The 72089-nt window shown below is 38.7% G+C and overlaps 2 long non-coding RNA genes across 3 annotated transcripts in view; one reads left to right on the forward strand and one right to left on the reverse strand.

Annotated features, from left to right (window-relative positions):
* Window positions 1–1419, forward strand: part of LOC124107108 (uncharacterized) — a 13090-nt gene extending 11671 nt beyond the window's left edge. For both annotated transcript variants that reach the window (XR_009228700.1, XR_006856290.2), the window contains exon 3: window positions 1–1419. This exon is cut by the window's left edge and continues 1081 nt beyond it. This is a non-coding gene — a long non-coding RNA (uncharacterized LOC124107108).
* A 26110-nt stretch (window positions 1420–27529) lies between these two features.
* On the reverse strand, window positions 27530–51870 carry LOC124107124 (uncharacterized). The gene is made up of 4 exons (XR_006856296.2): window positions 51616–51870; window positions 51453–51501; window positions 34643–34784; window positions 27530–28056 (listed from the first exon to the last, which is right to left on the reverse strand). It is a non-coding gene; the product is annotated as an uncharacterized LOC124107124 (long non-coding RNA).
* Window positions 51871–72089: the final 20219 nt, after the last annotated feature.

Below are 72089 nucleotides of genomic sequence, written 5' to 3' on the forward strand. Positions count from 1 at the left end.
GAATGGAAACTTGAAACTTCAGATATTTCTACTGACATTATCCTACATAGATTAAGGTGTTCTATATCTCAACTTTGAGGGAAATGAAGATGATGTGACTTGGAGAACTGCAGTAGATGACTCAAGCATGTATCTATGAAACATGTCCCTAAGAAGGTCACTGATGTCAAACATTAATGATTAGTTTAAGGACAATTGTTTCATAAGAAAAATAATAATATTTCCAAATCAATATTTTGATTTATGTAAAACATGGTTTTAAGTATATATATGTAACTTTATTAGAAAATTAAATATTATATAGACCTTTTAGTATTCTATGTCTTTGAAAGCTTATATATTTGAGGTGACCAAAAAATCTTTTTAAAAGATCTTCTAATCTAGAAATTTGGAGGTTATATTTGCTATATATTTATATGTAATTATTTTGATATTTCAAATACCAAAAAATTACAGCTGTGAATCTATCACCTGTGTTATAGTTTGAATCTAAAATGTACCCAAAAGGCTCATGTGTTGAAGGCCTGGATCCCAGTGCAGCAACATTCAAAAGTGGGACTCTTGGGGAAAAAAAAGTTGGATCATGACGGCTCTAATCTCATCAATGGGTCAATTCACTAATGAGTTCATAATTGAATGGACTACTGGGAGAAGACAGAAACTGTAGGAGGTGCAGTCTAGATGGAGGAAGAGGTCTCTAAGAGAATGTCCTGAAATGGTATATCTTTTTTTTTATTTTTTTTTATTTTTTATTGGTTGTTCAAAACATTACAAAGCTCATGGCATATCATCTTTCATACATTTGACTCAATTGGGTTATGAACTCCCATTTTTACCCCAAATACAAATTGCAGAATCACATCGGTTACACATTCACATTTTTACATACTGCCATACTAGTGACTGTTGTATTCTGCTACCTTTCCTATCCTCTACTATCCCCCCTCCCCTCCCCTCCCATCTTCCCTCTCTACCTCATCTGCTGTTGTTCAATTCTTTCCCTTGTTCCCCCCCCTTTCCCCTCACAAAGACTTCTTTGTACACAGCTTTCATGCTTTTCTATCCTTCCTTCCCCTGGATATTCACCATTTTCATGTATGTCTAATGAGATCAACACATAGTTATATATTTGAAAAGAAAACATGTGTCTGTTTTGAGTTTCAAAATATTATGTAAATTTTAATATCCTGCATATATCATTCTGCATTACTGATATGTGTTTTCTGCTTCCTGTGCTTTTGTTCTTTCCAGGCTTCTGATGGATTAAAAATATTTCCTTTCCTCTACTGCTATTTTAAAGCTATATATAATATTTCTACATTGTTTTACTAGTCATCTCTTTATTTTCAATATGTATATTTAATTATAAATGATTTCTACCGTCTAAAGCTATTTGATATACCTATCATCCTCCCAATGTTTAGCTACATTTTTATAAAATTCTTTTACTTATTATTTTGTCTAAAATTTTAATTTTGCCTTTTTAACCACATAATTTATATGTCTTGTGTCTTAAATAGTCAATAGTTAATTAAATTTAATATTCTATATTGTATATATATATATATATATATATATATATATATATATATATATATAAACGATGAGCCAAGATATGTTTTTTCTGGTAGCTCACTCCTTCTCCTTGGGTTCACTTTTTCTAATTGAGTTGATTTACTGAATATCTGTGGATTTTTTAAATTTTTCAAATATCTTTATTAGTTCCTACTGTTAAATGATGTTTCAACTGAAAAATTAAAATCTAGTTTGACAATTGTTTCCCCTTAGCAGTTTGAAGATTCTACTACCTCTGGAATTTATTGTAGATGAAAAATATGTTGTAAGTTTAATGCTTTTTATTTTGAGGATAATTTGCTTTTTCATTCCAGTAGATTTAAAATTTTGCTCTCTTTATCCTTGATATTCGGAAGTTTCAATACAATATGACTAATTTGGGACTCATTTTTATTCATTCTGTTTAGAATTTGCAGTGATTTTTATTTAATTGCTTCCTGAATATCTCTAATTGCCATAAATCTGGAAATTCACTTTTGAACTCAAATTAGAGGTATGTTGTAGCCTTCTCTGAGTCTCACCTTAACTATTTTTTCATTGCATATTTTTATCTATTTGTACTGTTTTATAAGATCCAACAAACTATCTTTCAAGTCATTAATTTTCTCTTTGACCAAGTTCAACATAATACTGACCTTATTCATTTGTTTGTTTGTTTTCAAAATTTTTTATTTATAAGATTGCAAAATGGTTCTTTTTTTTCATTTCCACTTGTTTTTATTTCACCTGACCCACTAAGGCCCCAGGTCATACATGGCTTGTTAAAAGTTTCTATCTATCTTATGATGATATTAGGATGTTACTAACCCAGTCTCAGAGCTATGAGTAGCTTCAACCAGCTCTCACTTACAGGGGAGTCTTACTCTAAACTGTAATTGCTGAACCTTGCTCTTTCCCTCAACTTAAACCTGATTCCTCATTCTGTTTTTTAGCCAAAGAGTCCCATAGTGTTTGTATAATTATTGCTTTGAGTTTCTGCTATATATCTGTTCTCTGAGGACAATTTTATTTTTTTTCACCTTAGCTGGGTTTTAAAATTTTATCTTAAAATATTTGACTTATCCTGATAATCTACTGGAAAATAAAAAGGTATCATTTTGATTTAATTTATTTACCTTAATTTTCCATTGGCTTGATTTTCACATTTATTTAGATTAACTTACTATCTCAAAAGTATTTGTAAAAGTGATTCTCAAGTTTATTCTCAAGTTTATCTCTGGTTTATTCAAGAGTATAAATGAATAAACATAGAAAGATAAATAAATAATAAATAAATAATACAATCACATTTATTCTACAAATTATTGCATTTATTAGGGCATCAAATCCTCACTTTAGCTCTATGTTTACTTGCTGGGATCAGATCTTCAGATAACCATGAAGAAGTGGTTCTGGCTTCATTACTTTCTAGATCTAGTCCTAGGATTTTCTGTTGACTGTAGAGTCCCAGATTATCCTTTCATTCCCAAGATACACATACAACCATTATGGTTTTTGATATTACTATTTTGACTATATGAAAGGAAAAAAATGGTTATTCTTTCAACAAATATTTGTTGGGTGATTTGTTAGTGTCAGGTACTGTGGTAGGCCTTGTACTTTTACAGATGAATAAAATAAATTTCTGCCTTTGTTGAGTGCCACATCTAGTCAGGGAGAGAGGCAAGTTAATAAGCAATTTCATATGGTGTCTTAAGTTTTATAACAAACCTATGATGTTCTCTAAGTGTTGAGGAATGGCTACCTGGAATTTAAAAAGGATAGTCTTAGGTAAAAGCTATTCAAACCGAGACTTGCAGGCCAAGTAATTTTTTTACCTAGGTGGAAGTGTATGTGTAACAAAGAGAAAAATTGTACAAAGTAGAATAGGAACTACTGTGTCTGTTAGTAGCTGAAGAGAAGGCATGAGGAAATCTAAAAGGAGGAGTGAGAGATGAGATTACAGGGATGGACAGAGATTTGATCATGAATGGCCTTGTGCATTCTATTCTTGCCTGTGATTTTTTCACCTGAAAGTAGTAAGGAGTCATTTCAAAATTTTAAACAGAGAAATTACATACTTAGCGTTGTATTTTAAGAATATTACCCTGAATTTAAGAATGAATACATCCTTCAGGAACTTGGAGCTACATAAGGAAGTGATAAGAATATTGTTTCTGGAAGCAACTAGAGGGCTTTGAGAAGATGGTATCAGTGGGAGAGGTGCTTAGGAGGCCACTGTAACTGAACTTGGTAATAGAAAGGCTGTGGGGTCTGAAGTAAGGTAGAAGTCAAGGATGACTCAAAGGTCTGTGGTTTTATAATTAGGAGATGATATGGGAGTGATAATGAATTATAGTTGGACATGTTAAATTTGAGGAGTTTTGGATCTTTCAGATGGAGATGTGCATTAATAGGCAGGTGCACATGAAGATCTGAACCTCATAAGAATGCTGTTTAGAGGAATGGTTTGAAAGTGATCATTAGCACTAATGGCCAAAACCCTAAGTGTGGATTGGTTCTCTATGGAAGAACATAAAAAAATGGACATTAGAAGAAGGCTTTTATAATATCGGTCTTTTGAATATACACAAGTTGTTAGAATCATCTCAGTGATAGACATGATTTGGCTGTTTTCCATGTATCATCCTTTTTACAAATAAAGGTCCTGAATTCCCAAAAATGACAATTAAAGAAGTTGAAAGGACCTGGAATCATTGTTCCAAGGAAGACTTGGGATAGTCTTCCCATCACTCATGGAATGCAGTGAGATTCCACTGCTATGCAGTCCCTACTTGTTGATTGTATCAGGCTCCTCCTCATGTAAACTACCACATGGATCAAAATACTTGACATTAGTCAAGTTGACATGCAACACAGGGGTCTAACCTATTCCCCAAAACATATTCCATGGCATGGGAAAACATAGATAACAGTAACCACTGTGTTCCATTTTTTCTAAACAAACAAATACATACACTTGGATTAAAGAAAGAGAGTCTGGTAAGACACAAAAAGAGTTTTCCATGAGGATCTTGGAGTAAGAGTGTTTTACCCAATCTTCCTCAAATGGTTTTAAGAATATAACAAACATTCATTTCATTGGAAAATTTTAAAGAAGTTCAGTAAAAGCATAAAATTTTTAGTAACTCTTCCATTGACCTCATGATGAAATACAAAATGTCAACAGGGCTTATACAGCCCATCACAATTGCTTCATTGTTGCCCTCTCACCTTCTACTTCCTTCTTTCTCCAAATCCATTGAATTTTCATTCCCTATGAAGATCCATGCTCTCTTCCCTGAGTCTTTTCTCTATCTGGGAGCCTCTCCCTCCTGCATTATATATCTCTGTCACCTCTGATACATCCTTCAAGTGTCACTTTAGATGCTACTTCCTTTAAGAATTTTCTATTAATCTTCTAAATCAGAGTTCTTTCTCCTAGGTGCACATATTAAATTATTTAAGAAACATTTCAAGGGCCTACTATGTGTCAGGAATCATGTTAAATTTTGACAAAATACATATATTCCAATAGGATCTATTGGGTAAAAGAGACAGTCAACCAAGGGTATTAATTAGCAGAAAGTGAACTGTTATACTAAAATATACATCGATAAAGTAGCATAAAGAAATAAGCAGTTTATTTCTATTTCATGAAAATGGAGGTAAGTGTTCCAGTCAGGAGGTATCTAGACTTGATGCAGCTATGCACGAGACCAGGCCAACAGTGACTCTGCCATCTTCAAAAACATGGCCTCCGAAGTCACTCTAGTTCAATACCATCCAGTAGAACGTTCTATAATGATGGAAATGGTCTATCCATGTCTTTATTTTCCAACATAATAACCGCAAGACACATTTGACTCTTGAACAACGGAATTGTGACTAGTACAACTAAGAACCTGAATTTTACATTTTAATTAATAGAAATTTAAAGTTAAATAATTGTGTGTGGCTAGTGAGTGGCCATGCCAGTTAGTGTATTGGAACAAAAAATAATTCTGAGGTCTGGGATCTCCTCTCAAGTGAATGAAACCAGCATTGCTATCATGGCTTCTGCTGACATTTTATTGGAACTACTATGGTTCATTGCATATAATTTGACATCAATTGTAAGGTGGACTATGACTTTGTATGTCACAAAAAAAAAAGACAGAAATGATACAGACTTAACTACTGTAATTCTTTTGAAAAATCATGTAACCTTTTAATTTTATACATATTGAAAAGGCTTTTTTGTTATCTTAACTACATATACATGAAAAGGAAACTATAAGTAAGATAAATTCCCAAAACTTTGTGTGGAGTTTAACTCTTCTAAAATATTTTGTTTTCAATTCATAATTGTCAGTGTCTGTGTTTTTCCACAGAAGATCTTTCTCTATGCTCCCAAGTGTATCAGTGATGGGAATTTCTTATTTAATGCTTTTATTTATTTTTTATTTTTATTTATATATGACAGCAGAATATATTACAATTCTTATTACACATATAGAGCACAATTTTTCATATCTCTGGTTGTATTCATAGCATATTCACACCAATTTGTGTCTTCATATCTGTACTTTGGATAATAATGATCATCACATTACACCATCACTAAGAACCCCATGCCCCCTCCCTTCCCCTTCAACCCCTCTGCCTTATCTAGAGTTCATCTATTCCTCCCATGCTCCCGCTCCCTATCCCACTATGTATGAATCAGCCTCCTTATATCAAAGAAAACATTTGGCATTTGTTTCTTTTTTTGGGGGGGGAGGGGAAATTGTCTAACTTCACTTAGAATTATCTTCTCCAACTCCATCCATTTACCTGAAAAAGCAATGATTTTATTCTCTTTTATTGCTGAGTAATATTCCATATTGTATATATACCACATTTTCTTTTTCCATTCATCTACTGAAGGGCATCTGGGTTGGTTCCACAGTTTAGCTACTGTGAATTGTACTGCTATAAATATTGATGTGGCTGTGTCCCTGTAGTATGCTGTTTTTAAGTCCTTTGGGTATTGACCGAGGAACAGCTTGGTCAAAAGGTGGTTCCATTCCCAATTTCCCAAGAAATCTGCATACTGCTTTCCATATTGGCTGCACCAATTTGCAGTCCCACCAGCAATGTATGAGTGTACCTTTTCCCCCACATCTCTTGTTTTATTTGACTATTATAGTTATATGTAATAGTGGGATTCATTTTGACATAACCATACATGCATGCAATATAATTTGTTCTAGTTTAGTCCCCAGTGCTTCTTCTTTCCCTTCCCTTTCCTGCTCCTCCACATGTTCTTCTTCCTCTATTCTATTGATCTTCCTTGTATTTACTTTTCTTTTTAAAAATTTGTACTTCATAGGTATAAAAATAAAATTGACTGTGGAATATATATATATATATATATATATATATATATATTGCATAATTTGGTCAATTTCATTCTGCAGTTCTTTCCCTTTCCTATCCCCCTTCCTTCCCCCTCGATCCCTTTCCCCTCTCTTCTATTTTCATGCCCCCTTTTCCCCTTAAATAACTTTAGTTTCTACATAGGAAAGAAAACATTAGACCCTTGACTTTCTGAGTGACTTATTTCACTCAGTATGATGTTCTCCATTTTCATCCATTTACCAGCAAATGCCATAACTTCATTTTTCTTTATGGCTGAGTAAAACTCAGCCATATATATATATATACACACACACACACACACACACCTTCTTTTTTTTTTAATTTTTTATTGTTGGCTGTTCAAAACATTACATAATTCTTGATATATCATATTTCACACTTTGATTCAAGTGGGTTATGAGCTCCCATTTTTACCCCAAATACAGATTGCAGAATCACATCAGTTACACATCCATTGATTTACATATTGCCATACTAGTGTCTGTTGTGTTCTGCTGCCTTTCCTATCCTCTACTATCCCCCCTCCCCTCCCCTCCCCTCGCCTCTTCTCTCTCTGCCCCCTCTACTGACATTCATTTGTCCCCCTTGTATATACACCTTCTTGATCCATTCATCTGTTGATGGGCACCTGGGCTTGTTCTGTAACTTGGCTATTGTGAATTGTGCTGCTATAAACATTGATGTGCCTATAAGTGATGTGGAATTTCTTGAAAGTGCTCTACAAATGTTTTCAGGTTCTTCCAAGGTGCTCACACTCCTTTGGTAAGTTTAGATTCTTATTCTGTGCCATTTCACCAAATTAATTGTATTATTTTCTCTTCCAATTAAACAAATGTTGCTAGAAGTTGAGCAGTCTATGATAAACAGATGTTCACTGTATTAACAATGATCCTGCTTGATACAGAAATTGGTCACATCAGCTTCTGTGGCTTCGAAATTTTCTTTGTTCTGAGGGATTTGGCAATTTCTCTGCTTTCAATTGCATTGTTCGACATAAGATAAGGCAATCCTTTTGCTCGTATGTCAGAAGCAAAATATAACATGGCTTCATCTACTTGTAGATGTCTTCCTTTCTTAGTTCTTGTAAAGTGCTTTGTTGTTGCTTAGGAAGAAAATATGAAATTGCTGCCATTCCTCCAATGATGAATATTTGCTTTGCTAATATCAAATTTATGCCCCATTGCTCTGTTTACATGCCTTTCTGTGTACATGATACCTTTTCATTTCAATGCTAAATCATAGTATAATCTTTCTGAAGACATTTTAAACAACAATTCAATTTAGCATGTGTGGCGCCAGCAATGCACAGATCTCAATTGAAGTGATGACAACGGGAATAGCTATGACCAACTTTGCATATACAAGGGCAACAGCAACTATTTCATGACTGCCATCTAGCCTACAGCAGTGGTAAGAAGCCGTTGATTAGGGGGCAGGAGTCAGTGTCAGGACAAACCAAGTTAGAGCTGAGCTAAAGAGGATTCTGGCTATGGGAAAATAAGAAGAGAGAAGAAGAAATTCACATCTGGGCAGACAGAAGCAAAAGTAAGAGCCCATAACAGCATTGGGAGGGAGGAAGAAGGAAGGGAAGGAGAGAGGGAAGACAGGAAGAATAGTTTTGTTTTTTTTTTTCCTGAAGACTTCTCAGCTTCAGGTCAGTGATAACTACATGAGTATATAGTATACACATATACATGCACGCTTGTGTTTTAATCAGCCGGTTTTTAGTTCCGCTGGGTTCCTGTGCTTGCAAAGAAACAAAGACTCCAATACATCTTTTAAGATCTGTTTCAGTTCAAGGGCTGACCTTGAGAAAAAGTCCAAAGAAGCTCATCTGAACCACAAAGGCAGCTGCACTGGTTGGGTCAGTTTGAGGGATTCCGACTAAAGAAGAAACATGAATTTCATGCAGCTTAATACGAAGTGACACTCAAGCATATACCCTCTATAGGATTTCACCCATGACTAACAAGCCTTTTAATCATGGCAAGAAGACACGGAGATTTCGCAAACATGCTTTTGCAGCACCCGCATTTGGTGTTCCTGACCCTGTTTTCTTGCCAGATTGTGAGAAGCACCTGCTCCTTTTCAAGCAGTTGTCAGATCAATATTTAATCAATTGCCTTTTGATATTTGGTAGCGCTGAATAAATGGGATGCCAATATTCCTGCTCAGAGCCGTTCCTCTGGTGTACCTCATTCCACTTCTGTGAAAGCCTTCCGGAACCTCTGAACACTAAGCGGCATGTCCTCCGAGTTCTATGGCATCCCTCCCCCCTCTGCTGCACGGGGGCTCTGTGGCTCGAGGAAATGCAGGATGCTGGTGCCTGTGCCACTCTTATTAAAGCAACGTCCAAACCAAGTCATGAAAGCAGGAGAGCAGAGCAGCATTCGGGACACTGGGGGGCTTTGCCAGGTGAGGGCTATTTAATAGACCAGCCACATTAAAGAAAGGCAATGATGTAGTGAAAGGAGCCTAATGAGCAGAAGTGAGGCTACCGTATCTAAAGAGAAAAAATAATGAGCTGCGAAATATCCCCCAAGGCGAGATTGCCAGCCTTCTGCAAGGAGGTCTCAGCCTATAGGTAGAAAAGGCTCATGTGGTCCCTTATTCTTGCATGGTAAACACAAGTTCTGTGGGCAATTAAGGGCTGAGCTGAATGTGGGATTTGAAAACTGAAAATTATGTCACCAGCTCTTTGGAGATTTCCATGCCCAAGACCCCAGCTTTAATTCCCAAAGGAAACAGGGAACATACTCAACCTATGAATAGAAACTAGGAACATCATATCATCAAAAGCAACACTCTCAGTGTCTGTGCAGCAGATGGACATCTGGATGTTAGTTCCAGAAATCTCAGGGACTGGCACTACAGAATCTTTATAAAGCTGTCCTTCCAGGGCATGCCATGGGGCTTCCTCGAGGGCAAATCCACCTTCTAACGAGACCCTCTTGGTCTTTCAGTAATGACCCCTCCTAGAAGGATCCAAGCTGGCCATGCCCTACCCATTATCCTATTTCTTTTATGGTTGGTGTGGGAATGGTAGGCCAGATTTGGGTACATCTGGGTAGGGAAAAAATTGATTAAATGCAAAGTTTCACTGGATTACTAACGTAAAGGAAATTTAAAAAAAAAAAGAAAAGATTTTATTTCTGTCCTCAAGAAGGGTACAAACCTCTACCACGTAGACAATGAGTCATTTACAGAGACACTTTTCAAGTTCTCATAGTAGGAATGAGGATGGCACCTGTGTTTCCCAGGTGACAAAGGAGACAGGACAATGAAATACATATAATGAAACTGTAAAAATAATGCAGCTTTTTGATATAGACCCTTGTCACTTATAAAGTGCTTTCCTTTTCATTTTCTGAATGGGTGCTTACAGCAACAACAAGCAGGTTGATATTAGTTTTTCATCTTACAGGAGAGAAACTGAAGCTCAGAGGGCTTGAGTCAGAGATTCGTAATCTTTTAGTCATGGGTGGAAGGGGCACAAGGACCAGTAGAATTTATACACAGATGCTCTTTCATGGCTGTATCTAAATATAGAAGAAATCAAAGTTTATAGGGTAAACAGATATTACTACAATTAGTTTTTGGGGGGTGAGAAAAGGCTATGCATTGAATCCATGAAAATTTTACAAATATGTGAATAATGAAGGCAGCCATTGAAGAAATAGCAGAATATTTTTAGGAAAAAGGCATTTATAAAGATGGTCAATCGGGGTTCATATGATCACTATAGTATTTTTAATCAATCCAGCAAAACATAGAGCCCTTCATAGGCAAGTAATGATAGTGTATGTTTCACTAAAATTGCTTTATAAAAATTTACACCAAAATTCAGTTTGATACATCAATTTATTTTATTAATTGTACATGTGAATGAAGTTCAGTGTGATACTTTAATACATGCATACAGTGTGCATTGATTAAATCCAGACTCCCTTTACTTACCTTCCTCCCCATTTTTCCAAACACCAGTAATCACTATTCTACATTCAGGTCAACTTTTTAAAAACTTTTACTTACGAGAAAGAACATGTGATACTTGTCTTTGTGATCTTGGCTTATTTCACTTAACATGCTACCTTCCAGTTCATTCTTCTTTATGGATGAATAATATGCCAACGTGTATATATACCACATTTTCTTTATCTATTCATCCATTAATGGAAACCCAGGCTGATTTCACATCTTAGCTACTGTGATTGGTGTTCTAATAAACATGGATGTGCAAGTATCTCTTTGGAATGCTGAGTTCATTTCCTTTGGATCTATACCCAGAAGTTGGATGACTGGATCACGTAATATTTCTCCCTTTTAGTTTAGTTTTTTAGGGACCTTCATACTTTTCTCCATAATGGTTGTACTAATTTACATTCCTACCAAAAGTGTATAAAATTTCCTTTTTCTTTACATCCTTGCCAGCATTTGTTAATTTTTTTGTTTTTTGAGAATGGCCATTCTAACCATTGTTTTGATTTGCTTTTCCTTGATGGTTAATGAAATTAAACATTTTTCATATATTTTTGATCATTTGTATGCATTCTTTTTTTTTTCTTTTTAAAATTTTTATTAGTTATTTTTTTTATTTTTTATTTTTTATTGTTGGCTGTTCAAAACATTACATAGTTCTTGATATATCATATTTCACAATTTGATTCAAGTGGGTTATGAGCTCCCATTTTTACCCCATATACAGATTGCAGAATCACATCAGTTACACATCCATTGATTTACATATTGCCATACTAGTGTCTGTTGTATTCTGCTGCCTTTCCTATCCTCTACTATCCCCCCTCCCCTCCCCTCCCCTCCCCTCCCCTCTTCTCTCTCTGCTCCCTCTACTGACATTCGTTTGTCCCCCTTATATTATTTTTCCCCTTCCCCTCACTTCCTCTTGTATGTACTTTTGTATAACTCTGAGGGTCTCCTTCCATTTCCATGCATTTTCCCTTCTCTCTCCCTTTCCCTCCCACCTCTCATCCCTGTTTAATGTTAATCTTCTTCTCATGCTCTTCGACCCTACTCTGTTCTTAGTTACTCTCCTTATATCAAAGAAGACATTTGGCATTTGTTTTTTAGGGATTGGCTAGCTTCACTTAGCATAATCTGCTCTAATGCCATCCATTTCCCTGTAAATTCTATGATTTTGTCATTTTTTAATGCAGAGTAATACTCCATTGTGTATAAATGCCACATTTTTTTTATCCATTCATCCATTGAAGGGCATCTAGGTTGGTTCCACAGTCTAGCTATTGTGAATTGTGCTGCTATGAACATCGATGTAGCAGTGTCCCTGTAGCATGCTCTTTTTAGGTCTTTAGGGAATAGACCGAGAAGGGGAATAGCTGGGTCAAAGGGTGGCTCCATTCCCAGCTTTCCAAGAAATCTCCATACTGCTTTCCAAATTGGCTGCACCAATTTGCAGTCCCACCAGCAATGTACAAGTGTACCCTTTTCCCCACATCCTCGCCAGCACTTGTTGTTGTTTGACTTCATAATGGCTGCCAATCTAACTGGAGTGAGATGGTATCTTAGGGTGGTTTTGATTTGCATTTCTCTGACTGCTAGAGATGGTGAGCATTTTTTCATGTACTTGTTGATTGATTGTATGTCCTCCTCTGAGAAGTGTCTGTTCAGGTCCTTGGCCCATTTGTTGATTGGGTTGTTTGTTCTCTTATTGTCTAATTTTTTGAGTTCTTTGTATACTCTGGATATTAGGGCTCTATCTGAAGTGTGAGGAGTAAAGATTTGTTCCCAGGATGTAGGCTCTCTATTTACCTCTCTTATTGTATCTTTTGCTGAGAAAAAACTTTTTAGTTTGAGTAAGTCCCATTTGTTGATTCTAGTTATTAACTTTTGTGCTATGGGTGTCCTATTGAGGAATTTGGAGCCCGACCCCACAGTATGTAGATCGTAGCCAACTTTTTCTTCTATCAGACACCGTGTCTCTGATTTGATATCAAGCTCCTTGATCCATTTTGAATTAACTTTTGTGCATGGCGAGAGAAAGGGATTCAGTTTCATTTTGTTGCATATGGATTTCCAGTTTTCCCAGCACCATTTGTTGAAGATGCTATCCTTCCTCCATTGCATGCTTTTAGCCCCTTTATCAAATATAAGGTATTTGTAGTTTTGTGGATTGGTTTCTGTGTCCTCTATTCTGTACCATTGGTCCACCCGCCTGTTTTGGTACCAGTACCATGCTGTTTTTGTTACTATTGCTCTGTAGTATAGTTTGAAGTCTGGTATCGCTATACCGCCTGATTCACACTTCCTGCTTAGCATTGTTTTTGCAATTCTGGGTCTTTTGTTTTTCCATATGAATTTCATGATTGCTTTCTCTATTTCTACAAGAAATGCCATTGGGATTTTGATTGGCATTGCATTAAACCTATAGAGAACTTTTGGTAATATCGCCATTTTGATGATGTTAGTTCTGCCTATCCATGAACAGGGTATATTTTTCCATCTTCTAAGATCTTCTTCTATTTCTCTCTTTAGGGTTCTGTAGTTTTCATTGTATAAGTCTTTCACCTCTTTTGTTAGGTTGATTCCCAAGTATTTTATTTTTTTTGAAGATATTGTGAATGGAGTGGTTGTCCTCATTTCCATTTCAGAGGATTTGTCGCTGATATACAGGAATGCCTTTGATTTATGCGTGTTGATTTTATATCCTGCCACTTTGCTGAATTCATTTATTAGCTCTAATAGTTTCTTTGTAGACCCTTTTGGGTCTGCTAGGTATAGAATCATGTCATCTGCAAATAGTGATAATTTAAGTTCTTCTTTTCCTATTTTGATGCCTTTAATTTCTTTCGTCTGTCTAATTGCTCTGGCCAGTGTTTCGAGAACTATGTTGAACAGAAGTGGTGAGAGAGGGCATCCCTGTCTTGTTCCAGATTTTAGAGGGAATGCCTTCAATTTTTCTCCATTCAGAATGATGCTAGCCTGAGGCTTAGCATAGATTGCTTTTACAATATTGAGGTATGTTCCTGTTATCCCTAGTTTTTCTAGAGTTTTGAACAAAAAGGGATGCTGTACTTTGTCGAATGCTTTTTCCGCATCTATCGAGATGATCATATGATTCTTATTTTTAAGTCTATTGATGTGGTGAATAACATTTATTGATTTCCGTATATTGAACCAGCCTTGCATCCCAGGGATGAATCCTACTTGATCATGGTGCACAATTTTTTTGATAAGTTTTTGTATCCGAGTGGCCAGAATTTTATTGAGGATTTTTGCATCTAGGTTCATTAGAGATATTGGTCTGTAGTTTTCTTTCTTTGAAGTGTCTTTGTCTGGTTTAGGTATCAGGGTGATGTTGGCCTCGTAGAATGAATTTGGAAGTTCTCCCTCTTTTTCTATTTCCCGAAGTAGCTTGAAAAGTATTGGTATTAGTTCTTCTTTAAAGGTTTTGTAAAATTCTGCTGTATACCCATCCAGTCCTGGGCTTTTCTTAGTTGGTAGTCTTTTGATGGTTTCTTCTATTTCCTCAATTGATATTGGTCTGTTTAGGTTTTCTATATCCTCCTGACTCAATCTGGGCAGATCATATGACTTAAGAAATTTATCTATGCCTTCACTATCTTCTAATTTATTGGAGTATAAGGATTCAAAATAGTTTTTGATTGTCTTCTGTATTTCTGAAGTGTCTGTTGTGATATTGCCTTTTTCATCCCGTATGCTAGTAATTTGAGTTCTCTCTCTTCTTCCCTTCGCTAGCATCGCTAAGGGTCTGTCGATTTTGTTTATTTTTTCAAAGAACCAACTTTTAGTTTTGTCAATTTTTTCAATTGTTCCTTTTGTTTCGATTTCATTAATTTCAGCTCTGATTTTAATTATTTCTTGCCTTCTACTTCTTTTGCTGTTGTTTTGCTCTTCTTTTTCAAGGATTTTGAGATGAAGTATGAGATCATTTATTTGTTGGTTTTTTTCTTTTTTTAAGGAATGAACTCCAAGCAATGAATTTTCCTCTTAGAACTGCTTTCAATGTGTCCCATAGATTCCGATATGTTGTGTCTGTGTTTTCATTAATCTCTAAGAATTTTTTAATTTCTTCCTTGATGTCTTCTATAACCCATTGATCATTCAGTAACCTATTGTTCATTCTCCAAGTGATGTATTCTTTTCCCTTCCTTCTTTTATCATTGATTTTCAGTTCCATTCCATTATGATCAGATAGGATGCATGGTATTATCTCTACTCCTTTATATTGTCTAAGAGTTTCCCTGTGACATAATATATGATCTATTTTTGAGAAGGATCCATGTGCTGCTGAGAAAAATGTGTAACTGCTTGATGTTGGGTGGTATATTCTATATATGTCAATTAAGTCTAGGTTATTAATTGTGTTATTGAGTTCTATAGTTTCCTTATTCAACTTTTGTTTGGAAGATCTGTCCAGTGGTGATAGAGGTGTGTTGAAGTCTCCCATGATTATTGTATGGTGGTCTATTAGACTCTTGAACTTGAGAAGAGTTTGTTTGATGAACATAGCTGCACCATTGTTTGGGGCATATATATTTATGATTGTTATGTCTTGTTGGTGTATGGTTCCCTTGAGCAGTATGTAGTGTCCCTCTTTATCCCTTTTGATTAACTTTGGCTTGAAATCTATTTTATTTGATATGAGTATGGATACTCCTGCTTGTTTCCGAAGTCCATATGAGTGATATGATTTTTCCCAACCTTTCACCTTCAGCCTATGTATGTCTTTTCCTATCAAATGCGTCTCCTGTAGGCAGCATATTGTTGGGTCTTGTTTTGTGATCCATTCTACTAGCCTGTGTCTCTTGATTGGTGAGTTTAAGCCATTAACATTTAGGGTTATTATTGAGATATGGGTTGTTCTTCCAGCCATATTTGTTTATTTCTGTTACTAAACATGGTTTGTTTTCCTCTTTGATTATTTTCCCCCCTTTAGTGTCCTACCTCCCACTGTTGGTTTTCATTGTTATTTTCCATTTCCTCTTCCTGTAATGTTTTGCCAAGGATGTTTTGAAGAGATGGTTTTCTAGCTGCAAATTCTTTTAACTTTTGTTTATCGTGGAAGGTTTTAATTTCATCTTCCATCCTGAAGCTTAATTTCGCTGGAAACACAATTCTTGGTTGGAACCCATTTTCTTTCAGTGTTTGAAATATGTTATTCCAGGATCTTCTAGCTTTCAGAGTCTGTGTTGAAAGATCAGCTGTTATCCTGATTGGCTTACCCCTAAATGTGATCTGCTTCCTTTCTCTTGTAGCTTTTAAAATTCTCTCCTTATTCTGTATGTTGGGCATCTTCATTATAATGTGTCTAGGTGTGGGTCTCTTATGATTTTGCACATTCGGCGTCCTGTAGGCTTCTAGGATTTGGGGTTCTGTCTCATTCTTCAAGTCTGGGAAGTTTTCTCGTATTATTTCATTGAATAGATTGCTCATTCCTTTGGTTTGAAACTCTGTCCCTTCCTGTATCCCAATGACTCTTAAATTTGGTCTCTTGATGTTATCCCATATTTCTTGGATGTTCTGCTCATGGTTTCTTAACAGTCTTGCTGAGCTGTCTATGTTCTTTTCAAGTTGAAATACTTTATCTTCATTGTCTGATGTTCTGTCTTCTAAGTGTTCTACTCTGCTGGTAGTATTCTCAATTGAGTTTTTAAGTTGGCTTATTGCTTCCTGCATTTCTAGGATTTCTGTTTGTTTGTTTTTTATAACCTCTATTTCCCTGTATAGTTGATCTTTTGCTTCTTGGATTTGTTTATGTAATTCATTGTTGAAGTGATCTTTCATTGTCTGATTTTGCTGTCTGATGTCTTCCTTGAGACTCCAGATCATCTGAAGCATGTATATCCTGAATTCTTTATCTGACATTCCATCTGCTGCAGCTATTACCTCTTCTAACGTTGAGTTGACCTGCAATGCTTGTGGTCCTTTCTTTCCTTGTCTCTTCATACTGTTCGCGTTCCTTTCTACTTGGTGAAACTGTTGTGCTATTGAATTTTCCCCCTATATATTTATATTGGTCTTGTATAGTTGCAAAGATTCCCTCGCAGGCGCGGGCGGCGGCTCTGTCCCTCTGCGGGCCACTAGGCTTGTTCTGTCGGTGGTCACAGTTCTGTCTACTTTGCAGGCGCAGGCAGCGGCACTGCCCCTCTGCAGGCCTCTGGGGCTGTACTGCCAATGGGTCGCAGGTGCGCCTACCTTGCAGGCGCGGGGGGGGGCGGCTCTACCCTTCCTCAGGCCACTGGGCCTGTTCTGTCTCTTGGTTGCAGGTCTGGCCTGTTCTGATGGTGGTCACAGTTCCGTCTACCTTGCAGGCGCTGGGGGGAGGGGGCGGCTCTGCCTCTCAGCAGGTCCTGCTCCTCTTCTGCCGGTGGGTTGCAGGCCCGCCTACCTTGCAGGAGTGATTGGAAGCTCTGTCCCACCGCGGGCCACTGGGCCTTTTCTGTCGGTGGTCACAGTTCCCCTACCTGGCAGGCGCGGGGGGTGTGGGGCGGCTCTGCCCCTCAGCAGGCCGCTGGGCCTGCTCCGTGCATGGTCACAGTTCCCTCTACTTTGCCGGCACAGGGGGAGGGGGCGGCTCAGCCTCTCAGCAGGCCGCTGCTCCTCTTCTGCCGGTGGGTCGCAGGCCCGCCTACCTTGCAGGAGTGATTGGAAGCTCTGTCCCACCGCGGGCCACTGGGCCTTTTCTGTCGGTGGTCACCTGGCAGGCGCGGGGGGTGGGGGGTGGCTCTGCCCCTCAGCAGGCCGCTGGGCCTGCTCTGTGCGTGGTCACAGTTCCCTCTACCTTGCCGGTGCAGGGGGAGGGGGCGGCTCTGCCTCTCAGCAGGTCGCTGCTCCTCTTCTGCCGGTGGGTCGCAGGCCCGACTACCTTGCAGGAGTGATTGGAAGCTCTGTCCCGCCGCGGGCCCCTGGGCCTTTTCTGTCCGTGGTCACAGTTCCACCTACCTGGCAGGCGCGGGGGGTGGGGGGTGGCTCTGCCCCTCAGCAGGCCGCTGGGCCTGCACTGTGCGTGGTCACAGTTCCCTCTACTTTGCCGGCGCAGGGGGAGGGGGCGGCTCAGCCTCTCAGCAGGACGCTGCTCCTCTTCTGCCGGTGGGTCGCAGGCCCGCCTACCTTGCAGGAGTGATTGGAAGCTCTCTTGTATGCATTCTTTTGAGAAATATCTATATACATCATTTGCCCATTTTAAGTTAGTTCACTTTTATTTTAAGTTTTTTGAGTTTGTTATATATTCTAGATATTAATCTTTTTAAAATATATTTTTAGTTGTAGTTGGACAGAATACCTTTATTTTATTTATTTATTTTTATGTGGTGCTGAGGATTGAACCCAGCACCTCGTGCATGCTAGGCAAGAGCTTTACCGCTGAGCCATAATCCCAGCCCCCTAGATATTAATCTTTCCAGGTGAATCATAGACAAAATTTTCTCCCATTCTGTAGGTTGTCTCTTCTGTCTGTTAATTTTTTCCTTTGTTGTGTAGAATAGTTTGATATGATACCATTTGTCTATTTTTCTGTTTTTTATTTCATTTATTCTGCTTTGGGGGGTCACATCCAAAAAGTCATTACATATACCAGTGTCTAAAAGTGTTTCCCCTATGTTTTCTTCCAGTGGTTTTGCAGTTTCAGGTCTTACATTTAAGTCTATGATTCTTTTTGAATTGATTTTGTGCAGGGTGAGAGGGGTCAAGTTTAAACCTTCTGCATATGGATATCCAGTCTCCTCAGCACCATTTATTGAAGAGGTTGTCTCTTCTGCAATGCATGTTTTTGGAGTCTTTGTTGAAAATCAATTGACTGTAGATGTATGGGATTATTTCTGGGACCTATCTTCCATTCCATTGATATATGTGTCTCTTTTGATGACAGTAACATGCTGTTTTGGCTACCATGGCTTTGTAATATGACTTGAAATAAGATATTGTAATGCCTTCTGTTTTGATATTTTTGTACATTGCTTTGACTATTTGGAATCTTTCGTGCTTTTATATGAGTTTATTGTCTTTCACTGTGTCTGGGGGTCAATCTGTGATTCTGGCTTCAGATTGTTCATGAAGTTGCAATCAGATAGTGGTCAGAGCAGGAATATCTGAAGTCCTTCTATCATATGACCTCAGAGCTTCTCCATGTTGTCTTGGTGCATGGGCTAGCTGGGTTTTCTTAGAGCATAGCACTTAAGGGCACCTGCCTGAGTATGCCAGGAGCAATGCAGAAGTTGCATCACCTTTACTGACCTGATCACATTGGCCATAATTGAGTCACAGTCCCACCCAATTTCAAGGGGAGGAGACAGAGATTCCATCTTTCTAGTGTTGATCTGCATGTGAGAAGGAAATATTATTGCAGCCACCTTTAGAATATAAAGTCCACCGGAGCATATCTTGAACTAAGGATTATAATCAGTTGAATTTTGTGCCTCTGAGGTCTAATACAAGATGAAAATATATAGTCAATCAAATTTTCTTTAATGGAACTTATTTTTGGATAAGTGAGTCTTGAAGTTTCCTGGACTTCCACTCTATAGGTAAATTTAATAGGGCAGTAAGCATGGAAATTGAAGGAAAAATATAAATAAATCTTATTTTATTGTTACTATAACAAAAATAGAATTTATAGAGTATTAACATCTTATTATAAACCTGAAGAGCATTTTACAATTTCATTTGCTTTATCACTTTGCCTTTTTATTTGGAAGTTAACTGTTGTATCAAAGACAGAAATGTGCCTGAAACCATTTTCGCTCATGTGCAATATAGAAGCACCACTTTTCTTAGTCTTTTCTTTCCTTGCAGTTTTGTTATTAAAAATGTATTATTGTGTGAAATTTAAAGGGAAATGGAAGCAATTGTAGAATCACAATTCATGGACACTCTAAAAGTCTATACACATAATAACTAATACTGATGGATTGGTAACCAACTGTCTGGTTTGGCTGAGCACAGTTTAAGAGTTTCACAAGCTTTTCCATTTCAGGACCTGTGTCAGTCAAGGAGAAAAGTCATGGAACCCGGTATCTTTGGAGACATTACTCCAAGCAGCCAGTTGCTCCAAGTCTATCTTGAAAAGTTATACACATTTTACTTTCTCTTCCAAAAGGTATTAGTTTTATTATTTTAACATAAAAAGAACATTTTAGACATCACCCCGTAACATTAAATGTCATATCTATCACATGACTTTAAGTTCCCCAGCAATCCTCTTTTATCTGTTCAAGCAAGAGTCAATGGATGGATCATGCTTAGTCATGATGCTGGATATAATTTCTATAATAGGCTCTGTCTTCTTTGAGAAAACACATTGTAATTCAGGAAAATAACAATGCTATAATTATTAGCATTAGTTAGAATTTATCCCAATTTATGTATTTTAAATTGCTTTCAAACTTCAGTACTTGACTATTATCATTAACTATTTACTTTGGGCACCCCTCACAGTGATTGTGACACCCTAGAATATTCTGGACACCTGTGCTAAGAATTCCTGGGATTAGTGAGTAACTCAAGGCAAGGTCATGTGGTTAATTAATAACAGTGCTTGTGTTCAAACTCTATCTCTGGACTCCTTATCTTGTGTTTTCTCTCTCTGTTTTAGAGTCATAAAAACTGCTAACAGAAATCTACATTCTCACTAAGGCTGGGGACCCAGGGTGGGTGTAAAATAACATTTTGCAACAAAAGTAATTTTAGTAACTTAGGCTGTTATTTCTGCATTCAATTACTTATTTATTCCTGAAATGATGAAAGGAGGAACATATGGTGCTAAAGAGTCTCTGTTCTTTATACCAAGCCCAAGCCAGACTTTGTGATCGCTACCCTACCTGTGGTTTGGCAGCAGAGTCATTCTTTCACCCGTACTCTATGCCAAGGACTGTGCTGATACTAGTGATGAAGGAACTCCACCAATTCTTAAAACAATGAAACAGAAATGCTAGATCATTGGTCTTGAAGAATTAGGTGTGTAACAATCAGTTGGAGTGCCGTTCTATGACAAGGTTGCTTGAGATAAAAAGTATTATATTTGGTGTTATAGTTGCTTCAGTTTTCAATGTGGGGAGGCACTTCCTTGGGAGGGGCTCAGGAATTTACCCCCATTTGCCACCATGTTGTACCTAGAAGCCACCCTTTACCTCAGAGTCTTAGGCCCTACTGTTGAGTGGGCATCGCTTCTTTCCTTATGGGGAATTTCTTCTTAGGCACGTTGTTTTCCTCCATGAGATGTTGCTTCAACGAGAGACCTTTGAGTTGAATATCATAGATATTTAAGTGTCTAAGGCACGTGTATGTGTTTGCATGTGTATGTGTATTTTCCCCCAGGAAACTCTTAGTGAACTCATCATAAGCATCTAAGTCTCACCTTTGTATTCTCTAATACAGCTTGTTGCACTGGAGAATACAAAGCTTTAAGAAGGTCCTTGACCAAAGCGGGGGAGGGGGGGAGGAGGAGGGAGAGAGAGAGAGATTGAGTGATTCTAGGTCAGAATTGATAAACTAGGTCATTGTATGCACTTGAATTCACCAAAGATACTAATCAAAAAATGTGGAATATCTGCTACCTGGATGTTATTGTGGCTATTATTGTTTGCTATCATTCTTTTTTTCCTTTATAATTGTTTTATAAGACTTGAGTTATTTTAAAAATCCTGGAAGGCCCAGGCCTGAGTCATCATTCTCCTTAATTGACTTGTCTAATCCCTTTGGATTCTTGAGCCTTGGTTTCTCATGTTTCCTGAAGAATGAGACTAGATGGTCTCTTATTGATTCCCCAGTTGTGGTTCCATGAACCTGTGAATTCTTCAAAGTTATCCTAATTGTGATATTCCAGCACACTTGCCCCCGGAAAAGTTCCCTGTTAACTCCACAGGAGTGGGAGTTGGCAAATTGGGAAATTGACTCATGTGTAAAGTACACTAGGCCCTGAGTCTCTCATGCAGCTCGTGCTAAATCCTAGAACTTGGACCTTTGGTTTCATGACTTTTTGTAAGGACTGATAGATAAAACCAGAAAGAAATAGCTGGGCTTCTGCTACCTTCAAAAAAATCTGTAAAGAAAAGAAACTGTAGGCATTTAAGGAGGTAAGAGCTTATGTTCCAGAAACAATAGTCCCTGAAAATAAGTTTAAGGAAGACAACAGTTGTTTTAAACCTTTGCATACTCAATAGGCTGAGTCAAATGCCTTCTTGGCACAAGTTCTATTGAAATTGTCAACAGGGTAAGTAACAATGCAGTGACAGACCTGCTCACCTTGCTCCTAGGACCAGGCCTTTAGGACTTAACTCCAGCTCATTACTAGAACTCTTGCAGGTGAGGGTCAGCCGGTATAAGAAGGGGAAAGGACTCACTCTAGTCTTGAGTGATCCAACTCTGGGTTTACAGGGCTTAAGGAGGACTTAATGGCCACAATGTGGAGATCAGCCCTTCCTTTAGGAGTTTAGGGCTTTTATTTCAGGAAAGGCTTTCCAATGTCAATAGAGAGAAAATTCCAATCCCTAACTAGTATCAACCCATCTAAGTCTTCCAGGTCTGACATAAGAAAGCTTTTATTTCTGAGCCACTCATTCTTCTGCTTGATCACTTTGCATTTATTCCCAGGTCAATGTCACATTTCCCTAGAGTTTCCAGATTACCCAGATATGAAGAGGAATTCTCTTATATACTCTCCAATAAGGACACTGGATTCTTATCATAACTCACCCTGTTGTTATAGAACACATCCTGTGATATTGTAAATAGTTCCTTCTATTTTCATCTCAGTATCTTTTTATTTCAAGTGTCCAAAAACAAAAAATGGCTTAAACCAAAATGAAAACTTAATGGTTTATGTCACTGGGAATTCCACCTTCAGTTGCAGTTTGACCAGAATATCTCCACCATCTATCTAGGTGAGCTCCATTTTCAAGTTTCTTGTGTTTTCTTGCTTTGGATGTTGTTCCTTAGGAGCTTCAAGCTCAAATTATCGCAGAATTCCTGCCAAGAAGACAAAGAAACTTTTTTTCCTGAACTAGAACCACACACAAGTCTTGTTGATCTCATTGACCTGACTTGCATTATGCACTCATCTCTAACCAATCCCTGTGGTCTGGAGGACAGAGGTCTTTTGAAAGAGGTCATGTGCCTCACTCATGGAGTCCAGAAGTGGAAATGAATTGCCTAAGCCTTGAGAGCTGAGAGACGCAAAGTGGTAGTTATTATTACAGATAAAGTGGATGTTGGAACTGTAACAAAAGAAGTATCCATCCCAGCATTATGAGCTCCTCAAACATAGCCTTGTTTCTGGTACATGGTAGGCACTTAATAAATGATGATAGAATTTGTGAATGAAGATGAGAATAAATTCAGCCTGGCCAATCCCCTTCTCTCATCCCCACTTTTATCCATTACTCAGCTCTGGCCACTGGAAACCATCATCCTTCAAGGGACTGGAGCTTAAACAATTGACATCCTTCTATACTTTTCTGCCTCCTACAATTCTAGCCAACATGACTTTGATAGGTCATGATTGAATTACTTTTATTCAGAAGCCACAGAAGTGATTTCTTGCTAATATTCTTGAAAGAATTTCCACAGTGTGATTAGATTATTGCTAATCTAATAAGACACCATATTAATGATGATATTAATAAAATTATGTGATTTTTTCCAGCAATCACATTGCTCACTAAAGGAAAATTTTTGAAATGCTTCTTCTTAGAAAGTTTTGGATGACCAAGATACAGCTATAATTAGCTGTATTACTCCACAGCCACTTTATAGCACATTCATAAAAACTAGAAAACAAGTAAGTACTGATTTTATTTTCCTATAAGAGTAAGGAATAATGTGTTTTACTTTTTTATTTATGCTCACCTGTACTTTTCACTTTCTTTATAATGAGCATTAATCAATTCATACTTTGGATACTTTCTTTGAGAAGGAGGGAGAACTTCATAGGAGATTTTATTCTCATCTACTTAATTATGGCAGTCTCCTTCCAGACTGAGGTGGATTACATTCAGAACTTGGTGTGTCCCCAGGCTCATGCTGGCCCCTGACACTTGAGTCTATGTGTCCAAGATTTGTCATTATACTTTTGGAAACAGCCACTCTTTGGCTGGCCATCAGCTGTGTGGTTCACTTTCAGAAACCTGAACAAGCCCTAGGTACTTTCTCTTACCCCTCTGAACACCTCACTTCATAAGGAAAGGTTTAGACAGAGGAAAGCTGGAGAGGGATCCTCTGAAATATATGGCTCAGAGCAAGGGTATCTCTTGTCTGGGACCAACAGAGGAACTGTCCATAACTGAGTATGTTGGGTCATACTTAAGAGAGTAATCGCTGTCATGACTGTTGTTCCAGGGACATCCCTTTTCAATACACACACACACACAAACACACACACATTCACACACTGTAGTTTTGGTCTTAGAAATGCCCTCTGTGGTAAAATAAACCTGTCCTCAGATGGGGCTATGGTTGGATGTTTAAGCTGCTTTCCAGAAAATCATAATGATATGGACACTCTCTAGTCTTAGATCCCTGGGTCCTTAGGGCCCCTACTAAGGGGCCAGCTCACAGTGACCAGAACAAGCATCAACTGAGCCTTCAAAGTTGTTTTAATAGATATTGTTGTTACCCTTCCCATACTCCTTCAGCACTCACCATTTTAGTCTTAGCCATCAACATCATTTTGTGAGCATCCCAAACTTCATTGAAAGATTCTCTGCTGGATCATGAGCAGGCCAGAAGTGTCAAGGGGTTAATACCTCTAAGCACAGCATTCCCTTCAGTGATGGATGGTGCTGGAGGATGAACCCCCCAGCTTCCTCTTCTCATAAGTGGGATCATCCTGAGGTCTGAGTTCTATACCTCCTCCACAGGTATGCAGTGGGACTGAGTCTCAGTTTCCTACAATTATCCATGCACCCTATCTAGGCTTTCTTCTCTTCCCTGCAATACAACTCCACTCCTTTGTCTATCTTTCCAGAGTTAGCTAATTTAGATGTTTGTTTAATTAACTCCATGCAACCAAATTATTTATTCAGCATCTGATTCTGAGGTACATATTTTAAGACATTTGTCTACTTCTAGTTCAATGAACTTTTTGGATGGGGTACCAGGGATTGAACCCAGGAGCACTTAACCACTGAGACACATCCCCAGCCCTTTTCTATATTTTATTTAGAAACAGGGTCTCCCTGAGTTGCTTAAGGCCTCACTAATTTGCTAAGGCTGAGTCTGAACTCACGATCCTCCTGCCTCAGGCTTCTGAGCTGCTGGGATTACAGGTGTGTACCACCACACCTGGCTTAATCTCAAGGATTTTGATTGTTTACAGTATGTCAAGCATTGTTCTCTGTACTTTATTATTAGCAGCTCAATTTTGCAGGCTTAGAAAAACTGAATATCCTTCCTGAGCTTTCACAACTAGAAAGCAAAAGAAACAGGATTTGAGCCAAGTGGTCAGATTTCCAAACCCAAATGATTAATCATTGATCTCTAATTGCATTATGTCACCATAATTCCCATACCTATCTTGGGCTTAAATTCAAACAGAGAAGCAATTCAGGGTATTTGAAATCAGTTTGAGAGCCCAATATACCATTTCCTAGTTTTCTGACCCTCCATTTTCCTCTCTGTATATGGGTGATAATAATAGTAGCTACCTCTCAAAGTTGTTGGGGAAATCAAATGATGTGACACATTTCCACTGCCCCACACCTTGCCAGGCATGTAGGGTGTATGCTGTCCCCAAGTTTGCTGGCTTCCTTCTTCCCCTCCTCCTTTTCATCAGGGTACTTCCCTGGATTGACAGGAAGGTGGATAATGGCATAGGAGAATGCAGCCTCAAATGCTTGTTGTTTCCAGAAAGTATCTGGCTAATTTATTTCAAAAGGTTTTGCTTCTATGAAGTTTAATAGAGTTGATGAGTATTAAAGGAATCATTTAATCTTCATTTGAATGTGAGCAGTAAATGTGTTTTGGAGATTATATTCATTCCCCAGTGACTCTAAGTACTTTCCTATTCCAAAGCTGATTTTCATCCATCAGAGCAAAAGGTTTTCAGCTCTGTGGAGCTGTCTGAATGAAATGCAGTGTCACAAGCAAGGTGACAGAGTTTCCCCCTGGGTATAAGGACACACTCAGGGCCACATTGCAGACATTTGGTTCCTTCCTGATCCATCTATTGCTGTTCTAAGCTGTTCCTGAACATGTACGGGGGTTCATGTTTCTGTAAAACAGATTTTGGAAAGCACAGAGCTTGGCTACTTGGCCTCCCTCTCCTCTTGCAACTTTCTGGCTTTTCTACTTTGCTGCCCCTAATGGAAGGGCAGCCCCTTCACTAAAAATGGAGCTGCTAAGAACTGTCAGGGGAGAGATTTTACCAAATGAATTTTAATAGCTTGGAATCAAGTTCAACTCATGAAGAAGGAAAGACAGGAAGACTTACTTGGTATCAAATGTGCAATACTAAATTTTTACATCCTGTAAGCACTTGGGATGTGTATGTTGTTTCAAGGGTATGAAGGATTCCTATTCTCCTGCCAGGAGTAATTCAGTCTTTTGCTAGAGCCAGCATTATCTGAGCAAGAACTTGAAGGTTAGGGTTTCTTCTCTGTACTAGCAAAACATTCTCAAATTGATGGTGTGGAGTGAAGGGCTGTTGACTAAGAAAGATGGCAGCCAGGGGTTCCAATGGGAGTTGTGCCTTCTTACATTGGGTCTCATCCTCACGAGCACCTTCTATAGCATGCTCCTAGGCACACATTGAGAATTTTGTCAAATGGGAGTACATTGCCAGACAGGTGGAAGAAAACAAATTCGAATCTAAGTTGGCTTGAAACCAAAACTTCTCTGCGGTCAAAGTCTGTGTTCTTTTTTTCTGACATCGTACCACCTGTTGGTCAACCTTAAGTGTAGGTCAGGCCCGGCACTCATGTGGCCTTGACCAAGGGACTTTGTTGAACAACCAGTTTTATCTGATAAATGGAAATACATGATAGAATTGTCATGAGGAGCAAACGAGATAATACATGTTTAAGTGCTTTAAAAGAAGTTAAGTGCTGTTCAAAAAATAACGCATTGCCATTTGTTAACGATGGTACTGATGACAGCAATGGTGGTAATCATTGTATGACCAGAGACATCTCCTAGAAGAACACTTCTAGTAGGGACCCTCAGGAACCTAATGGTCTTTATGGAAAAGGCCCTGGGCGTCGTATTTGGGAAGTTGCTGCTGAGCAAGTAGAAAGATGAAGCCAGATGCCAGCAATCAGACATTTGGTTCCTTCCTGATCCATTTATTGCTGTTCTAATTATGGACTAGGAGGAAAGCTATGCATGTTGGAGTATTCTGAACTCCAACCAAGAAGAAATAGGGCAGTAGCTAGAGGATCAGCAGGGTGAGAGGCCAGCAAGGCAGCAAAGCACAGGTCAAGGGAGAATTTGGATCAGACTGCAACCAAAAGCAGCAGTAAGATCTGAATGTTTGTGTTAGCTATCAGTTTTAGGACATACTTTTAAACAGCAAGCAAGCAGCTTCATGCCAAAATTATCTGAGCCTGCTCTGGGACAGGCCTCCAGCTGCAATAGTACATGGAGGTGGAGTCTTACAATATTTATTGACTTCAGATGCATGGACTCTGGAGCTTCAGGGGGCAAAAGAATATTCTGGATGCATAAAGGCTGAGAATCCATATGTGATACACCGCAGGAGACCCTGGTTAAGACATCCCAGTTGAGGCTGGGTTGCTGTAGATGGAGGCAAGGAGTCTAGAAGCCTCAGGGCAAGCAGTTTACAGGGTGAGCAAGCTTGGAGGTGACTCCTCATGTCAATTTTTATATAAATCACACAGAGATGTCCTGACTCCAGGGGTTTATTTAAGGTGGCCATGTTGGCGTTCTCTTGTGGCGGTATGAATATAACTGTCTAGTGACTCTTTCCTCTTTTTAAAAGTTGAACTCCTGCGGGTGAGAGAAATAGGTCACCCTTGTTCTCAAAGGTGCTAGGACTCATTCTAGCAGTTCGTTGGTTTTGGTCACACGAGAGGCATCTTATTCCAAGTGACTGGGGTGGCAGCAAGACAATGGTCTCAAGTCTTCAGGCAGAGGGAGTTTACAAAGGAGGTACTGTAAGAAAGTATAAAAGGCCAGTCAGTAGAAGGCAAAGTAAAGGAGGGGGACTTTTGTCCTTTCTGAACCACCTGGGACTTCTCAGGTGTGACTTTCATCTGCCCTGCCTGACTCTTGATAAGGCATCCCTTCTCTGTACACATTATCTCTCCCCCTTCCACACCAACACTTCGCAGCTGGAACAGTAGCAGGGATGATGAAAGTAGGGCCCTGGGGTGGTCAGTTCACTGACAGCGAGGTTTCTCCTCAGGTCAGAAAGGGGATAGCACCCCAGGCAGCCCTTCTCAGTGAGGAGAAAGGGGAAGGTGGATTCTTGAAAGTGCCTATAAACTTAAGCTATTTGAAGCTCTGGGGACAGTACCCCTATGCAAAGGGAGGGCAGAGGCCCCAAAGAAACAAATAATATTTTGAAATCTCAACCCTCAAAATATTTTCCTGCAATCATAGAAAATATTTGCAACAAGGTGATCTCAGTGGGATCATAAGAGATATTGAGTTCAATGTGTTTGGCCAACTTGGAGAATGAAGAGCAGAGACCCTGGTTCTCAGTGTCTGGAACCCAGGCCATATTTCCAATGCTCCTGTGTGTCTGCTCCATTTTGTAGGGTTCTTTTGAGCATACATGTAGAAAACGACACAACATCCATGATTTTAGTGTATAATTATCTTATTTGTTGTATTCATACAATGACAGTGACTTTAAGAAACTCTTGACAATGTTATGCTGCTCCAGTTCACAGTCTGTGTATGTTTCTACCTCCCAGGTTTTGGAAGCTCTCCTCCTACAGTATGTAATATGGATTATCCTTCTAGTGAATTTCTTTCCATGCCAGAGTTGATTTTTGGTGCTTCTCGTGGAAGAATCCTAACTGATATTCCCATTTGTGTTACATTCATTCATTCGTTCAATCATCATTTATTTAGCACCACCATCTGCCAGGCTCAGATATCATTGAAAAAAAAAACATAGCCCCTACCTCCAAGGGCCTCAGAATCTAATGGGGGAAAAAGATGCAATCAAGATGAAGAGTTACAATGGCATTATTAGATGGACTAGGGAAATAGAGGAGGTCCAAGAAGCTTAGGCTTGGTGTAATCAGGGAAGGTTTCCATAGGAGAGGACAATTTAAGCTAAGTTTTGATGGATGGATAGAGGCAGTCCAAATCGAGAGAAGGGAAAGTACGCATTCCCTTTAAGCAGGAAAACATTGTGCAAATGCCCAAAGGTGTACAGAACCAGGACATTTTTTGGCATTGCTATGGGATCAGCTGGGACATTGAACAGACCTGGGAATGTAGCCGTAGGAGTAGCTTAAAGAGGTTGTCAGGAAGACAGACCTAGATATGTATAGCAGTCTACCCTATACCTTCTACATGGTTTTGTTTATCACAGTTTCATTTATCCACAGTCAACCATGGTCCAAAAATATCAAATAGAAAATTCCAGAAATAAAAAAATTATGTTTTAATTATGCACTGTTCTGACTAAGAATGATGCAATCTTGCATAGCCCTTCTGGGATGTGAATCATCCCTTTACCTAATGTATCCACCCTGTATATGTTACCTATCCGTTAGTCACTTTAGTTATCAGATTGACTGTCTCAGTATCATAGTGCTTGTGTATTAAGTAAAATAAAAATTACTTAATATGTTGATTTTTTAATTTCATGGTTAATCATTATTTATCACTTACTGTGCCTAACTTAGAGTTAAATTTTATCATAGGCATGTATGTATAGGAAAAAACATAGTATATTAGGATTCAGAAGTATCTGCAATTTTAGTCCTCCTCTGGGGAGGGTCTTAGAATGTATTACCCATGAATAAAGGGGAACAGGTGATTAGCTAAAGAATATTTACCTAGAGGAATCACTGAAATATTTAAATAGTAACGCTTTTTTCATTTGCATTTTGAAAGGTCACTCTGGCCTGAACTAAAGAGTGATTTGGGGACACTGTGGTAGAAAAGGGGGACTAGTCATCCAGATACAAGGATTGGGCTGTGAACCAAGTCACTTGTCATGGGGATAAAAGAACTAAGTGTCAGATAAAGGAGAGGGATATTTAGAAGGGAGATTTTTTTTTAGAATATGGATATCTAGATATGGAGATGAGAACAAAGAAGAATCCAGAAGATGGAGTCACACTGTGATCTTCTCTCTCACCTCCTCCATCTAATCTGATCACATCATTTTTCTGTTTAAAATCTTTCCATGACATAGCTTTCAGGAAAAAGTTCAAGTTTGTAAGTTAATCAAATAAAACTTGTTCTATTCTGGTCCCTGATAACTTTTGTGTTATCAGGAGCAGGGTCAAAGTTTGTTTGCTTGTTTCCCCATATTTTCCTTTGAAAATGTTTAAACCTGAAGAAAAATCAAAAGAATAGTACAATGTATAACTCTATGTGATTCTCCTGGGTTCTTCCAGTTGTTACTCTTTGTGGTACTGGATTAATTTCTGTCTTTCCCTCTCAGTCTTTCTCATTCTTATTTTCAGTGTACAAACATTCACAAATATACATTTTTAACTGGACCATATGTAAGTTGCTGATATCATAACATCTCATCTCTAGATATATCAATGTGTATTTCCTAAGAGTAAGGACGTTCTCCTCCAAAACTCAATACCCAGGACATTTAACATTGATCAATAATATCATTAAATACATAGTCTGCAATTAAATTTCCCTGATTGTGTACTAAAGGGCTTTTTTTAAAAAAGATTGAAGCCAAGGATCATGAATTGTGTGTGGTTGTCCTATATCTTTAGTTTTCTTTAATTTAAATAGCCCCTTCTGCTTTTTTCTTTTATGAAATGACTTTTTTTAAAGAGTTCAGGCCAGTTGTCTTATAGAATGAGCCACAGTCTGAGGATGGCTGATTAGATTCAGGTTGCACATTTTGAGTGAGAATTCTGCATAAGTGCTGATGTGTCACATCAAGAGACATATAATAGTTGTTTGTTCTATTATTACCCTATTATTAATGATGCTGTTTGATCTCTCCACTATAAAGGCAACTTCCCCCTTTGTAATTAATCAGTAACTGGGGGTGATACTGTGTCACTGGGTAAAATATCTTGTTCTGAAAAGCATTTCGCCCAGCACCATCTATTAGTGAGTCTTGCCTGAATCAATTATCCTACTGTAGGTTGTAAAATATTGATTTTGTAAATCTGTCATTTCTAATATATTTATTAGCTGGCATATATCTGTAAAGAAGAAATTTCCCCTGTGATTCCCACCCACTTCACCATTTTTTTAAAAAAGTATAACTGTAGACTCCTGGGTTTTTTTTCCACATATACACACAATAGGTTATAATGAGCTATAGTCATTATTTTATTTTATTTTTTGTTACCAGGGATTGAACCCAGGGGCCCTTAACTATTGAGCCACATCCCCAGCACTTTTTATATTTTATTTAGAGACAGGGTCTCACTGAGTTGCTTAGGACCTCACTAAGTTGCTGAGGCTGGCTTTGAACTTGTGATCCTCCTGCCTCGGCCTCCTGTGTCACTGAGATTACAGGCATGCCCTGCTGCACCCGGATTTCATCATTTTATTGATGTTCTAATTGTCTCAACTTTGGCCAATGGGGTCCCCTTTGAGCAGAGTACTGTGTCCTCTTGGCACATGCACAGTTGCCTTTGAGCACTTTCTTGCTTTCTGACATAATATTATTTCCCAGCATTATTTGTTACTTTCCTGAAGGGCATTATTTGGGGGGAGATACAATGAATTCCATTTTGGACATGCTGTATTTGACTTTGGTATATCTCTCTGACATCTAGTGTCTAGTAGGCAGAGTAATCAGTTTGCTTATTAGTAGTCTCCCAGAAGAATGCGAGCAAGATGACCCTTTGGGAAGGAAAGGAAATGATTAGGGCTTTCATTTAGACTCATTTTAGCTATTTTCCACATTTGTATTATATAGAGGTTTTATAATATATAGAGTGATTAGTAATGCATGTATGCCACATGTAAATTAATAAGGAAGGGTCTATGCAAAAATTTTTAAATATAACAGACAAAAATATTTGCAGAATCCTGGTATAATTGTGGTTGAAGCCATGGATTTAAAGGAATCATTTGGGAAGTCTTTCTAGAATAAGAAGAGCAAAGGATCTAGAATAGAAGCATGGAAAAGCCCTGATCTGGACTTCTTCTGGAGTAGAAGAAAGGAAAGTAGGGGAAAGCTAGCAAAGAAGGAGAAAAACCTGAGAGAGTGATATCACCAAACCATGCACACTAATGGAAGTGCCAGCAGTTTTGTACATCAGAAAGAGGCTAAGGGGCTGGGAGTGTACCTCAGTGATAGAGCACTTGCCTTGCAGGTGTGAGCCCCTGGGTTTGATCCTCAATAAAATTAAATAAATAAAATTAAATAAGTAAATAAAGATATTGTGTCATCTACAACTAAAAATAATATTTAAAAAAAGAGAGAGAAAGAGGCTAAGGAAAAGAGGCCAGAAGTGTGTCCACTGAATATGGCAATTCAGAGGCTGTCATAATGCTGCCTGATTACAGTGGTCTGAGAAACAGATGTTAGGAGGTATGTAGCAAGTGAGGACAACTCAAGAACTGTGGCTGCAAAGGGAAGGAGAGAGATCCAACAGATCCTGGAAGAGTGTGTGGAATCAGCTACCTTGATAGTCACTTTAGCTGTTGTAGCAAATACAACTCAGCTGTGAAGCAGAGGTAATGACAGTATATAGTGTGGGCTTTTGAGAGGCCTGTGAAGGAGTCTAAATCTTAGACACAGAGGAACTGCAGATGTCTGCCTTGACGTACCTACAGGTGAGGGCAGCCAAAGTATATTTGGGGAAATGTATTTCGACAGCACAGAGCCAGCAATGGAGTATGTGCTCAATCTGTATTTGCGAAATAGCAATGACCTTCAACTCTCCACAGTGGCTGTGCCCAGCCCAAGGTGCTCTGGTGTTAACCCTTACATGACCTAATAATAAACTGGCCTGGAGCAAAACTAGGACAGCCTCTATTCTGTCTTAGCACAGCCTGTCTTCCATTTGGGGTCCTTTTCTGTCCTATTGAAGTGTCACCTTGCTGTGGGGCCCACAGTCTTATTTCATGTCCCTCTTGGTCCAGTCCATGACTCCTCTTCTGAACAGGGCTGCCATTTTGGATTCTCCTTGTACTTGGACTCCAGCAGCATTGGTTGCTTTTGGGAGTCTTGTGCCCTGCTAGATGTTACTAGGAAAGTAACCTGTGATGAAAGGCGACCTTGAAATGTGCTTATGGGAAATGCACTTTAGCTCTGCCTCGGGTGAGAAGCCACAGAAAGGGCCCAGGTGTACAGGTAAGGGAGGCTTGCATTCTCCTCTGCTTCCACTTCCTACAATGGAGGGCCTTGGGCAAGAACTCAAGCCCGTCAGGCCCAGTTTCCTCACCCTTAAAATGGGGAAATTGATGATAATATCTAATCTGAAGATCATTATGAGAATTAAATGAAGTAATCCTGAAAAAGTTCTTAGTATGTCATGGTAAATTTGTTAGTAAATTCATTCATTCATTAAACATGTGTTAAATATATACTTTGAGCCAGACATGGTCTAGGCACTGAGGAAATGGCAGAGAGATGATAAAAAAAGAATAAATTCTTGCTCTCATGAAGTTTGCATTCCACTGAAGGGAGAGGAAAAGCAACCAAATAAATGTATAATACAGTGTCAGATAATAATAAGTTCTAAGAAGAAAGCTAAATAGGGGTAGAGCTGAGGGAATGAATGGGAGGGTGAATTGAGCTAGGTGATGGGAAGAGCTCCCTAACGAAGTGACCACAATTAGAGACCTAAATGAAGTGGGAGGCCCTAAGGTGCATGATGTTGGGAGCTTGAGCATCCCAGTTGGGGGGAACAGCAAATATGAGAGACCTCAGACAGGAGCATGCTGGGAGGACACCATGAATGTGCATGTGTATTTGGGGTGGGAAGCAAAAGGAGGTGAGATCGGAGAGGTAGGCAGAATGCAGATCAATTTGAGTCTTGCTGGCCACTGGAAGAATTTTTGGTTTGATTTTATTCTAAAGATGTTAGAAACCATTGAAGAGTGAAAACACAGAGAGATGATATGACTTATTTTGAAAATGATCCCTCCAGTTGCTGTGTTGGGGATGGATTGTAGTGTGGGCAAGAATGGAGCAGGAAGACCAATTAGGGGTCTCCCCCAGGTATCCAGGTAGGAGATGCTGGTTACTTAGACTAGGGAAGAAATGGTGGACATTCGAGAAGTGGTCAAATTCAGGATATATTTATTCAAGTTAGAAGTTGACTATATTGCTGATCCATTGTGAGAGGAAAGGGAAAGAATGAATCGAGGATAAGTCCTGGGCTTTATTAGGTCTGAGTAGCTAGGCAAATGGTATTTGATATGGTTTGTATCTGTTTCTCAAAGTTCACGTGTTGGAAACCATCCCCAAGGCAACAGTGTTAAGAGGTGGGGCCTTATGAGAGCTGATTCAGTCATGAGGTCTCTGCCCTCATAACTGGATTGTCATGGGAGAGAGTTAGTCATCACAAGAGAGGGCTCCTGATAAAAGGTATAGTTCAGATTCCTTCCTTACCTGACATCTTGCCTTCTCCCATGAGATGACAACAAGAAGGCCCTGCCAGATATGAGCTTCATGACCTTGGACTTCCCAGCCTCCAGAATCATAAGCCAATAGATTCCTTTCCTTTGTAAATTACCCAACTTGCAGTATTCTGCTATAGCAGTGCAAAAAAAAAATTAAGACAGTAGTTATCATTTTTTTAGATTGGGTATATTAAACATAATCAGCTAAGAAAACATCTTGGCATTCAACCTTATTTAATGACTATGTGCAGTACTCCTGAGAAGATACGGGTTCCAAAACCACTATCAGGCTTAGTGGAAAAGCAGAAGTTGACAGGTTAGCTCTCTCCACCATGGGCACAAGGCAGGGCTACGTGGCTTACATTCTAAATAGTCATCAACCTGGGCCTAGACTAGTGGTTCTCAAAGTGCAATCCACAATCCCTGGAACACAGTATCAGTATCATCTGGGAACTTGTTAGAAATGCAGGTTCTCAGGACTTACCCAAGACCTGCTGAATCAGAAACTCAGAAAGTGGGCCCAGCACTTTGTTTTAATGAATCTTCCTGGTGATTCAGATGTACACTCAATTTCAAGAACACTGGCCTAGGTGTTTGTGTGCTGATGGGCACATGGAGAAGGCTTCAATGTTCCCCAGGGATGGATTATCATGTTTGTATGTCTCCAGGAAGGGTCTGTGTGACAAGAGATCTTTTCTTGGAAGGAAAAAGCCCTAACTCTGGTACAATTAGAACCCTTTATTTGATTAACATGGCTTGATTAATACATCTGCAGAGAGAGGGTATTCCTATTCCTTTGCTCCTAGAATTTCAGATTTTATTTTTAAAATTTGTAACTTTCACAGCAATTTGCATGGTTAAAATGAAAGACGACCTTATATCTAATCTAGGGTCAGAGTTTTAAAGGAAGGATCCCCCAAAAGTGGCTCCTAAAGTCATTTATGGTGTCTGTGGGAGCCATTGGACAGGAGAGGAAGAAAGGAACTTAAGGTGGGGATGTCTTCCTACCCCCCAAAAGTACCCTAAAGATGTTCCTTCTATTAAGTTGTCTACCCTTTAATCTTGAGGGCATTGAGGCTTTGTTTTTATAAAGGGGCCTTTTCTCCTCCTTTTAAACAAAAAAGATTACTCTTGAAAAGAAGTCCCTGAAGATGGGACAGGCCATATTTCTGGTGCAGCCTGTTTCTCTTCACTCCAACTGGCAGTTGTCAGGAGCACCTTCTGATGACTGGGGGTAAGTCGGACTCTCTGATCCTTAGCTTCCTTCAGTGGTCAGCTGATACATTGGTTCCTGTTCCTTATAGTAATCACTGAATGCTTGCTTACAGGGGGTACACAGGTGCCAAGGAACAACTGGAGAAGCATAAGGTCTACATTCTCTCAAATGGCAGTATTGTCAGAGAAAACTGCCCTCCCATCCAAAACTTCCAAGGTGTGTTGTTATAGGATGGGTTACCCTCTATGCTCTGTTTAGGGTCTCTTCAACTGACTTGATGACCCCAAAATGTCCTTACCCATATTTAGGGCTGTCTTCCTTTTCTACCCTTGTAGTGTGCCACAGGCCATTGGCACTGCTCACATCATAGACAATTTCCATTTCTCAGCCCACCTGACTTCCCAGCAACATTTGGCACCAATGGCCAACCGCCATCTTGAAACTGAATTTCCTCTTGGCATCTATATCTCCAATCTACTTTTTTGCTCACTGGTTGCTAGCAGGTGCCTGTTACTATGGCCATTTCCTGAAGTTTGTTCCTCAGGGGGAGTCTAGTCTTGGCCATTTTCTTTCTCCTCCATTCCTGGGATTTTGATGCCAATCTGCCTATATTCTGATGTGTCACCATCTCTACCTTCCAGCCTAGATTCGTCCTTTCAGTATCTCTACATTTCCCTGGAGTCTCAAGGCCTTCTCAAATACAGCATGTTAACAATGTGCTTATCCTCTGCATCTGGAAATCTGCTCCTGGCCTTTGCCCTTGATAACAGGGAACTGCTTTACCATCCTTCCAGTGTCTCAAGCCCAACCCTGTGCACTGTCTTCACCTGACCTTGTGTACTTCCTCCTCCTCCTCCCCCTTATCAATCACTCACCCAGTTTATTGGGTCTACCTACAAAATATCGCCTAGATCCTTGTACCTCCCTCCAACTGCTTCTGCCCATTCTCACATTTCATTCCTTTCTCACACTCTTAGCCCCAGCTATACTGAGGTTCTCTTTTGCCTCCAGGTCTAAAACCAATTCACGGAGCTGCTCTCTCCCTGTAACACTTGGATCTTTGTCTCAACACCATTTTCCCTCTTTGCTGGCTAACTCCTCTTATTTCAAGTCTCAGCTTCCATGGTAACTCCTCCGGGAAGCCACCTCTGATCTCCCTGCTTACAGCCCAAGACTGGAGTGAGTACCCTGTTATGGGCTCTCACTGTACCATTAGTACCTCTTTATTTATTTTGCAGGGTCGGGGGATGGTCTGGTATCCACTCCAACCATATGTGTTCAGTCTTATTCACTACAACAGTCCCTGCACTCAGGAGAGTGTTGGCACATAGGGACCAAAAAAATAAATAAAAAATGGACAAGCCGAAGCAGCTATTGTGCAGCCCACCTTTAAACCATGCCTAGGACTCATCTGGGGCTTGGAGCAAGGCAGGTTGAGAGGGCGAACCTTGGGGTAGGGCCAGCAGCAGTTCCCTCTGTGGGCTTTCTCTGCATATTTCCTCTGGCCTCAACACAGGTAAAGCAAAAGACCCAAGTAAGAACTGAAGGCACCTATAAGCTCCCTTCATCTGAACAGATGACCCTAGCAGCCTGGTGGGCAATGACCACCCTCCCCAGTTACCAAGCAGATTGTAAATATACATACACTGATGCAAAAATGGCCCTATTTGGCTCTGTAATTTTTGCCCCATGGGTGAAGGAGGAAAATGGCACCTGTTTCCAAACCCTTCTCTAGGGAGACTAGAACCTCCTTTTTCTTATTCCCTGAGCCAGCAGGTCACATACTATGGCATTTGTCATGCTGGTTTGCAGTTGTTTCTTTAGGGGAGCTCTTCAAAGGTCAGGACCAGATTTACCCAATTTTACTCATCTCTTGGGTCTCAGCTGGTGGCAGGAGCCTGGCACAGACTAGGGGACCACAAGAATTTGCTGCATGAATATCCCAGGTATATTTTGTTTTTCCATTGGCTGTAAGCCAGGAGTGGTAGAATAGAGCACTGCCAAGGACCCTTTCTGATTCCAGACACCCTGCCTGTATCTCTCCATGTCGTGCATAGGAGAGATGTCATGGGCTGCTTTCAGGGTGGGCTGGTGTCACTAAATATGTAATAAGAGTTCATGATGCAATATTTTCCTGGGTCAAAGTGTGATGCAAGGGCAACGCTGCAACACCTAGCAACCAGGAAGCAATGCCAGAGGAGACAGGGAGGGTGCCCCTGGACCAGGGCCAGAGTTTAAGAGCTCATGCTTCAGGGAGTGTATCTGGGTGTTGTTGCCTCTGAATTTTGCAAACCTGTGTGAACTATCTGGAGAGGAACTCAAAACCTGGGACCCCCACCCTCTATAGCATGGGGGCAGATGTAAATCAGGGCCCAAGGGATTGTCCTTTTGCTTTGCCAGAAGGTCAGTGGATAAACAATGTGATTTCAGGAAGGAAACTGCCCTCAGACATGCCCCCGCCCACGGAGCCACAATTCCTTTGCCTATGGATGCAGCCCAAAGAAATGAGGCATCTTAGGTTGGGTTTCCTGGGAAGCACAATTTGAGTCAGAGATTGGCATGCAAGAAGTTTATTAGAAGTGCCCATGGGAGCGACCCTTATTAGGGAGGAAGGGCGGCAGGATGGGACAGAGATCAGCTAAACTGCAATGCAGTTACAACAGACACCCCAGCTGATTCCTCGGGTGACTCCAGAGCTGGGATGGCCTTGTGTCCTGAACAAATGGGCTGGACCTTGGTACTGCCCTCCACCCCCAGGAAAAGAGTGTGACCTTGGGTAAAAAAGCTCCTGTCAGCTGAGCGCAGATCTCAGAGAAGGACCCTGCAGCTGACAGTCCCGGTAGCTGGCAGAAGGAGCACCTGGGAGAAGACAACTGAACTTTGAAGCATCTGCAATAGGAGGCTAAAAATGCAGATATACCCGTGAAAGGCAACGAGCTGATTTCAGTTAGGAGTAAATGAGTGATACCAGGGCCATTTTGGAGAAGGCTTGGATAAGGGTCATGGAAGTGGATTTGATGTTGAGATGGACAGAAGCAAGGTCAGAGAAGTAAAGAGGATGTGTGGAGAGATGAATCTGGGAAATCTGGGGTTAGCCTCTGTAGTGGCATTTTGTGACCCTAAGTCAACCCCCAAGTGGCATCTTGACTTCTGAGAGGCCTTGGGTAGAAGGCTATTTTAGTCTCACCCATGGCAAAGGAGAATTAGTGATGACAACTTCATCTGAGGGCTTTGGTTTTCAGGAAGAAAAAGGCCAATCCACAAGGAACACAGATAAAAATGAGCTCTTTTTTTCATTTGACATAAGTTTTAAATCATTATCAGAATCTCAGAGGCTTGGAAAGGGTAAGTTCAACCCATTTATTTTACATAAAAGGAAACTGACTCAGGGAGAGGAAGTGACTTGCCCAAGGTCACTCAGATCATTAGTGTGAAAGTCGAAAATAGGCCCAAAGTCCTTGATTCCTGGTTCTGGGCTCATTCATAACACTGAGCTGCTAAAATCAACCCTCAGCTGCTCAAACTCAGGCAGACTTCAGATTTGCTAAACAGTTTTGTCTAAGGTGTCTCTGTCTGTAGGAAGCTCCTATCCTTCATGAAGCTCTGGCTGCTGCTAGCCAGGGCTAGCAGCAGCAGAAGGCCAGCCAGCCAGAGAGACCTTGGAGACATTTGCATTTGGGTGAAAGGGGCTGATGGTCTTGGACTCACAGCTGAAGGTTTTCTGGGGTGGAAATTAAAGTGGCAGCAGGAAGCAGAATGAGACCTAATTAGCAGTTTGGTCTCTGAGGCTGACCTCCTTTCGGGAAAGCTGGCACTCATAAGAGCGTAAAGCAGCTGTCGCCTCTTGCCTGCCTGGCCAGGTGGGCTCAGAGCAGTGCCAGCCCAGCCGTCACCCCAGCCAGATGCCCTCCTGGGAAGAAGTCTCCCTGCTTCTCCCCCCCCCCCCCCCGCCCCCGCGCCGGCTCCTCTGAGCTCCCTCCATCTATGGCTCCAAGCAGGGTTGTGAAAACAAGCAGTACTCTCAGCATGAAACCCCTTAAAAAGGAGGGAAGAGAGAAGACAAAAGCCTTTCATATCTCTGGGGGGGAAGGGGGAGGCTTGATGACTTGAATGGAGCTCAGGAGGTGGGGGGAGGGGAGAGCTGAGGGTGGCGCTGTGGGCAGTTGATAGGTTCACCAACGTCTGGCACCTGTTGTTGTCTGCTGTGACCACACGTGCAGGCGACCCTGGGAGCTCCAGCTAAACAGGCAGGAGTGTAATCAATCCATTGTTTAGCATTATTGGAGCTCACTGCTGCGCGGATTCTTCCTGGCAGTTCTCCCAGCCGAATGAGGGAGGTTCGGCAGCCTGATGGTGGCGGTGGAGGCAGCAGCTCCCACTAGGAAATAATGTCTATCTGTTTGGCTCCTGCTAAGAAAGCCCGTGTTCTGTTTTGGTCCTCCTTGGTCCGCCTTGGTCCTCAGAGGCTGGCTGAGCTGTGAACCTGTTCTTATTCCAGTAGAGGCTGCTAAGATCCCTGCCTACGTTGATGCTGGGTCACTTATGTGGAGTGTGGGGTGGAAGCCACGGGCCACATAGCAGATGAGAGGCCAGGCAACCAGGAAGCAGCGTAGTCTAATGCAGAGACCAGCCCCTGGCCTCTGGGCAAACCATCCACACTCTGCTCATAGCTCAGCCAGCCCCTGAGGACCAAGGCAGACTGAGGCAGACCAAAGCAGAATATGGGCTTTCTTACTAACTACCATGCACCTTTCTAAACACCTGACATATTTGCCCATTAATGACAACCCTATTCTCATAGATGCTATCATTATCCCTATTTTATAGATGGGGTAAGGAGACACAGAGAGGTGAAGTAACTTACTCAAAGCAGCACAGCTAATAACAGGAGGTCAAGGTGGAATGCCATCATGGTTGTACTATATAACCTCTTCCTGGGGTGGTGGTCATCATGAAACAAGGACTTTTTTTTACATCACAATCTCTACAACCACTTTCCCAGGGGACTTTCTATCTCTGCTATACAGATTCAGATTATTCAGTGGAGGGGTGCTGGGGTTTGGATATGGTTCAGCCCCTTCAAAATTGATTTGGAAATGTGGTCTCCAAAGTAATAGTAATGTAAGGTAGTGAGACGTTTGAAAGGTGTTTGGGTCCTGGGGGCTCCCATCTTGTGATGGGATTAATGGAGTTCTTGAGGGACTGGGTTACTTCTCAAGAGAGGGAACAGATTGTTATAAAAGTGAATTTAGCTTCCTGGTCTTTCTCCTGCTGCCTCTCTTGCCATGTGACCCCTTCTGTGTTTCCATCATGAAATGAAGCATCCGTCCATCCTCCCTAGGTGCCGGGCCCATACTCTTGAACTTCCCAGCTCCTGAACTGTGACTGAAAATAAATATCAGTTACCAGTCTGTGGCTTTGTTACAGCAACATAAGTTGAACTAAGACAAGGGGACTTGCTGGCTCTTTTTGGTAACTGGCACTTAGCATACCTTTTGTGGTCATCTGTGTTTGAGAATCCTGGAGATAGGGGTTTACTTCAGTTCAATGATTCTCAAACTTAGTTGTAAAGAGCAGATGCCATCCGAAATACTAGCACTTCCAATTCCTCAACCTCTTGGGACCCTCTGATTTCTGCTGTTAGGCCATAATGATTTGCATATGGTATCCCCCAAAGCTCTGTGTTAATGCAGGAATATTAAGAAGGGAGATAATTGGACTGTGAGAACTGTAGCCTCATCAGTCTGTCCTAGTTGGAATGGACCCACTGGGTGGTAACTCTAGGCCGGTGGGGCGTGGCTGGAGGAGGTGGGTCCCTGGGGATGTGCCCTGGAAGGCTGCATCTTCTCTGCGGCACCTCCCCTCCCCTCTGCTTCCTGACCCCACCCTGAGCTGAGCGGCTTTCCTACGAGGGCCCTTCTGCCATAATGCTGCCTCATCTTGGGCCCAGAGCAATGGGGTCAGCTGTCCATGGATTGAGAAATCAGAACTCAGGATCTCCAAATAAACTTTTTCTCCTCTAGGTTGTTCTTGTTGGGTATTTTGGTCATGTCAAGGCAAAAGCTGACTAAAACAGGCCCATCATTGGGGTTTTATCACTGCCCTCCTCTAGTGGGGACAGGAGGACTCAGTTAGCTGCCTCTTCACTCTGAGCCAGTGCCTGTAGCCAGGAAGACTAGAGAAGCCTACTTTTTTTTTTTTTGGTACCAGGGGCTGAGCCAGAGGTGCTTCAACACTGAGCCGCATCCCCAGCCCTTTTTAATTTTTTATTTTCAGACAAGATCTCGCTAAGTTGCTGAGGCTGGCCTTGAACTTGTGATCTCCTGCCTCAGCCTCCTGAGCCACTGGGATTACAAGAGTGTTCATCTTGATTGCACAGCACTGCTCTGAGGCAGCCTCATAGGGCTCCCTGATTCTCAGAGCAGACAAAGGCAACCTGAAGGGCTGGCTGAGGCTCACGAAGCAGCCTCTGTGGTGGCTGTTCCTTAATTGGATGTTTATTGGATTGCCAGGGCTGGGACTTGCTGGCTCTCTGTTTAAAAGCACACAGAAGCCCTCCTTGAGACAGTGGGGGGAGGTTTTTTTGCTTCGCTGGACCCTCGAGGACAGTGGATAGTGTTTTCCTGTCTCTTCTGATTCCTGGGAACACATTCCTGATACTTGACATTGTCAAAGAATAAAACAAGGACCACCCAAGCCCATTTGTGTGTGTGTGTGTGTGTGTGTGTGTGTGTGTTTGGAAGATGAGGGAGCACAGGCTGGTGAGTGGTTATCTGAAGAGGCTGGTCAAGAGTTTTGAAGCGCTGGATGCCTTTAGTGGCTCTACTAATTTACGATCAAAACCTAGTTTTCTGGATTGGATGGGAAAGAGCAAGGCTCTGTACACAGATGATTGAAACAAATGTAATTATTCTTTGGTTGGTTAGAAAAGTTTCTTCATAAGATCAGAGGAGTAGACAAAGGGGAATGAAGGGAAGGGGGGAGGGATGAGACAGAGAAAGACAGTGGAACGACTTTGACTTAACTTTTCTGTGTACATTTGTGAATATACCACAGTGAATCTCACCATCATGTACATTCACAAGACACTAATTTAAAAAAAAATTACAAATAAAAACCAGAGAGATCAGTAGAGTAGAGCAAAAGGAACAAGGGGAGGGAGGAGGGGAGGGGAAGAGTAAGTGCTGAGGACTGAATTAGAAAAAAATATATTTTTGTGCTTTTATAATTGTGTCAAAATGATTCCTATCATCATGGATAACTAAAAAGAATCAATAGCTGGGCACAGTGGCACACACCTGTAATCCCAGTGGCTCACACGTGTAATCCCAGTGGTTTGGGAGGCTGAGGCAGGAGGATCACAAGTTCAAAGCCAGCCTCAGCAATTTAGCAAGGGGCTAAGCAACTCAGTGAGACCCTGTCTCTAAATAAAATACAAAATAGGGCTGGGGATGGGGCTCAGTGGTCGAGTGTCCCTGAGTTCAATTCCCAGTACCTCCCCCAAAAAATAATATATAAATAAATTTTAAAAATAAAAAGAACCAAAAAAATGGTCTTCAATTAGGTCCAGCGAGGGGCTGGCATCTTGGGTTCTCTGACCACACAGTATCCTCTTCAATACCTCCCAAGTAAGTGCCACTGTAAGTGGAAAATTGTCCTTTTATAACTTTCTTGGATTATGGATGTTACAGGCCCCGAAACACATGCAAATCTTTTCCCTGAGGTCACTTTGAATCCTGTCTGGGCTGGGTCAGCTGCCAGCAGCCCATCAGAAAGGACAGCTGCTCCTGATCCTTAAGCCCTAGGTTGCTGATCCTTTCTTAGAAGGTCATAGCATAGCCAGTAAGGTGCCCCAAAGAGGGCAAAATTTAAGGAGACATGCATTTTGAGGGTCATGCAAGTTCAGAGTCAGTCCTGACGAGTAAGCATTCCCTTAAATACTGATCTGGTCTTGGCCTAGTCACCATTTCTCAAGCAGTAAAGGCAAGTGTTTGCAGATTATCAGCATTACTATTGAACATTCTCTTTGCATGAACTGTGATGGTATTCTTTCCAGATATAAGATATTTTCAGTTGCTCTTGTTTGTTCCATGTTAGAAATGGATAGGGTATGTTTCCTGGATCAGAGAGGAAGAGTATGAGGAAGGAATCTCAGGATATGTCAACTCTTGACAAGTATCTCCCTAGTCACAAGGCTTTTTACTTATGTGGCCAGATTTCAGTGGTACAAGCAGTCTGTCCCATAACAGAGCTGCACTTGGGGTACTCTCACTGTTCCCGGCCACAGGCATTTTCTTTACACAGATATTTATTTGAAGTTTCAGACCATATGCAAATAACTCATGTCAGACAGGATTCTTTTTACCTGATCATTCTAAAACAGCATCAACAGGACCAGTGCAGGAGAATGGTACCCTGATTCCAGTTTACTCAGTGTGGCTGCTACTATGGTTTTCTACAAAAGCATTTGAGTTCAATATCAGATATACTGATTTACAAATAACTATGGCCCTATGGGGGAACTCCACAGCAACCAAATCATCCATGCCCTGGCTCCGAGTTAAATTGGGCCTCAGCCATTCAGGACAGATAAAACTTCTATTTTTAAAAAATATTTTTTTAGTTGTAGATGGACATAATATCTTTATTTATTTATTTTAAAGTATTTTATTTCATTGGATCTTTAATTTATTTGTTTATTTTTATGTGGTGCTGAGGATTGATCCCAGTGCCTCACACATGCTAGGCAAGCACTCTGCCCCTGAGCCACAACCCCAGCTTCTTATTTATTTATTTTTATGTGGTGTTGAGGATCGAACCCAGGACCTCAAGCATGCAAGGCAAGCACTCTACCACTGAGCTACAATCCCAACCCTAAAACTTCTATTTTTAATAGCTTCACATGAAGGCAGTTATAGGTAGGGCAATTCTGATGGCAAGGCATACCCCCTGGCCCAACATGTTGCAGACCAAGGATGTGTCATGAGAGCATTCTCATCTCTGGGAGAATCAGTCCTTTCTGTATAAATTCAATTGTCCCTGTTTGTTTACCTCATGTTGTCACTATTTTCAATTGTTTCCTCTTGTTCTGTCCTTCAAAAACACAGGGATGAGGGCTGGGGCTGGGGCTCAGTGGGAGAGCGCTTGACTAGCATGTGTGAGGCACTGGGTTCGATCCTCAGTACCACATATAAATAAATAAAAATAATAAAGGTCCGTCAACAACTAAAAAAATTAAAAAACAAAACACGGGGTGAGCCAGCCACCAACTGCTCAGTAACAACCCTTCATGTGTGGGATCTGAGAGATACACGGGAGAGTGCAGGTTTAATGTGAGAGTCACATTGCAATTTATTCATGTAGGAACCTCAGGAAGTTTTGTTGTCGCCTGTTTTTTTTTTTTTTTTTCCTGAACATCAACTAAGCATAATGAAGTCAGTCCAGGATGGGCTTCAAGCCCAAATCCACTTGCTTTGGGATTCGTCACTCAGGCTCCTATATTAAATTCACCTTGGGGTCTATGGTAAATTTTATGAAATGTTACTTTCCTCTTTACAGCTAGCATAAACATTTATTATACATCCTGTGATATATGTTTCTAGGAAGTAAGGAAATGCTGTTGTGGAAAGATATGATTCCCAACTGATTTGAAATATAGACAAATAGCATGTTTTAGAAAGGGGCCAGGACTTTAATGGAAAAAAAGTAGTAATCAGATTTTTTTTTTCTTGTCTTTCTTTGCCTTTCTCTTCTGGCACCAGTTAAAGGAACATTTCTCATCCTTCTCCCCATGCACACAAAAGATGATACCTGATATGAAATGCTGTCAAATCCTGCTTCATTAAAGCCCACAAAAGCTAATGCACAGCTTCCCTCACACTGCCCTAAAATGGGAACAAAGAAGCAGAATAATGTCAAAATAGAACACAAAGGAAAAGAGTTTGTCCTCTGGGCCTGGCAGATGAAAGCTATCAGGAATCATCTGTGAATGTTGGGCTGGGCCAGTGTTTCTAGGACTCATTTCATGGATGATGGGGGATTGCCAGACTGGGTGACTTGTGTAAACACAGCAAGAGTACAGCTAAGGGCCTTCTACAAGGGCCTAAGCCATTCTCCTCTCATCCATGTAGTGATAAGCAACAAGAGGGACTCTATCTCAGGACAGGGACAGCTAAAGAATCAGGGAATACAGATTTCTCAGTTACTTTCCATGTGACAGAATGCTCTTTGAAGGGGAAAGTGTTCAAATTCTTATGGTTTGGATGTGAGGTATCCCCCAAAAAACTCACGTGCGAGACAATGCAAGAAGGTTCAGAGGAGAAATTATAGGGATTAACTGAGTGTTAACTGAAGGCAGGTGACTGTGGCTGGAGGAGGTGGGCATTGGAGGTGTGGCTTTGGATACATATTTGTATCTGGCCAGTGCAGTCTCTCTCTGCTTCCTGATCATCATGTGAGCCACTTCCCTCTGCCACACTCTTCTGTCATGATGTTCTTCCTCATCTTGAGTCCCGAGGAAGGGAGCCTACTGTCTATGGACTGAGACCTCTGAAACGGTGATAAAATAAACTTTTCCTTCCCTAAAATTGTTCTCGTCAGATTTTTCAGTCACAGTAGCAACAAAGCTAACTAAAACAATAGCTGTAAGAAAAAGGAAGTCCCAGAAAATGTCTGATCACTATTGGTGGCATAAATAATGATGAGGACCAAATTACTTTGCTTTGTGGCATATTAATAGGGCTTAATAAAAGTCACAGATGGGGCAAATGTATTTCATCAGGTCAGAATGTGATCCTTGGCCAACTGTGGGCTGAGAGTCGCTTAAGTGACACCATCAGGAAATGGCAGAGTTAGGATTTGAAATCCAGCATTAGAGAATGTGATGATGTGACACTATTACTACCTCACAGTGCCTGTTCACTTAACTTCCTGGCATGTCTGTCACCCTCTTTCATTGTTCTGCCATCCATAGATAAAGTCACGTGCTGGGATGTTGTCACTGGGATCTGGGAGGAGAGAGACAGTAAGGGATGGACAGCCACTGTGATCAACTCTCTTTGGTTGGCAAGTCAGGTGCATCTTATTTGGCCTTACCCAAAAGCAGAGCCTGAGACAAGTATTTGAGAACAGATGTTTTGTTCAGGAGAGGATTCCAAAGAGCAGAAGTGAGAGAGGAGTGAGTGAGAGACAGGGATGGAGAGAAAAAACATATAAGGGCTCATTATCAGGATCCAGTTGGAACTGGACCTTTTAAGAAACATAAGGAATGCCAACAGTCACCGGAAGCTGAAAGAGGCAAAGAATAATTCTCCCTTGGAGCTTACAGAGGGAGTCCAACTCTGCTATCACCTTAATTTCAGACTTCTGGCCTCTAGAAATGCAAGAGGATAAATTTCTGTTGTTTTAAGACACCCAGTTTGTGGTAATTTGTTATGGCAGCTGTAGGGAACTTATATACTAGATGTTTGCTAGTCCTTCAAATTTGAAAAGAGAGAACCATTGCCTTGGAGAGAGTGGCATAAAATATTACTTAAATAATTAAAATAATTATTATGTAGTAATAGCCTTAGTGGAAGTGTGTGCAAAGCTATGTGGGAGTGAAGAATGGCTTATACAATGAGATCACATAATAGTACAGAACCATACAATGATTAAAAGAGCTGCCTGGGTTCAATTCCTGGCCCACTACTTACTCCACCATAAATAGCTGTATATCCTGATTAAGTTGGTTAACCTATCTGGGCTTCAGTTTCCCAACTGTAATGCAGGGATGGCAATAATGGTACTTTTTTCATATGGGGTTTTATTGAGAGTTGAATGAGATAATACATTTAAAATCCTTAGAAAAAAAATAATTCCTGGTAGGCACTCAGTAGATACTATTCAGGAAGAACTTTCATGCAATAAGGTATTCTTTGTCATAGTGTCCCTGATAGTGTGCTACAGGTGGATTCTGATCAAGTCTGCTGGAAAACTGGAAAGGAGAAACAAATTTTGTTGATATCATGGAGAAGAAGAATCTTATGGAAAAACCTTCATGAAGTTGTTTATGAATCTCTGGTATTTTCCCAGACCTGTGTGTTAATGCATGCAATCTCAAACTTCATATTAAAAACGTTTGAGAAATTAATGAAGACATTGACCAATGTACAAGCACAACACTGGCTATTGGGTTGTGCACCCATGAACTAGGGCTCACTTGTGTGGCAAAAGTATTGCAAACAGAACCAGAAATGAAATCACAACCTATACAGGGATGGTCAGAACTTGCAGACTGAACACAACTAGGTCAATTCCTGACAAGACAAACAAAGGAAAAGAAAAGAAAAGACAAATACAAATGTGCTTCATAGGATATAAACAAGACCCAGAATTCAATAACATAATATTCAATACATCTAGAATATAATGCCAAATTGCACAGCATACAAAAAAGAAAGATATAATGCTGAGAAAAAAGAAGCTAAAATTGTCAGACTAAGATTTTAAAATAGCTTTCTTCTTTCTTTCTTTCTTTCTTTCTTTCTTTCTTTCTTTCTTTCTTTCTTTCTTTCTTTCTTTCTGTTTTGGGGATTGAACCCAGAGTCTTGCACATGCTAGGCAAGCATTCTATTACTGGGCTATAACCCCAGCCTCTTAAAACAGATATAAAATTCTCAAAGAAATAGAGGTGACCACTGTTGAGACAGATGGAAATTTTGGAAGTTTCAACAACAACAACAACACACACACACACACACACACACATACATAGACAGATTCATATATGGATATAGAAGATATGAGGTGTCTGCATATAGAGCTCCTGTGTGAATACCCAAATGGTTAGAAGTGAAATGATTAGATTATTAGAGTTATAAATCAACCAGTAGATTAGCCCATTTGATGGATTAATAATTTTAAAGAGCTACTATAATGGGTGGTAAACCATGATCCCCAAATAAACTTTTCTTCTCCAAGTGGTTCTTATCAGGTTATTTTGGTCATGGCAGTGGAAAGATACAATATAATATATCTATAATATATACATATATCTCAGTAGAAAATTTAAAATTAAAAACATAAGAAAACCTCACTGGGTGAGCTTAATAACACAATGTAGACAGTGGAAGACAGGAACAACAGAAATTAACCAATCTGAATAAAAGAGAAAAATATGGAGAATATGAACAAACTCTCATGAACCTATGGGACAATATCAAAAAGTCTAACAATTATGATATCAAAAAAAAAAAGAAGAGGAGGGGCTACGGTTGTGGCTCAGCAGTTTGATCCTCAGCACCACATAAAAACAAATAAATAGGAGACCCCCTTCATTATACAGAATACAGGTATGACGATGTGAGGGAAAAAAAAAGAAGTGGATCACATTAGATTGGGTAGAGAGAAGTGATGGGAGGGGAGGGGAGGGGAAGGGGGGAAAGGAATGACGTAGAATAAAATAGACATTATTATTGCTGTGGGTATATACGTGACTGCATGACCAATGTGATTCTGCAACCTGTATACTCAGAAAAATGAGAAATTATATCCCATCTGATTCAAATGTATGATATGTCAAGATCATTGTACTGTCATGTGTAACTAATTAAAACAAACAAACAAACAAACCCAAATAAATAAAATAAAGGTATTGTGTTCAACTACAAATAAAACTAAATATAATAAAAGAAGAGGTGAAAGAATTCTATGTTGAAAAATATTTGAAGAAAGCTTGCCCCTAAACTATTCTAGTTTGGAAAAATACATAAATTATAAATTCAAGAAAATGAGCAAACCTCAATAAAATAAAACTAATGAAATCCATAGCATAATAATCAGACTGAGAAAAACTAAACAGAAGGAAACACAAAAATCACCTCTCAAAGTTGAAAAATAATGCATTGCTTATAGGGTAACAATGATCTGAATGACTGTGGATTTATTCTCAAGAACTCTGGAGGCCAGAAGGAAGGGATACAATATTTTTCAAGTACTGGAAAAAAGAATGGTTAACCTGAATTCTATATTTAGTAAAACTACTTTTCAGGGCTAAAAGTAAAATAAAGATATCCTCAGATGAAGAAAACTTTTATTGCCAGAAGAACTGTTCTAAAATAATCTCTAAAGAAATTTCTTGAAAAGGAAGGGAGATATTACCAAAAGGAAGCATGGAATATTAGGAATGAAGTAAGAAAATCAGGAATGCTAAGTGTCAAATGCTTATTTACTACTATTAAAAAATCTTTGCTGAGTAAAAGTTGTGTGTGGTGGTATACCAGCTACTCCGGAGACTGAGGCAGCAGGATCATTTGAGCTTAGGAGTTTGAGATCAGCTTGAGAAACATAGCAAGACCCTGTCTCAGAAAAAAAAAAAATCACTGAATAAATAAAATTAAACATTTCTCTTTACTTGAATTTTTATAAAGTTTGAAAATTAATGAAAAAATTATAACATTTTATGATAGTATCTGCTATGTTATTAGATATGAAATATAAGATAATTATAATATAAATGTGAAAGGATAAAGGAGTATGCTGCAGTCTGGCTGGGCACAAATCACGAGCCACTGAAGCAGGAACAAACTTTATTTCTGAACTCCATCAGCACACTCCACACACGCTCCCCAGGAACTCTCCGGAACGCCCACACACGTGGCCTTCTCCTGGGACACACCACACACCAACCGGAAATCCCTCCTCCAGCACTTCCCCAACCAATGAGAAGTCTCCGGGAATCCCCGTGAGAACTCCAAAGTAGCCTGCCTAGGTGGACAGTAATGGCTCGCCTCTCAACCAATACTGTTGGCAAAATGCCAGGGGCCATTCCGACTCGGCTGTGGCTCTCAGCAGGATTACTAGTAAATTTCTACATTCCACTTAAAGTGGTCAAATATCATCTCTAATTAGGGTGGGAAAAGTTAAGTATGTATATCCTAATACCTAGAGAATTCAGTCAAAAGTTTGTACAAAGAGATAGTCAATGGAATAGAGTACCTAAAATATAACCAAAAATATTAAAATAACCAAAAGAAGACAGGCTAAAAGAAATAGGAATTAAAAAAAACAAACAAAAAACAACAAAATGGTATATATCATATTGACAATTACATTAAATAAAAGTGACCCAAACACACCAATTAAAAGACAGAGATTGTCATAATGGATTTTCTAAAATGACCAAACTCTATATTGTTAACAAGAAACTCATCTCAAATATAATGCAGAGCAAGGTTAAAAATGATAGAAAAATATATACACTAATCACTACAAAGGGGAAGTGGATATACTAATATCAGAGACTTGAGAGCAAAGTAAGTTACAGAGGGGAGACATTACATAATGATGAAACAACCAATTGTTGAGAAAACAAAAGACTGAATGTTGTCTCTGATATGCAGATGCTAACACACAATAAGCGGGGTGTTTGGGGCAGGGAAAAATAGAAGTTTACTGGATTAGACAAAGGGGAATAAAGGGAAGGGAGGAGAATGGGAATGGGAAAGAAAGCAGAATGAATTGAACATTACTTTCCTATGTTCACATATGAATACACAACCAGTGAAAGTCCACAACATGTACAATCACAAGAATGGGTACTTACACTCCATGTGTGTGTGATAGGTCAAAACACACTCTACTGTTACGTATATCTAAAACAAAACAAAACAAAACAAAAAAGAACCAATTGTTGGGAAGACATAACACTAAAAGCATATGCAAATAATAATATAACAATAAATGATGTAAAGCAAAAACTAACTCACCTGAAAGAAAATATAGACAAATCCACAATTATAATCACAGTCTCTAGTACTCCTTCTCTACAGTCAGGACACTAGACACAGAAAATAAGCAAGAATATAGAATAAGTGAAGTACCCCATCAAATAACTGGATCTAATTGTCAGTTTTAGAAAATTTCACCGAAAATCAGCAAAATACATATCATTTTCAAGTAAACACGGAATAAAATAAACATGTAAACATGAATTTTAACAGATTTAAAGGATCTGAGATCATACAAAGTATGTTCTTTGCTCATAATGAGTTATACTTTAATTCTCTGAAATTAAACTATCACTCATTAACAGAAAGCTAAGAGGAAAATTCTCAAAAACAGTTGAAAGGTAAGCACACACTCCTAAACAATGTCTCAGACAAAAATCAAGTGCCAAGGAAAATTACAAATTATTTTAAACAAAACATAAATGAAAATACAACATTTAAAACCTGTGGGATATAGCTAATGCAATACTTCAAGACGAATTTATACCATTAAAAAGAAGGAAGGTCTAAATTAATAATCTAAACTTACATCTTAAGAACCTACAAAAAGAATGAAGTAAAGGTAACACAATCAGAAGAAACTAATAGAGACAAAACTCAACAAAAGTGAGAGTATAAAAACAATAGAAAAAAATTAATAAAACTAAATCTGTCCTTTGAAAGGTTTACAAAGTTAATAAACCTATACCAAAATTGACAAAGAAGTAGAAAAATAATTCAAATTACAAATATTAGAAATTAATGAAGGGATATTACTACAAATCCAATTGGCATTAAAAAGTAACAAGGGAATACCAGGAAGAACACTACCTACATGGATTTGAAAACTTAGATGATATAGCCCAATTCCTTGCAAACCACAAATTATCAAAATTTACCTAAGATGAAACAAATAATTTGTGCAACTTATAAACTATCAAATAAATTAAATTCATAGCTAAAAACCTCCCCCAAGAGAAAGCCTAAATGGTTTCACTAGAGGATTCTACCATACACAGGACATAAAACTAACTTAATACAATATCTTCTAGACTGTAGACAAATATGGAACACACCTAAGTTCATTTTGTGAGGCTAACATTACTTTGATACCAAAACCAGAGAAGGCAATACAAGAATAGAAAACTATTGCTATGATTTATATATGTCTTATCCCTCAAATATTCATGTGTGGGAAGCTAGGTCCCATTTTTGAGACTAGGTAGAATCTTTAAGAGGTGGACTTAATGGGAAGTAATTAGGTCATGGGGGCATCACACTTAGGAGGGACTGATGCTCGTTTCATGAGAGTAGTTAGGTCTCATGGGACTGGATTAGTTACTGTGAGAGGAGGTTGTTATAAAGCAAAGCCATTGCAAGTGTTTAACCAGTCCCCATTTTCTTCTCGCTACATTTTCAATACTCTCACCAAGTGATGATACCATCTACTATATTATAAAGTGGCATAAGGCCTTCACCAGAGATGGCTGCTGGAGCATGGACTTTTCATCCTTCAAAACTGTGAGCCAAAATGAACTTTTTTCTTTATAAATTTGCCAGCCTCCGGTAAATTGTTACAGCAGTTAGAAAATGGACTAAGAGTGCTACATGAGGAAAAGGCATAAATATCCTCAAAAAAGTATTACATAAACAAATTCAGTAATAATAATAATATAAATGAATGCACTGCAACTAAGAGGGCTTAAACCTGAAAATGAAAACCTTGTTCAGTATTCAAAAAACAAATATTCCAATAATAAACCATATGATCATATCATTTAATGCATAAAAGACATTTGACAATATTTAAAAATCCATTCGTGGTAAAAGAGCTCTCCACACACACTAGAAATTAAAGGAAACTTCCTTAGCCTGATAAAGGGCATTGACAGAAAACCTATATATAATACCCTTAATGGAGAAAGACTGAATGCTTTTCTGTATGATTAGCAAATAAGCAAGGATGTCCACTCTTACTGCTCCTACTCATCAACAAGGTGATAATCAGCAAGTTCAATAAAGCAAGACATACAAATGAAGAAGAAAGAAATAAAACTGCCCCTCTTTGCAGATAATATTATGCTTCATTTAAAAAACCTGAAAAAATCAAAACTCCTAAAGAAATACATGAGTTTAGGAGAGTTGAGGGGTACATGGTTGAAACAAAAATCCAATCATATTTCTATGTATTTGCAATGAATATTTGGAAATTGAAATGTAAATAATACCATTTCTAGAGGTTCTACAGAAAATGAAACACTTAAGTGTGAATCATAAAATATCATACAGTACTGTTTAAAAACACTCTACCATAATGAACCAAACGTGGAAACTACCTAAATGTCCTTCAAAAGGTGAATGGATAAATAAATTTTGTCATTTCCAAGCAATGGAATATTATTCAGTGACAAAAGGAATTTGTTAATGAGAAACAAAATAATTTGTACAACTCTCAAAGGCTGAGTGAACAAATCAAGTCTTTTGGTAACATACCATGTGATTCCACTTTTTATGATATTCTCTAAAAGAAAAAAACTGTAGTGATAGGAAACAGATCAATGGTTGCCAGGAGAGAGAGGAGAGGGCAAGAAGTGACTGCAAAGGGATTTCATGAAAGAGAGTTTTGGAGTCATGATAATGTTCTGCATTTGGATATTGGTGATGGTTACATGAATCAAAACATCTGTTAAAAGTCATAGAAATGAGTGTCACACAAAATTTTACATCTTCTATATGTTAATCTAAAAAATAAAATTAAAATAGAAAACTAAGGAAAAGGATACTGGAAAGATGACAGAATAGGAAACACCCAGGAATTTTTCTTGCCCACTAGACAACGAGTGCTCTGGCACAATCTGTCTGATGTAACAATTTGGAACTCTGAAATCTATTAAAACCCTCATCTTCCAGAGAAAGGCTTGGACAGTGAATTGTGACTAATTTCAGGTCTTAGCACAATAGCAGCCACCCATCCCCCACTGGAAATGTTTCACACATCTTACAGGACTCAGGGTGGACAAAATGGACCCTTTACTCCAAATATAGGAAATTTGTGCTCTGTTCGCTGATGGCAGATTCAAATCATAGAAATGCAGAAAAAAAGGGGTAGGCATTGTCATACTGCCTCACATTGTTGCAAGCCCCAAGCCCTAACCCCTTGCTAAAGTGATTTCCAAGAGATTTAAAGTGCAGACACCATCCTTTGCTCCCTTCAATTTTTTCTTTTTTTTTTTTCCTTTTGAAAACCAGCCATTATGATTCAAAAAAACTACTATACATTCAGAAGAGATTAGGAAAATGACTACACATGCCCAGGGGAAAGTACAGACTCAGAAAAGACCTGAGAAGACCTGAAGTTTATACTTCAGGTTGATCCTTGGCACAGAGACAGCCTACAATAATAACCAAATCAAAAAGATTTTTTTTTTAAAGAGAGAGTGTGTGTGAGAGAGAGAGAGTGAGAGAGAGAGAATTTCTTAATATTCATTTTTTAGTTTTTGGCGGACACAACATCTTTGTTTGTATGTGGTGCTGAGGATCGAACCCGGGGCGCACGCATGCCAGGCGAGCGCGCTACCGCTTGAGCCACATCCCCAGCCCAAAAGAAAGAATTTAAAAAAAAAACAATAATAAGGAACAGCAAAACATGGAGATGGGGAGGATGTGACTTGCAGAGTTATCACATAATGGGATCCAAATGTCCAGTTTTCAATGAAGAAACTCAAAATACACAATGAAATTGTAAAGTAAGTATGGACCATTCAGAAAAAAAGTAAATCAACAAAAATGCTACCTGAAAAAGACCAAATGGCACATCACTAGACAAAGCCTCTAAAACGACTATTATAAAGATGCTCAAAGAACAAAAGGAAGATGTGGAGAAAGTCAAGAAAATCAGGTATGAACAAAATGGAAATATCAATAGAGAGAAAAACCTAAAAAAGAAATTCTCACATTGAAAAGCGTAATAGCAAAAGTCAATTTTTCACTAGAGGGATTCAAAAGTAGATTTCAGCAAGCAGAAGAAAGATTCATTGGAGTTGAAGATAGGACAATGAAAATTATTGCGGCTGTAGAATAGAAATGAGATTGAAGAAAAGTGTCTAGACCCTAAGGGACCTGTGAGATAACATCAAGTGGACTGACATACATACTGTAAGATTCCCAATAGGAGAAGAGAGAGAGACATAGAATGAATATTTGAGGGAATAATGAATGGGTGAAACTTCCCAAATTTGATGAAAGACAAGAACATAAGCATGCAAGAAAGTTAATGAACTCCAGACACCCACACCAAGACACATTATAATCAAACTTTTGAAATAAAAAGAATCTTGCAAGCAGCAAGACAAAAGTGATTTGTTGCATATAAGTTGCTCATCAATTTGGAGGCCAGTAGGCTGTGGGTCAATAGAGTCAAAAGTACACAAACCCACCTGTCAACCAAGAATACTATATCTGGCAAAACTGTCCTTTAAAAGTTAAGGCGAAAAGTGGGGGCCACCCTGAAAATGGGAGGGATATCAGTGGAGTGGAGGAGGGAATTGAAGGCCAAGGGAAAGGGACAGGAAAGGGGAGGAAACCTTGGAATGAGTTTGACCAAATTATGCATGTGTGAATGGATCATGGTGAATTCCACCTTTATGTATACATATAAAGTACCAATTTATAATTGCAATAAATAGATGGGTAAAGGCCAGTAGAGGAGGAGATGGTGAGGGAGAAGGGGAGGGAGGGAGGAGGTACTAGGAACTGAAATGGAGCCAATTATATTCCAGACATGTAGGATTACATCAGACTGAACCCCACTATTATGTGTAACTAATAAGTGCATTTAAAAAAAAATTAGTGTGATATGACCATGTCTACAACTGCTAAAGCATATTGTCCTTAAAAAATAACCTCAGCCTTGCTAACAAGGGTCAAGCAAAGACCTAAAATAGACATTATTTTTTTCATTTTGAATTGATTTATCTCACACATTTGTCACAGCAATGAAAGTCTGACTAACACATAAAATTGATATTAAGAAAAAAAAGTAAAGGTGAAATTAAGGCAGTCCTAAATAATCAAAATTTGAGGGAGTTCATTATCACTAGATCTTCCCAAAAAGAGACTCCTGCAGGGAAAAAAAATGAAAGGACACCAGATAGCAACTGAATACGCTAGGAAGAAATAAAGATCACAATAAAAGTAAATATCTGCTCGATTATAGAATTAATATTACTCTACTAATACCTTGTAATTCTACTTTTTGATTCTCTGGGGTTTAAGAGATCAGTGCCTTCTAAAAATTATTACTCTCAAAACTAATATTATTCTAACTTAAGTTTACAAGTTCAAATTTTGTTTTCTACTTAATTTAAGAAACTAATCTTTTAAATAAATTTAAATTATGGTTTTGGGCACATAATTTATAAAGATGTAATTCTGTAGCATCACAATCAACAGGTGTGGGGACAGGGCTATTAAAAGATCAGAGTTTTGGTATGCTATTCAAGATAAGCAATTCAAATTAAAATGTTATAATTTTGGATGTAAAATTTGACCCTAATGGTAATAACCACAAAGAAATAGCCACAGAATATATACAAAATGAATATAAATGTTTCACTACAAAATTTAATGAAACACAAAAGAATATATTAATGCAGGGAATGAGAGGCAAAAAAGTGATAATATATATATCAAAAACAAATAGCAAAATGACAGAAATAAGTCTCTATCAATCAGTGATCACTTTAGATGTAAATAGACTAAAATTTCCAGTGAAGAGACAGGATATATTATCAGAATGGATTTTTAAATGATCCAGTTATAGACTGTTTACAAAATATTTACTGTAAATCCAAAAACACACATAAATTGAAAGCAAGAAGATGGAAGAAAAATATTCCATGCAAAGAAATACTAAAAAGGGAGCAAAAGTGGCTATACTGGTGTCACACAAGATAGACTTCTAATCAAATAAGCTTACAAAAAAAAATAAAGTCATATATTAATAAAAGTTTCAATACAGCAAGAATTTATAACAATTGTAAACATTTATGCACTTAATAAAAGACCACAGAATTGAAGAGAGAGATGGACAGCATTGTAATAATAGTCAGATACTTCAGTATTTCCTTCTCAATAATGGATAAAACAACCACATACAAAATAAGTCAGGAAATTCAGAACTTAGCCTGATGTGGTAGTGCACTCCTGTAATCCCGGTGGCTCGGGAGGCTGAGGCAGGAGGATCTGGAGTTCAAAGCCAGCTTCAGCAACAGCAAGGCCCTAAGCAATTCAGTGAGACCCTGTCTCTAAATAAAATACAAAAAAAAAAAAACAGCTGGGGATGTGGCTCAGTGGTTGAACATCCCTGGGTTCAATTCCTGTTACAAAAATAAAGGAAATATGGAATTTAAGTGATACAATAAACCAAATAGATGTAACAGACATTACAGAACACTGCTCAACGACAACTTCATAACTATTCTTAAATGCACATGGGACATTTTCCAGTATAGACCATATGTTAAGCTACAAATTAAGCCTCAATAGACAAAGCAGCTTCTCTGACTACAATGGATTGAAGTTAGAAATCAATAGCAAAAGTAAAAATGGAATATTCACAAATTTGTGGAAATATAACAATGGAAGTTATAGCCAGAGCAAATAGGTAAGAAAAAGAAATGAAAGTTATACAAAGTGGAAAGGAAGAAGTAAAATTATCTCTGTTTACAGATAAAATAATCTTATATGTAAAAACTTCTTAAAATAGTAGAAGGCTACAAAATCAACACACAAGAATTAGTTGCATTTCTGCACACTAATAATTACCAATCTGAAGAGGAAATCATACAACACTGTTGGTGGGAGTGGAAATAGTAGAACCACTGTAGAAAACAGTATGGCAGCTCCTCAGTAAGTTAAAAATTGAATCACGATCTAATCCAGCAATTCCACTTTTGTGTATATACTTAAAAGAACAGAAAGACAGACTTCAGAGATATCTTTTTACACCCATGTTCATAGCAGCATTATTCACAATAACTAAAACATGGAAGCAGACCCAAGTATCTATTGATAGATGAATGGTTAACTCAAATGTGACATGTTCATACAATGGAATATTATTTGGCTTTAAAAAGGAAGGAAATACTGCAATATATTTTAACATGACCGAATCTTAAGGACATTATGCAAAGTGAAATAAGACATTCACAGAAAGACAAACAATGTATTATTTCCCTTGTATGAGTGAAATCATGGGCATGGGAAGTTGAATGGTAGTTTATAGGAGCTGGAGTGAAGAGGGAGTGGGGGGTTATTGTTTAAAGGGGATAGAGTTTCAATTTTGCAATATGAAAACAGATATGGAGATGGACGGTGGTAATGGCTGTACAAAATCATAATCATGTCTGAATACTTATGAACTGTACATTTCAAAATGCCTAAGATGGCAAATTTAATGTATATTTTACCACAATAAAAGAAACTGAAAAAAAGAGAACATACTAATCATATCTGTGACACTGGCACCACTTGGATAGCATTCACTCTATGCTAGGCAATGTTCTATGTTCTCTCCATGTTATTAACTCACATGTAGAAAATAAGATCCAGTGATTTGCCCAATTTGGTATTTCTCAAACTTCACCTGGGGATCTTGTTAAAATGCACATTCAAATACAGTAGGTATTGGAGGGGTCCTGAAATTCTCCATGGGATGCTGAGGCTGCTGGTTCATGTACCACACTTCGAGAAGCCAGGGCCTAATGTTCCACACTTAGTAAGTCAGGACCAAGATTCACAATCTAATCATTAGAGATGGAAGTCAGTGTTCTTTCTATTGCACAGTTGCTATCTCCAGAGATTTTTTTCCTCTCCTGCTGTAGTTTGATAGAAGGCAGTTAATTACAGTCTGCCAGTTTCAGAGTGCGGGGCTGGGCAGTAGCAAACAGAAAGCACCCCTTTCTCCCAGTCAGCTCTCTACTCCACTAGCAACCCTGGCTATGAGTAGTTGTCTAACCCCCGGTAGATTTGACCATACACACATAAACTTCAGGATTGAACTTTTAAAAAATATATGTGTTGAGACTGATAAGCCAGTTGTAGGCATCAGTATAGACCCACAGAGGAGGAGAGGGGAAGAAAGAAGTGAATAAGCACAGGAAAAAGAGTAAATGGACAACAGAAAAGGGTGGAGGTTGGAGTGGGGAAAGGTCCAAATTCCTTCTGTAGCCTGCTTGGGATGATTATAGTAATAAGAAATCACCAGTGTGCTGTTAATGCTCCCAAATTGGGAGTAAACCATAGCCGTCAGGTGGACACCTGAGTAGTGTTTGTCTGTCGAAGGAGCCTGCTGATTATTTATTTGCATCACAGATTCCTCATTTTGCAATCCTGGCTGTGTCAGCCAGTATATTGACTGGCTGTCTAGACATGGGGCCATCTTTGATGATGATGGATTTCTAAGTTATCTCTATTCTCTTCCTCTGTAGAATGCTCCTAAATCAGTGTGCTGTAGGACTATTCGGGACTTTCCTGCTCCCAGAATAACCAAAGGCTAGTGAGAGGCTCCTGTCAGAAGGGTATGGCAAGTTGAAGATAAGTCTAGGTACAGGGATCCTTTATCCTTTATTCTTGATGAGTTTTAGTTTAATAGGATATGGTGGATTACACTGACAGACTTTTTCTTTTTCTTTTTTCATTTACCTTTAAAAAGGAGCTATAACTTGCATCATACAATAAAATAAATCTAAAGTGTACAGTTTGAATTGTTACATATGTATGTATGTATACATACTCATGTGTTTATATACATAGTATATCTGTGTATCATATACCTTATTTTATACATATATGTGTACTATAGGCTTTTAAAGCCATTAAACAATCACTTCTTATAGACATAACATGTCCAATGTTCACAGCATAGTTGATACTAATGGGAATCACCTTTGAGGCAATTAATCAAATGTCATTCGTTTTTGTTCTTGTCTCATCACTGTTAAAGGGCTCCTCTAAGATTGCTCCTTCAAGAGATGCTCTTTATGTGCCTAAAATTTGTCAGCTTTCCATTACTGTAATAAGTTACCCAAGGTAATCAATTTATAAACAGGAAAGGTTTATTTTGGCTCACAGTTTTCGAGGATTCAGTCTGTGTATGGTTGGCTCCATTGCTTTGGGTGTATGGTGAAATACTGTGTCATGGTAAGAAATGTATGGCAAAGCTAAGTCTTTACCTCATGACTGGGATATGAAAGAGGCAGAGAGGGAAAAAAAGGGTCCCACATTCTCCTTTGAGTGCACACCCCCAGTGGCCTAAAAACCTTCCATTAGGCCCAACCTCCTGAAAGCTCCACCACCTCCCAATATATTGTGTCAAGGGTTGGAGATCAAACCTTCAATACATGGGCCTTTGAGGGACATTTGAGGTTTTAATTATAGCCCTCTCTCTTGCCTCAACTTAATCTATTTCTATATTATTAGTGTATAACAAATTTACTCAAAATTATCCATGACATTCAACAGTAATATTTATTTTTTTTTCATGTAACTGGAGGGTTGCATAAGCATTGGTTGATATAGACTGGACATGGAAGAATAATTTTGGTAACTTGACAGGGATTCTTATACTTTTTGAGCTAGGGATTCTAAAAATCTAAGCTGCGTTTAGCAAGAGTTGTGACTCAACTTTGTTTAATGTATTTCTCATCTTAGTGAAATCAGTGGCTAGTCTAGCCATGTCTTTCTCATGCAATGGCAGAGAGTGCAGATGTAGGAAGGAACAAACACTGTGGTAGTTAATACCATGTACCACTCTTGCTAAGACACACTGCTTTCCTCTCATCAGGCACCAGAATCTTCCACCAGATGCCCCAGCAACTCCACACCATGGCCGGATCCATTATGGAGGTACCATCCTATGGCAAGGCTCAAGCTGTGGGGAAGGAAGAGCAATTATTGGTTTCCCCTCACTTTTTTTTAATAATCTGAGAGCTAGATGTTTGTGACTTTCAGTCTTTTAAAAACCCTAAAAAATGATTTTTACATTTGGTCCTTCTTTCCCTAGGAGGCCTTAGCTGGCATGGGAATGTATTTAACTGATATTTAGTAGACATGCTCAGAATCAGTTTTCTCCAAGAATGTAGTCAAACTGTAGTCTTCTTCTTTTCTTCCCAAGAAATCTTCAGGAAATCTCAGAGAAGTTGAACCAAATTTCTGTGCTCCATTAACAGATCCTCAATAATTTCAGTATGACTCAAGTCTTGAATTATTTATTTCTGATAATTATCACTCAGTTAATGACTTTTTGTTATAATAGCTTTTTAGAAAGTTATATCACTTTTAGAACAAATTATTATTATTATTTTACCTAATTTTATTTTGATATAATATTTTTCTCACATCAAAACACACTAAATCCATTCTAAGAAGTGATATTTTGACATTATAGTTACAAGCAAAGACCCATTCACCAAATTAGTTGACATATCAGTTTTTAGTCAGAGTATATCTTAGGGCACATATTTATATTACATGCCATGTTTGGATGAACTAAAAATATTTTGCCTTGTGCATGGAACCTTAGAAAAAAGGATAAACAAGTAATATCTCTCTCTACAACTTTTCTGTTATCCTCAGGTGCTACTTCTATGTTTCCAAAGTACTCTTTTGCTTAGTCTTTCTTTTGCCCTAAAAGTGTTTTTCTATGCTATAACTTTGTTTTTATTTTTTTTTATTTTTTCAGCAACAGAATCTCTCTCTATTTTATTTGACAGCTTCATTTGTATCAGGCTATTTATTTTGACCTCTTTTCTCTTCTTTCCAGTAAGCATAAAGCTTTGAATAAAATTAAGCGATTTATTTATTTATTTTCATATTATTTTTTATTTGTTTTAATTAGTTACACAAGACAGTACAATGATCTTGACATATCATACATTTGAATCAGATAGGATATAATTTCTCATTTTTCTGAGTGTACAGGTTGCAGAATTACATTGGTCATGTAGTCACGTATATACCCACAGCAACAATAATGTCTATTTTATTCTATGTCCTTCCATTCCCCCCTTCCCCTCCCCTCCCCTCCCATCACTTCTCTCTACCTAATCTAATGTGACACACTCCTTTTTTCCCCCCTCACATCTTCATACATGTATTCTGCATAACGATGAGGGTCTCCTTCCATCTTCCATGCAATTCCCCTTCTTACTCCCTTTCCCTCCCACATCTCTTCCTTATTTAGTGGTAATCTTCTTCTCATGCTCTTCCTCCCTACCCCATTTTGAGTCACCCCCTTATATCAGAGAAGACATTCAGCATTTGATTTTTTAGGGATTGGCTAACTTCACTTAGCATAATCTGCTCTAATGTCATCCATTTCTCTGCAAATGCCATGATCTTGTTATTTTTTAGTGCTGAGTAATATTCCATTGTGTATGTATGCCACATTTTTTTTATCCATTCATCCTAGGAATCAAACCAGAGACTCTGCATCTAATAGAAGAAAAAGTTGGCCCTAATCTCCATCATGTGGGGTCAGGCCCCAAATTCCTTAATAAGACACCTATAGCATAAGAGTTAAACCAAGAATTAACAAATGGGACGAATTCAAACTAAAAAGTTTTTTCTCAGCAAGAGAAATAATACGTGAGGTGAATAGGGAACCTACATCCTGGGAACAATTTTTTACCCCTCACACATCAGATAGAGCTCTAATCTCTAGGGTATACAAAGAACTCAAAAAGTTAAATAACAAAAAACAAATAACACAATCAACAAATGGGCCAAGGACCTGAACAGTCATTTCTCAGAAGACGATATACAATTAATCAACAAATACACGAAAAAATGTTCATCATCTCTAGCAATCAGAGAAATGCAAATCAAAACCACCCTAAGATACCATCTTACTCCAGTAAGAATGGCAGCCATTATGAAGTCAAACAACAACAAGTGCTGGCAAGGATGCGGGAAAAAAGGTACACTCATACACTGCTGGTGGGACTGCTAACTGATGCAGCCAACTTGGAAAGCAGTATGGAGATTCCTTGGAAAACTGGGAATGGAACCACCATTTGACCCAGCTATTCCTTTTCTCAGACTATACCCAAAGGACCTAAAAACAGCATACTACAGGGATACAGCCACATCAATGTTTATAGCAGTACAATTCACTATAATTTTGCTTTTAATCCACTTTGAACACAATATAATCATGAGTCCCCATAGGTTGAAAAGTTTGGTGGAAAAAAAATGATAAAGAATGTAGCTTCCAAATATTGACTCCCCCACAAGTCTCTTTCATCACTTGTCACTTCTATCAAATTTTCTTTTTCCTTTTTCAAGAAAACTAAATATTCATGACATGATATGATATTTTGTGTATAAATCATATTTATTTACTTTCACTTATTTAATATTGATATAAACATGTTTTTATCTGATTAAATATGTATTATCTCTCTGTGGATATTGCTTCTGTGTCTTGGGTTGAGATAGAATATATAATTTTGCTCGGTAAAATAAAGGGAACTTTTGGTTTCAGACAAAATCAAGTAAATATGTTTCACCTTTTTAAAAAAACCTCTGGAAAGAATATATGAAGCAAATATCTGAAGACACTGGAAATTAGACAAAAAAAGAGTGTTCTGCTTAAGATCCTTTGAATCCGAGGAATGAACTTTTTGCCCTTCACAAATCTTGTTATGGGTGCCATAGTAGCTCATGAGCCAGAGTATCAGACACAGAAAAATCACGTCAAAACAAAACAATAAAACAAGATAAACAATGTCTATCTATACATAGGACTAGGAAAATGAAAAATCTCACAGGACAAAATGCTATTGGCAACACAGGTCCAGCTCCACATGAACACCTCCCAAAATTGTGTCCTCCCAAAACACCTGTGCATGGCAGTTAACATTGGCACTGTGTGAGGAGATTTGTGAGTATTACCCCAGTTTTGCAGTGGCAAGGCAGTCCCTCTGCCTCCTGACACAAGGGCATCAACAGAATCTGCAGGTGAGGAGACTGCTGACTACCAGTACAGCTCTCAGTCCAGTGGTAATAAGGTAGATCCCCCTCTCTGCAATAGAGTACCTGCAGAGGGTGTGCGTTAGTAAAATACTTAATTCCATCCTGCTCCAGTAATTATGAGACAGTGTGTCTTCTTCCTCTGACCAGTGTGCATCTACAGAAACCAGATATATGAACAGATCCTTGTCTAGCATCATGGATTGGAAGTAACGAATAACAAGATGTAAATAAGAACCAGAGATAGATTATGCATATTGTCCAGGATAAAATTGAAAATCGCCTCTCAAAAATTATGAAAAATTTCAATTAGAATGATAAAAGAGAATGAACAGATGCCAACACCAAGATGACACAGATGTTGAAATTATCTGACAGCAATTTTAATACAACCATTATGAAATGCTATGATGAATAATTACAAATATTTTGAAACAAATGAAAAAATAAAACATCTCAGCAGAGAAATAGAACACACAAAGGAAAAATTAATAGAAATTCTAGAGCTGAACAAATAATTGAAAAAAACCATAAAGGTTCACTGGAGGGGGTCAATGACAGAATGGAGATTACGGAAGAATGAATTAGTGAACTTTAAACTAGAACGATAGAAAATTCACAATCTGCACAATAGAGAAAATTGATTGAAAAAATAAACAGATGCTTAGGGACTTGCAGCACAATAATAAAAAGATCTAATAATCATCATTAGCACCTCAGAAGCAGATAAGAAAAAGTGTAATATTGAAAAAATATTCAAAGAAATCATGATTGAAAATACCTTGATTGTGGCAGAAGATATAACTAAAGACAAAGAAATAATCTCAAAAGCAACTAGAGGAGAATGACTGAATATCTACAGGTGAAAAACTATTCAAGTGACAGCATATTTCTCATCAGAAATCATGGAGATAATAACAAAGTGATACAATATTGTTCATGTACTGAAGATATTCTATGCTCACAATTCTATATCTAGAGAAAGTAGATTTAGGAATGAAAATTAAATAAAGGCATTCTCATACAGAGGAAAATTAAGAAAATTTGTTGCCAGCAGAATTTCTGCCTTAAAAAAAAACTGAAAAAAAATCAAATGGAAAGAAGTAGTAACAAAGGAAAGTTGGAACATCAAGAATTAAGAAGAATGATAGAATGGGTAAATGTACTGTACTATCCTTTTCTGCCTGAGTTCTTGACATTATTGGAAGGTTGAAAGCAAAATTCCAAGATTGTGCTATATTGCCTCAATATATATGGAGGAAATATTTAAGAAAACGGAATTATAAAAGAGGAAAAATAAAGCGAATAAAATAGATAAGCTTCCTACATTTAATTTGAAATGTCAGGTCAAAACATTGATATTAATAAACTGTGATATGTTACATAGGTACACAGTATTCCCTTAAGTAATCATAAAAAATGCTGTAAAGATATATACTCAAACCCTATAAACAAAAAAATACATTAGTAAAATGTATTAAAGTAATATAGAAGAAGGTAGGAAAAGAGAAACACAAAACAACTAGAAAATACATATAAGGGTATTAGTCTTAAATATTAACATATCAATAATTGTTTTAAATGTAAATGGTATAAGTAATCCATGTTTATAAAAATCCAACTGATTTTTGTATGTTGACTTCATATCTTACAACTTTGATGAATTCATTCATTTGTTCTAACAGTTTGTAGGGGGAGACTTTAGGGTTTTCTACATATAAGATCATGCCATCTACAGACAAGACAGTTCTGTTTCTTCCCTACTGACTTAGATGCCTTTTATTTATATTTCTTGCCTAAATGTTCTGGCTAGGACTTCCATTACTAAGTTGAATAGAATTGGCTACAATAAGCACCCTTGCCTTGTTCCAGATCTTGGAGAAAAATTATTCCTCTTTTTGTCCTTGAGTATAATGCTAGCTGTGGGCTTGCAATATACAGCCTACATTATGTTAAGTAATATTCCTTCTACATCTCATTTCTTGAGGTTTTTTTGTTTTGTTTTGTTTTGGGAGGGAGGTACCAGAGATTGAACTCAGTGGCACTTGATCACTGAGCCACAACCCCAGCCCTATTTTGTATTTTATTTGGAGGCAGGGTCTCACTGAGTTGCTTAGCACTTCACTTTTGGGGAGGCTGGCTTTGAACTCTTAATCCTCCTGTCTCAGCCTCCCTAGCTGCTGGTATTATAGGTATGCACCATTGTGCCCAACTTCATTTCTTGGGTTTTAATCATAAATATATATTAAATTTGGACAAATTTACTGCACCTATTGAGATGATCATGTGATTCTTATCCTTTATCTTGTTAATGCAGCACATTATATTTATAGATTTGCATAAGTTGAACCACCCTTACAACATGGGGGTAAGTACCACTGGATAATGCTATATTATTCTTTTAATATGTTTTGAATTCAATTTGCTAGTTTTTTGTTGAGGATTTTTGAATCTATGTTCATCAGGCATATTGGTTTGTAATTTTCTTTTCTGGTAGACTGGCTTAAGTATCACTCTACATCTTTTGATTGGACAGTTTAATCCATTTACACTTGAAGTAATTATTGATCAGAAAGCACTTAATATCACTATGTTGTCAATTCTTTTGGTGTTTATTTTTATTTTATTTTTTTAAATACACAACAGTGGAATGTATTACAATTCTTATTACACATATAGAGCACAATTTTTCATATCTTTGCATAAAGTATGTTCACGCCAATTCATGTCTTTATACATATTCTTGTTTGGATTTTTGGTTTTGCATTACAATTCTTTTAACACATATACCACAATTTTTCATGTCTCTGTTTGTATATAAAGTGGTTTAACACCCAATTCATATCTATTCCTCCCATGTTCCCCCTACCTACCCCACTATGAGTCAGCCTGCTTATATCAGAGAAAATATTCGGCATTTGTTTTTTTGGGGATTGGCTAACTTCACTTGGCATTATCTTCTCCAATGCCATCCATTTACCTGAAAATGCCATGATTTTATTCTCTTTTATTGCTGAGTAATATTCCATTGTGTATATATTCCACATATATACAGGTTGAAATATTCTATGTATGTCAGTTAACTCTAAGTTATTGATTATGTTATTGAGTTCTATAGTGTCTTTATTCAACTTTTGCTTGGAAGATCTATCCTGTTGTGAGAGAGGTGTGTTAATGTCACCCAAGATTATTGTGTTGTGGTCTGTTTGAGTCTTGAACTTGAGAAGAGTTTGTTTGATGTACATAGCTGCACCATTGTTTGGGGCATATATATTTATTATTGTTATGTCTTGTTGGTGTAAGTTTCCCTTGAGCAGTGTGTAATGTCCATATTTATTCCTTCTGATTAACCTTGGCTTGAAGTCTACTTTTTTTGATATGAGTATGGAAACCCCTGCTTGCTTCCACAATCCATGTGAGTGTTATGATTTTTCCCAACCTTTCATCTTCAGCCTGTATATGTCTTTTCCTATCAGATGAGTCTCCTGGAGGTAACATATTGTTGGGTCTTTTTTAAATCCAATTTGCTACCCCATGTCTTTTGATTGGTGAGTTTAAGCCATTAACATTTAGGGTTACTATTGAGACAGAGTTTGTATTCCCAGCCATATTTGTTTATTTTTGTTATTTTACTTGAATTGGTTTTCCTCTTTGATTAGTTTTTCCCTTAGTGTACTATCTCCCTCTGCTGATTTTCATTGCTGTTTTTCATTTTCTCTTCATGAAATATTTTTCCAAGGATGTTTTGTAGTGCCGGTTTTCTTGCTATAAATTCTTTTAACTTTTGTTTATCGTGGAAAGTTTTTATTTCATCTTCAAATCGAAAGCTTAATTTTGCTAGATATAAGATTCTTGGTTGGCATCGATTATCTTTCAGAGCTTGGTATATGTTGTTCTAAGATCTTCTAGCTTTCAGGGTCTGTGTTGAAAAATTTGCCATTATCCTAATTGTTTTTCCCTTATATTTAATATGATTTCTTTCTCTTGTGGCTTTTGAAATTCTCTCCTTATTCTGTATATTGGGCATTTTCATTATAATGTGTCTTGGTGTGGATCTGTTGTGATTTTGTACATTCAGTGTCCTGTAGGCTTATTGAATTTGGATTTCCAATTCATTCTTCATGTTTGGAAAGTTTTCTGATATTATTTCATTGAATAGAATGCTCATTCCTTTGGTTTGGACCTCTATGTCTTCCTCTATACCAATGACTCTTAAGTTTGGTCTTTTTATGCTATTCCATATTTCTTGAATGTTCTGCTCATGGTTTCTTAACATTTTTCCTGTGTGGTTTATGTTGTTTTCAAGATGATTTATTTGATCTTCATTGTCTGATGTCCCATCTTCTAAGTCGTCTACTCTGTTGGTGATGTTTTCATTTGAGTTTTTAATTTGGTTTATTATTTCTTTCATTTCAAGGATTTCTGTTTGTTTGTTTGTTTGGTATAACCTTTATCTCCCTGTTGAGGTGATCTTTTGCTTCTTGGATTTGTTTATGTAGCTCATTGTTGAAGTGATCTTTCACTGCCTGTATTTGTTCTCTTATATCTCCCTTGAGTTCACAGAACATTTTAACCATGTATATCCTGAACTCTTTCTCTGTCATTTATCTGCTGTGGTTGCCAATGATTCTAATGATGTGGTGTCTTGATTTGTTTGTGGTACTTTCTTCCCTTATTTTTCATGTTGCTCTTGTGTCTTCCTATCCAGCTCTGTGGATCCAGTGTGTTACTGTTTTTACCCTATAGATTTGTAGTGCTCTTGTAGGGTTCTAAGATCACTCCTTTGTGGGGAAGGACAATGTTAATAGATCCCAATATCAACAATATATCACCCATGAACAAATTGTTGTTATTAAGACTTTTATAGTTTAGTCTCAATGTCCAGAAATGTTGGATTCAATTATTATTTAAAATATAATCAGTAGTTTCATAAAAAGGTTTATACTTTCTGGCAGTGGATAATAAACTGGAGGTCAGGTGTAGGACGATATGTTGAGGGGATAAAATGGAGGGGACAGAGTTATTATATCTTAGGAAATGTGAAAGAGAAATCTAGTGAAGTGGGTTAGTAGCAGGAGAATAGACAGGAGGTATTTGGGGGTAGAGAATTACATGGGAAGACAGTAGAGTTCATAAAACAAACACACATATGTTTTTAGAAAAATACAGGATGTTAAAATATTATAATTTGGAGGGTGAATGAAGATGAAAGAGAAAAAAAGGAAAGAAAGAAAAAATGAAAGAAGAAAAAGAAAGAAAGAAAGGAAAAAGAAAAAAGGCTTATGTAATTCCTCTATATTATATTATTCAGGTGACTCAGTCCTCAAAGTCCTATTTCATGCAAGGTTCTTGGTTTTACATATGTTGGGGATGTGAGGGCCAGAGGATAGAAGGGTAGAAGAGAAAGAAAAGAAGAAAAAAAACTCTTTAGAGATCTGTTTCTTTGTCTTCTCATCCAGTAGGTGTCTCTGCCCTCAGGATGGTGTAGTAACCAGGGTGTGAAGACTGGACTTGGTGTGGAGTGTCTGGAAGCAGGGCGTACAGCCCACAAGTTCCAGAAGGGAAATAGTGCCTCATGGATCTTTCTTTACTACCGCTCATCTGACTTGTGCCCCTGGTATCATCTCCCTCTCTTGCCTGGAGGTTTCCCAGATTCTGGTCTCTCTGTTATGCTCCAGACTTTAGTCCTCTCCCCTCTCTTACTTATCAGGTCCCAACTGCGGGACCTCTCACCCCTAGGCTCACTCCATGTGGGCAGCGCCCTGTTCACACTGCACTCCTGTCCAACTGAGAGCTATTTTTGTGTTGGGTGGCCACTCTGCTGAGTTAATGCCTTGGGGAGGGGGGAGGAATTGGAAATCAGGTACCTGTTCAAATGGTGATCCGATCTGATCTCCACGCCCACCACAAAATGGAGAGGAAAGTTTTCCAAGATGGAGTCGGTCTGCTTCCAGAGCCTGGGTGTCTGGTGATGTGGGGGGTGCTGGGCCATAGCCTTGTGCTGTGGATAGGCAGCATCTGGGTGACCTGCATGGGAGCAACACGCAGTCTGGAGTTCTGCAGAGGTGCTGATATCTATCAGGTTTCTGCTAAGCCGTTTGTGAGCCATGTGTGAGCTAGAACTGCAGGCTTTGGGGCAGGAGTCCAGTCCGGAGACCTACTCAAGCCCAGAGGCTCTGATTTCTGCATGGGTGGTCGCAGCACTGGTGATTTCTGCGAAAATCCACTGGCCCTTGGAGATTCAATCTGGGAACTGCCCCCACCTAATGGCAAGACTGTTGAGCCAAGATGGTGGCGGTCTGCTTTCAGCACCAGGGTGTTTGGTGGGGTGGGCGGAGCCTAGCGATGGCGTTGTGCTGTGGGTAGGTAGCAGCTGAGTGACTTGCGTGAGAGCAGAGCGAAGTCTTGGCGATCTGCAGATGTGTTGATAGGTGATTCTGCTAAGGCGCTCACCGAGTCTTAGTGGGCTGGAACTTTGGGCTTTGGGTCCTGCTTGAACACTGAGGCCCGGAGCCCTATGCCGGGTCACAGCGCTGGTGATTTCTGTAGAGCAGCTGTATAGGGATCCTAACACTCTTAGAGATGCAGTATTCCAACTGGGTGAGATCTGGATCACAGAGCAACACAGAATGCTGCCTCCCTCTGGTCCGACATCTTGAAACTCCTCTTTTGGTGTTTCTTGTAGCTATTTTGGCCCTCTTTTCCTTTCTTGATGTTTTTCCTTCTAGTTTGTTGATTTTTGTTGGGACATGATTGATTCCTTTATTAATTTTTTTGTGCATCTTCTATTGGTGTTTTCTGTGGTTACCATGGTGATTACATAAAATACTATATAGTTACACTGATCTACTAATCTATTTTAAACTGATAACAATTTAACTTCAACCACATACAAAAATTCTACTTCTTTACATCTCCTCTCCCCTACTTTGTGTTATCAATGTTATAAATGTGATCACAGTTATAATTATTTACTTATGTTTTTATCTTTTCAATTACCTGAATTAAGGAGTTCAATACCTGAATTAAGCAATCTATGCAACAAAATTACAATATTAAAGATTCTGTTGGTCCCTGAAACCTTTTATGGGAATGCATGTTATTTTCTGTATTTTTATATTTACCTTTATTAGAGAGATGTATTATTTATGCTTTGCTGCTTCTGTCTAGTGTCCTTGCATTCCAACTTGAAGGACTTCCCTTTGGAAATTTGTAAGTTAGATCCATTGATAATGAGCTGTCTTTTTTTTTTTTGGTCTGGAAACTTCTGTGTTTCCATTTTATTTTTGAAGGAGGATGGAGGATTGTGTTGAAAATAATATTGGTTGGTATTTTTTCTTTCAGCACTATATATCATCTCATTCCCTTCAGGCCTATACTGTTTCTTCTGAGAAACCCACTATTAATCTCCTGAGTGCTCCTTTGTACATGAAGAGGTGATT

This window comes from Marmota monax, unplaced genomic scaffold (genome assembly GCF_021218885.2).
Source record: "Marmota monax isolate L192 unplaced genomic scaffold, Marmota_monax_Labrador192_F-V1.1 WCK01_AAM20220418_F8-fsc00158, whole genome shotgun sequence".
Lineage (NCBI taxonomy): Eukaryota > Metazoa > Chordata > Mammalia > Rodentia > Sciuridae > Marmota > Marmota monax.